This window comes from Primulina eburnea, chromosome 6, assembly GCF_022965805.1.
Source record: "Primulina eburnea isolate SZY01 chromosome 6, ASM2296580v1, whole genome shotgun sequence".
Classification (NCBI taxonomy): domain Eukaryota; kingdom Viridiplantae; phylum Streptophyta; class Magnoliopsida; order Lamiales; family Gesneriaceae; genus Primulina; species Primulina eburnea.
The window spans coordinates 19,893,031-19,953,978 of NC_133106.1; the positions used below are offsets into that span (position 1 = coordinate 19,893,031).

Here is a 60,948-nt window from a genome sequence, read left to right on the forward strand (position 1 = left end):
GAATGACCAGTTGAGTTGACCAGAGTTGACCAGTTGACCAGAGTTGACCAGTCGGGAAAATGCCCAGCAAGCTGAATTTGACCGTTGCAATCTCGGAAACAGTACAGAAACTTTCCAACGGTCATATTCTTGTGTCTAACGTATATATCAGTGTTGGAGCCTGTAAATACAACATCTTGAAGATCAAACAAGAGCTTTGGAAGAGGATTCAAAGTATGGGCAGTTAGCATGAAGAAATCAGCTAGTTGAGAGCACCAGCCCTTGTGTGAGGATACACTTGAGATATACACTGTAAATGATAAATTCCTCACACACAATCACTCACACATATACAAGAGAGTTGAAGTTCAAAGATTAGTTGAGTGAGTCTTGCACAAAGACGTAAAACTTGTGTATGTAGTCTTTGCATATGAGACATTAAACAATATGCTGATTGTGAGGTGCTGCCTACAATCGTGAGTGCTAGGAGTTCAGTTTAGGCAGTGGGTAAGTCCTAGCTGAATGGGTTTGTACAAGGTGTTGTATAAATCAAAGTCTTCTAGTGGGTTCTTCCCAAGGGGAAGAAGGGGTGACGTAGGAGTGTTTGAAATCTCCGAACATCCATAAACAAATTCGTGTCTATTTGTTTATTGCATTTATTTATCATTTCCATAGTTTTAAAGATGCATTGTTGAAGCATTTTTTTGTGTTCTTCAAATACCAAAATTTTGCATACCAAGTGTTTGATAAAATTCTTCAACCGAAAATCTTTTTACTCATTCAACTTGCATATATCTTAAATGGTTTACAAAAGATTTAATCGGTTTCTATGAAGGATTATTTCGAGTATCTTCCGCTTGGTTTAACCAAACTCGATTTAATTCATCGGTGTTCAATATTTCAAGAACCGAGCTATTGTTGCTCAACGATTACCCCCCTAATCGATCCTAACATACTATGATTGTTTATTGTGACAATTCTAATGCCATTAACATTTCTAAAAATCTAGTTCAACACTCTCGAACTAAAAACATTGACATAAGACACCACTTTATTCGAGACTTGGTTGAAAAAATTACAATTCGAATGGATTTTATTGAACTGAGAACCAACTGGCTGATATATTCACAAAACCTTTGGATTTTGAGAGATTTTCCAACCTTCGGAAGTCTTTCAGCTTGTGTACACATTGATCACTCACGCATGTTGTCGCCCGTGTTTCAACACCAGTGACAACACCAAGCATGCATGATTTTTATAGGATGTTATACATGTTGCATACTAACATTCATCATGTTTTTGTGTAAAGTGTGAACAGTGAAGTAAGTTTCTGAAAGGTACTCTCTGCGTGTTCATACTTCCAATCAAATATTGAAGAGCGAATTATGTTCAATCCAAGGCATCGAGTAGTTGAGGATGTTCAATGAAATCATGATTATGTCCAATGTGAAAAAAGTGACTTCGAAAATATGAGCATAAGGAGAAAAAAACAGAAAAAAGGTAAATAAACAAATTTATTTAGAAGAAAAAATGGAAAAAACTATCTAGAGGAGTCCATCGAACACCATTCTAATGTGGAAGCTACCACTTCTAAGACAAAATAGTAATGGAAAAAGCTACTTAGAGGAGTCCATTGAAAATCGTTCTTCTAGTGTGGGAGCTACCATATTTGAATTAAAAAAAGTAATAGAAGTTTGACTCAAACTCATAGGTGTTTCCAGTAGGTGTTGCCAACACCACATGCGAAGTCCCGAAAATTTTAAGTCCATATGAACCACGTGCGTGCAAGTTATTAAAATCCTTATGTATTTTATTAAATTATTTTAATGCATAATTTCATTTAATTTATGAAATTTATTATTTTAATTATTCATGTTTATTTAATGTATGTTAAAATGTTCTTGAGTTTATGTTTCAGGCGATTATTCGAGGCGGTATCGAGGAAAGGAGACCGGGATGTTTTTTTTAGTAATTTTAATGGAGACAAATTATTTTAAGATAAGATTTAAGTATTTTAAATGATTTATTTAATTCTTAGTATTTTAAAAGTCTAATTTAATTATTATGTGATATTATAATTTTAAAACGTTTATGGATTAGTAATTTGTGTATTTTAGTTATTTTTTTTAAGCAAAATGATTAGTAAGTTAGTAGTCCTTAATTAGTAAGTTAATTATTAATTTAAAACCTTAACTATAATTACCTAATAATTGACTATTTTCTACACACATGTATTATTCATTTTATTCTTAGTCAAACATATTACCCATTTGTTCTCCTAATGCACACATACACATATTCAAATATTTAATTTAAACTTACACACACTCACACCTTACACACATACATATACACGTATACTATATATACACATCAAACAAAATATATATTTCAATCCAACTTTTGACTAAGGGAAAGAAATGTTTCTAAAACACTTCCCTATCAATTCTTGTCTCCATTTCCTTCTTTTTTCCCTTTCCTTTAAACAAGCGTACAATCTCTGAAAATTTCCAGCATCATTTCATTGAGGTTATTTAAAGAAAATCGAGCTATGTTCGTCCCGGATCGTCTATCGCTCCGTCTCCGCTTCGGTATCGTCGTTACGGTATTTTAAATATCAAAAGGCACGTATAATCTGTTCTTGCTGCATCGATCATGTCATATTATGTGTTGAGTTGTTTTTAAGCATAAAAATGTATATATGATGTAGAAGTTTGAGCAAGAAATGTATTGAATATGTTTTGAACAAATTTTAGATCCGAAAACTCATGTTTTGATGTTCTTTCGAAAACTGCAATTTTTCGGTATATATTTTGAGAAAACTTTCAACTACAAAAACGTAGATCTTTTCGATACGTTCGATTTGATATAAAATTAGAGTTATTTAGATTAAAAACGAGTGAGTTATGGTGTTTTTAATATGACTGCTCAAATTAGATCCGAAAATTTCTGTTTTGATGTTCTTTCGAAAACTGAGATTTTTCGGTACATATTTTGAGAAACCTTTTAATTACAAAAACGTAGATATTTTCGATATGTTCGATTTGATATAAAATTAGAGTTATTTGGATTAAAAACGAGTGAGTTATGGTGTTTTTAGTATGACTGCTATTTTTAGATCCGAAAACTCATGTTTCGCTGTTCTTTCGAAAACTGCGATTTTTCGGTACATATTTTGAGAAAACTTTTAATTACAAAAACGTATATCTATTTGATACGTTCGATTTTATATAAAATTCGAGTTATTTGGATTAAAAACGAGTGAGTTATGGTGTTTTTAGTATGACTGCTCAAATCGTGTTTCAAGAAAGTTATGAATTTTAATATGTTCTTGAAGTTTTTATGTTGCAAGCTTTGTTGGGGATTGACGGGTGATCGTTGCTGCATATAAGAAAGTTAGTAATGATGTTTAGAGTATTTTTGAGGTTTTGATCATGTCGTTAAGAGCTTGAATTATTAAGATGTCGTAAGAAATAAACTTTAATATAAATGACAATATTTTGGGTCGTATGAATTGTAGGGTGATTATAAAAGTTTAGTTCATTGTTATGGTGTCCTAGAATGGTCTCATAGTGATGAATCTTGATGCCTTATGTGTTAATTGGGAGAATACACATCTCGCAAAATTTTCATAAAATAATTCGTCGAACAGAGCGGACACGGACCCGGACACGGAGGTAGGCACGGTGTCCGTGCCTTCTTATTTCATCACAACAAATTTTAGGCGCACGGACACGGATCATGATACGGACCTAGGGACGGGGTCCGTGTACCTTCAGATTTTAGGTATATTCTTTTATTATTTAAGGTTTGATTTGAGGTTTTATACCATGATTTAATATGATGTTTTACAGGGTTATGTCATGGGAAATCATAGAATGTTCTAAGAATTTATTTAGCTTGGGATTAAGCATTACATTTACGTTTAAGTTGTACAAGTTAAGTTTATGTATTCATATTAGTATGTTGCAGCAACGACCCGATTGACATCCAACGAATCCCTCCATGCAAAGTAAGTATGTATGACGTGCAAAGAAAATATTTGAATTTTTTGAGGTATGCTAAATGTCTTGTGACCAAAACTGAATGGGTTTGGAAGTCGGTGAACGTGGCCGAGGACCTCTCCACCCCGTTAAATTATGAACGGGTTAGATCGTGGTTGTGAAGCGTTAAATTATGAACGTGGATCAACTGGCCTGTTAAATTATGAACAGGGATCTCATGTATGTGGCAGTGGATACGTCTCTGTCAGCCCAGTACTGTGGTTTGTCTGATCAGATATTTATTATGTTAAGGGTCACTTGCTTTGAAACATCCTCTACGCAAAATGATGAAATTAAGTATGTTGAAGTATGAAAGCATGTTTAAAGAAAAGTTTATGTGATGGCACGTCATATTATGTATGCATGTATGTTCAAAGTTTATGCAAAGCTCAAGTTTATGAAAGTTCAAGTTATTATGCAAGTTCAAGTTTCAAAGTATGTATGTTCAAGTTCAAAGAAGTTTATGAGAGTTCAAAGTTATTATGAAAGTTTAAGTTTATTAAGAGTTCAAGTTTATTACGCAATGTTTAAGTTTCAAGTATATATGTTATATTTTGAAGTTGTATGTGGTTTTATTATGTAATACTCGTTATTCCCAGTTTATACGTGTTGAGTCTTTAGACTCACTAGACTTGATCGATGCAGGTGCTTATGTTGATGAGGAGACAGGAGGTGGCGACCAAGTGGCAGGCTTGGACTGAGCGGGAGGCTAAACCCGAGGACCGCCATGTTTACGTTTTTATGCAAAGTTTAAAAATACTCTGATTTATATGATGTGATGGGAGATGTTTTGAGCAAGTATTTTGTTAGCAGATTTTATTGGTGATGTTGAATTTCAAATATTTTATGAACGACTCTTTCGACAACCTTTTCTTATGGGGGATTTGGTTGTGGTATTTTATGGCAAATATTGAAGATTATTTTATATTAAAGAAAAATTTTAATTTTTCCGCAAATTTTGAAGTAGTAAAAGTACGGTACGTTTCACCACAGTTCAGACGCTTCACAATTTGCTCATTGTCTGATTTTTTTGTTGTGTCATTATATTTTAGGCATAAACATGACATGCATCTTGTTATTTTTTTTTGAATAAATCATGCTCAAGAAAGTATCAGCTTTCAATCTACAACATTTGAAGAAGACCTTGATTTCCTTACTTTTGAATTTACGTGGTTGCATATAAATCAATGGGCTATGTTTGAAGTGGCGTTAAAATTGGATTAACTTCTAAGTGTAAAATTTGAAGTTACCGTTGGATGAGGGTGTGACGTGTAAATGGGAATCAAGTTTGATAATGGTTACCGTTGCCGTGAAGATTGTTTGTAACTGAAGGATTGCATTGGTATGATTTTTTTACCATTGGAATATGAGTATATATACAATGGTACTGTTGAATCTCTGAAAATTACTCTCACTTACCCTAGCATTTTTCCTTATTCTCTATGATTTCTTTGTGCTTTCTTGTGATTTCTTATACTCCTCGTGATCCCCTCTCACGTATTACAGATGGCCTGATCAGGCTATGACCCATTGGATATTCGAAGTGAAATGATTGGAAGGACTGTTGTTCCGCCACCAGTGGCAAAACCACCCACAACACCGCCACCAGAACCGTTGGCAGAAAATCAGTTTTAATTGATCGTCGTCGCTGAGATCCCCACTCCTATGGAAACCATTGCGCCAGGAGAACCAGGTAATGAAATTGATGTCGAAATACACCGAATTTCGAAGTCTTGAATAGGGTATTTCCAATCCCCCCTGAACCAAGGCGGTCCAAACGTCAAGCAAGGTATGACCCTGAATTTGCACCTGCTAAGAAGCCATTGCTTCTTCCTTCACTAAACATTTTCTGGATCCGGCCTTCTTGTCGGATGATGATGCAGATTTTGAATTGGTCTCAAAACTAAATTGGTAAATGATGCTCCAAAATCAGCCGCCCCTCCAAAGACGAAGGTGCAGGACATGTCTGAAAGACAAAGCAAAGCGGCTGAATCATCTGATGATGAACGTTCTTTGGCTGAGATATTTGCTGGCCTAAAGGAGGAGCAAATTTTGAAGAAATCCACTCCGGCCGATGAAGAACCCGATGAAGAGATGCTTCAGGAATTCCAAGACAATTGCCCTGATTCATCAAGTGGTTCATCTTTTTTTACTCCAAATTTGAGTCCGAATAACTGAATGATATAGGAGCATCTGAAGATAGTTTTGATGAAGAAGCTGAGGTTGTTGCTGATGTTGCTGGTGCTGAGCCAGGTGTTGTCAAATCTCTGGACAAAACAGACTCTGAAGAATATAATCTAACTGCCTCTTTCTCCAACAAGTTCTACTCCGAGTTGGACGTTTCTCGATAGTCAGTCTATGCTCACAAAGAGTTCATATAAAAGGAATATTGACACCGAGGCTTATGCAAGGCAGAACCTGATTGCATTCTTTCGAGCTCGTGGGCTGAGAAAAAAGTGGACTTTGTGCTGCACTACGCGAGAATCCCAATACTAGAATTCTATTGTAATCTTGTCTCTAGCATCAGTGATGGGAGCTCTGCCAAGTATCGACGCATGTTTGTGCGAGACACCATCTATGATTTCTCGTCATATGCCATCAGTGAGTTCTATAGCACCTCGACTGAAGACGAGGAGGATGATGCTTTTGATATTGACACTATCACAGTCGTCCTCACTGGTGGTCTAATCACTCTGTTTCCGAGTCGTCCCATATGCCTCGCCGCAGCGAACCTAATGTGTTTTTACTCTATGTTGCACAAGATAGCCATTCGGAATTGGTCCCATTCTTCAAATACCACAATGATTACCCGACCACAAGCCATCACCTTGTTCACTATTGGTATCGATCGCTCATTTCATTTTGGATAGCTAGTGTTCAAAACGGTCCTACAATTTGCAAAAGGAGGGTTGAAATCTACCAGATTACCTTTTACATCCCTGATCTTTGGGATACTGGAGTCACAGGGATTCCTCAAAGAAGAGGATGAGGGCCTATCTGATATAGGGGAAACCCTCAAAATCGCTCCAACCTATTTCAAGGGTAACAAGAAACTGGACCTCCCTTGGTTATCGGCTGGTGTTGCCACTGGTGTTGGTAACATGGCGTCCACTTCCTCTTCCACTCCCAGGGCTTTGTCATGCTCTCTGTCTATCATCTACAGGAACAAATTGACTTTGTTCTACTACAGATCCAATAGCCCAAAGTTCTCATTGCCAACTACAAAGAACAAGTGGTTGAGCATAGGCTACTATTGGAATGTAGTCCAAAAAGGGGGAGCAGAAGAAGACCTAAAAATGACACAGAAAATGGATGATGTCGAAGTTGCCGAATCATCTGGAGGAGCTGAGACTGATGAGCTTACAGACACATAAGAAAATAAAGAATAAATAATATGATATGTAGTCTATAATGCTGTTTTTTGCTCTTATATCGGTTTGTTCTTATATCTGTTTGCGTTTTAATGAATTTTTTGTTCGTATGTCTTGTTATGTTTTCATGAGTTTTAAAGTTGGTGTTGACACCATTGTCAACAACACCAATTCTCTATCACGTCTAACTCAGGGGGAGACGAACTTAAACTCGGGGGGAATACACTCTAACTCAAGGGGAGGTTAACTGAATGCATAAATGACCAAGATTATAATTTTTGAATGTTTTGTCCAGAAAAGAAAAATGGGAGAGATTGAAAAGAATATATTATTCCTTAATTACTTTTTTTAATATTGATAGTATCTATTTAAAGTTTTGCCTTTCTAGATTATAAGATTTTTTTTGATTTATCTCTAAAAATTAGAGGACTTGTTTTAAATTTAGTATTTATCTCTAAGATATGTTATCCTTGTTTAAAATAGTTCCTTCCTAATCAAACTCTCATGTTTCTATATATTATAGGACTCTTGTATAGAATGAGGTGGAGGTCAAATAAATGATACATGTAGAGAGCTTGAAGGACGCACAAAGTGTGTTCTTGCACAGAAGAAAAATACGAGAGCCGAGCTCATTTGATGAGAAACTTTTGTGTGATCGGGTGATCACCTTGTTGTGTTGCTGATCCATGTTGAGGACACTTGAAGGACAACACTTGTGTGGAATGTTGCTTGAAGAGTCTCGGAGGTCTTTATTTTATGGGACATAAGATTTGCACATGTGTTTTTATTGATTGGTTTTAGATTAAATTTATTTCCTGCTTGTCACTAGTATTGAGTTTTGTAAATAATTTACAAGTTTTCTAGTGATAATTTTTGTCATGAGGCATTGTATAAGTATCTTGTATTCATACTTGTACATAATTTAATATGTCTTATTTTGGTTATTAAATTTTATGTGTGTGTTAAATAATTTATTCTGCAGCATGTTGGGAATAGTGTTGACAACACCGATACACAACACTATAATTTGATACAACCAGTTTACTGTTTCTACACTTATGTTAAACAACCCCCTTTCAAAGATTTTCTCGGTTGGGGGAACAGAAGTCGTTATAAAGGCAGTACTACAGTCTATCCCACATATTCCATGTTTTGTTTTAAAATACCGGATGATATCTACGTTGATATAAAAAGAGCATGTAACGCCCAGACATTCGTATGCATATGATGTAAGGTAATGTTATGATTAAGTATGTTCATTATTCCTTTTATGGTTTATTATGATGAACGTTTGGGATATGCTATGTAATGGTGATGGTTTATGGCTTCAAGATATGATAAGAATGGTATTGAATGATTTAGAATGAAACCGAGAATGTATGGGTAGAATAGAAAGTTGATATTTAGCAAAATAAGTAATAGAAGTGCTAAAACTGTATGAAACTGTGGCAGTAGTTGTGGTTTTTAGCATAACGTTTTGTATATTGATCCAATTGATGTGAGGCCACTTTCATTAGAAAGATAAGACATAAGGCTATAACTTTCTTATTTTGAGTTTTGTCCAAATCATTGTGGAAGACTAGCCAAAAGCGTCCCGAAGTGTGTCGTGTGTATCGTCGTTCCTCCAGTGACACATGTTGGGAGATTGAGCATAACTTTTTACTCATACCTCTAAATGATCTTCAATTTGGAGGGATTCAAGATAAGACATAGAGCTACAACTTTGTAGTTTACCATTTTTCCAAATAATGATGGGAAGAGACGTTTCGGAGGCGATCTTTGAGGAGGTTGTGCGCAGAGCGGCGCCCGAGCGGTAAGAAACTACCGCCCGAGCGCCACTGGTTCTGGAATTTTGTGTTTCGGACAGTATGGTCCGTGCTAGGGCGGTAATATATGACCGCCCGAGCGCCCAGCACAATACAGAAAGCGTGTTTTGGGTGTTTTAAGGTATAAAATCGGTTGAGACACAATTTTTCCTCATTTCTCTTCTTTTCTTTCTCTTCAGCAACGATTCCAAGCTAGGGTTATGCATTTTCTTCTTATCCTTTCTTTCAATCAAGCAAATTAATCTTCAATCCGGAGTTGGAACTTCATCTTTTTAGCGAAAGGAGCAAAGGTAAGGAATTTCTTCTTGTTCTTGAGTTATTGAAGATGGTGGAGTTAGGATTGATAGTTGTGATAGATGTATTGGATTAAATGGCCATCTAATGTTATTATTTTGGAGTTGATGGTTAGTTATTGGATTTATTATTGTAGGAACACCATCAAGATTTAGGAAATCAAGTGCTCCAAGTGTAGTAAGTGGAATCATTTCTTCAATGCATCACATGATCCTATATGTATGGGTTTTGATGATTTTATGATGTTAACTCCTTTCATATTCCATTCATGATATATATATATATATATATATATATATATATATATATGTATATATATGTAAATATGTATATATGGTAGTGTAATTATATGCATTTTGATTGAAAGGAGTTAAACTTTCAAGATGCCTCTAATGTGTTTGATAAAATGCTTGAATGAAGTTTTATATGATTGAATGATTAGATTGATAGTGATAGTAGTGGTGCTGCCTCTGGCAATTCTAAATCCGCAATGTAATTGGCCAATTAACGATGAAAACATGTGCTCTCTTATAAGATTCATTTTATGCAGAGGTACGTGTCGCTCCTATAAGATTCGTTTTTACGAAGAGGGTTAGCAACGAATGAACTATCTTATAAGAACTATCAATTCTTCAGTTGATCATTGAAATGAATATCATCCCTATGTATTGTTGTATTATGATTCTTGACGGATGATATTAGTGATGATTCGGCGTTTATGAAATGAGATGGATGATGTTTTCAAGAAAATTAGATTGAGGCTATTCACTTTATGTTTTACACTATAACGATATATATGTATCTTGTTAGTATTGATTCCATTTGCTGAGTTTTATACTCATTCCAGTTATGTTCATGTGATGCAGGCACAGGTAAGAAAGAATGATCATCCCGGAGTTGTCGAAGCGAGAGAAGGGAATATGCCAAACTTTGGAGATTTTGAATGGATGTTATTTTGTTATTGTCAAGTTTTTGGCTAGTTTGGAAAACATTGAAAATCTTGTTTTGTGCTTTGGCTTTGGCAAGATGTGTAGATACTTTACTTACTGGTATCTGATGTATATGAAAATCTTTTGCTTGTGTATTATTTGTTGTTTAAGACATGTGGCATGTCCTATTTACGGAGAGATGCTGCCCAAATTTTTTTAAATTACGCATGTTCTCCAAATTACATTTTAAAGCTTCCGCACTAATCATGCATTTTAGTCTCGAGTGTTACATTTAGTGGTATCAGAGCCGAGATTTTCGAACCAATGATTTGGCATATGACTTCCTCTGCTGTCGACAATTCGGTATGTATGTACCTGCAACATTTGATATAATATGGATGTGTAGCCTCCATAATTATGATATGCTATGTATGGAAATGGTTTTAAGCTAATATTTATCATAGGATCATGCTGCCTAAGCGTTAAGCACCAAAAGGGGAGGATAGTTCATCATCTAAAGTGGTTGGTGAATTTAGCAAGTTACTGAAAGAACACGCCAAATTACACGGCGAGCAAATCCAACAGCTCTTGCGATTGCAGAATGCAGGGCGAGGGAGAGAGAGAGAGAGAGCAAGTGAGGCCCGAGCTTAGTAGTGAAGGCGCATTAGAAAGATTTCGTAAGATGAAACCACCAGAATTTGATGGTAGCACTGATCCCATGGTCGCCTTGGAATGGGTCAAAGCTGTAGAGTCCATTTATGATTATCTGCAGTTTGAAGATATAGATCGAGTCAGCTGTGCCATTTTTCTACTGACCAAGACGGCGAGGACTTGGTGGGACGCCACCAAGATATCAGTTAATGTCTCGACACTCAAGTGGCAGGAGTTTAAAGATTTATTCTACGACAAATATTTTCCTCGAGATGTTCGAAGTCAGAAAGTGAAGGAATTTCTAGAACTGAAGCAAGGAAATATGTCAATGCAAGAGTATATTCTCAAATTCGAAGAGGGGTGTCAGTTTGCCCCATATCTGGCCAGCAATGACATCGAAAAGGGCGAGCATTTTCTAAGAGGTGTCCGGGCTGAAATTAAAAGAGACGTTCGAATGTCTAAAGTCGCTTCATATAAAGAGATTGTTGAAAAAGCAAGGATGGCCGAGCAGGACGAGAAGGAAATTGAAAGAGAAAGACAATTGAAAAGCCAAGATTTTTTTACTAAAGGCCAAGGATCCGATGGAAATGTAAGGGCAATTTCAGAGGCAAAGAAAAAGAGGAGCATCGACCCAAAGCTCCTATGCCACCGCCTACATATAATCGACCTATATGTCCAAAATGTGGCAAAATGCATATAGGTGAGTACTTGGTTGGAAGTAATCGATGCTTTCGTTGTGGAGGTGTTGGACATGTTATCAAAAATTGTCCAGTGAAAGGTGAGAAAGGGAAAGATAGGGTTCAAGGCAGAATCTTCACTATGACCAAAGAAGGCGCAAATCCTGATTCTTCTGTTATATCAGAAGTTGATGATAGCGGGATTTTCCAGAGTTCAGGTATTTCGCTTGACACTCCTTATATTTCTTGTCTCAAAGCTCATGAAATGTTATCAAAGGGGTGTCATGGGTTTTTAGCTGCTGTGATAGATTTGAATACTGAGATGAAGATTGAGCTGAATGAGATTGAGGTAGTTTGGGATTTTCCTGACGTATTTGCGGATGATGTGCCTAGATTGCCACCTGACCGTGAAGTTGAGTTCGTGATTGACTTGGTTCCAGGTACTGCTCCGATTTCAAAAGCTCCTTACCGAATGGCCCCGACTGAAATGAAGTAGCTGAAGAATCAGTTGGAAGATCTACTAGACAAAGATTTTATTCGTCCGAGTTCTTCTCCGTGGGGAGCTCCGGTTTTATTTGTCAAAAAGAAAGATGTATCTTTGCGGTTGTGAATTGATTACAGAGAGATCAACAAAGCCACGGTCAAGAATAAATATCCATTGCCGAGGATTGATGATCTCTTTGATCAGCTACAGGGAGCGACAGTGTTTTCAAAGATCGACCTGCGTTCTGGTTATTATCAGCTGAAAGTTAGGGAAGCCGACATCCCTAAAACTGCATTCAGAACCAGGTATGGCCATTATGAGTTCTTAGTCATGTCATTTGGGTTGACGAACGCTTCGTCTGTCTTCTTGGACCTAATGAACCGGGTCTTCAAGCCATATTTGGATATCTTTGTTATCGTTTTCATTGATGATATCCTGATTTATTCCAAGACTCGGGAACTTCATGCCGAGCATCTCAGAACTGTATTGCAGTTATTAAGGGAACATCAGTTATATGCAAAGTTGAAAAAATGTGAAATCTGGTTAGAGCAAGTATCATTTCTGGGCCATATCGTTTCGAGAGAAGGCATTGCTGTGGATCCCATGAAGATTGAAGCTATTAAGAAGTGGCCTATTCCTACGACAGTCTCCGAGGTGCGTAGTTTTCTTGGTTTGGCAGGTTATTATCGACGTTTTATTGCCAATTTTTCAAAAATATCCCTGCCGTTAACCAATTTGACGAGGAAAGCGGTGAAGTTTGAGTGGACAAACGATTGCCAGCACGGATTTCAAGTGTTGAAAGACAAGTTGACATCAGCCCCTATCCTAGCACTTCCGTGTGGTACTGAAGATTTTATTGTTTACACTGATGCGTCAAAGATGGGACTTGGAGCTGTACTGATGCAGCGTGAGAAAGTAATCGCTTATGCTTCTCGCCAGTTAAAGGATTACGAAAAGAATTATCCCACCCACGATCTTGAGTTGGCTGCAGTGGTCTTTGCATTGAAAATATGGAGGCATTATCTGTATGGCGAGAAGTGTGAAGTTTTCACAGACCATAAGAGCTTGAAATATCTATTCTCTCAGAAGGAACTCAATATGCGGCAAAGGAGGTGGTTAGAACTTGTTAAAGATTATGATGTGACCATTAGCTACCACCCAGGTAAAGAAAACGTCGTTGCAGATGCTTTGAGCCGCAAGTCAGTTTCTTCTTTGAGCTCATTAATTCAGAAGCCGTTGCTATTGGATCTTCAGAGGAGTGAGATCGCTATGGTAGAGTAAGGGACCATCGCTAGACTTTCAGCTTTGGTTATTCGACCTACGTTGACAGATAGGATACGACGGGAGCAACCTAATGACAATCAGTTGATGAAATTGCGATCTAAAGCTAATGAGAAAGGAAATACAGAGTTTGCGATGAACACTGATGATTTGTTAACGTTTAGAGGTCGGATATGTGTTCCCAGTGGTGATGACATTCGACGGGATGTTTTGACAGAGGTTCATACCGCGCCATACTCGATACATCCAGGTAGCACCAAGATGTATCAGGATCTCCGACGTCTCTACTGGTGGCCAGGTATGAAAAGTGATATCGCAAAATTCATATCCGAATGTCAAACATGTCAGCAGGTAAAGATTGAGCATCAAAGACCTGCTGAAACTTTGCAATCCCTCCCAATACCTCAGTGGAAGTGGGAGCACATCACCATGGACTTCGTAACGGGACTTCAAAGAACACCAAAGGGTTACAACTCCATCTGGGTGATTGTTGACAAGTTAACCAAGTCGGCTCATTTTCTTCCAGTCAAGACGACGTTTACAATGAATCAGTATGCTGAAACTTATGTAGCTGAGATTGTGAGACTTCATGGTATCCCTGTGTCAATTGTATCTGACCGTGACCCAAGGTTTACTTCCGAATTTTGGAAGAGCTTGCACAGAGCCTTGGGCACCAGGTTGGCTTTTAGCACAGCTTATCATCCTCAGAGTGACGGGCAGTCAGAGAGGGTGATTCAGATTCTTCAAGATATGTTACGAGCCTGCACGATTGATTTTCCTGGTAGTTGGGATTTTAAATTGCCACTTGCGGAATTTTACTTATAACAATAGTTATCAGGCGACGATTGGCATGGCACCATACGAGTCATTGTATGGCAGAAAATGTAGGTCACCGTTGAATTGGGATGAAGTCGGTGAAAGAAAGATGTTAGGACCAGAATTGTTTCAACAGACAGCTGATGTGATTGCTTTAATCCAGGATAGAATGAAGACGGCCCAAACCAGACAAAAAAGTTATGCCGATAACCGAAGAATGCCGTTGAAATTTGAAGTTGGAGATCATGTATTTGTAAAAATTGCCCCTCTCAAAGGCATTATGAGATTTGGCAGGAAAGGAAAGCTGAGCCCAAGATTTATCGGCCCATTTGAAATCTTGGACAGGATAGGAGAAAGAGCATATTGTCTAGCCTTACCGCCGGGTTTGGATAGAGTCCACAATGTATTTCACGTCTCAATGCTCAGGAAGTACATCTCGAACCCTTCCCATGTTCTCAGACATGAAGCGTTGGATCTGATGTCGAACTTGACTTATCAAGAAGTACCAATCCAGATTTTAGATCGCAAGGTTAAAGTACTAAGGAATAAGGAGATCGGCATTATCAAGATTCTTTGGCGTAATCAGTTGGTTGAAGAATCAACGTGGGAACCAGAGGAGGAAATGAAGCAGCGATATCCTGAGTTATTCGCACAGTAATGGCAATTTCGGGGATGAAATTTCTTAAGGAGGGGAGAATTGTAACGCCCAGACATTCGTATGCATATGATGTAAGGTAATGATTATGATTAAGTATGGTCATTATTTCTTTTATGGTTTATTATGATGAACGTTTGGGATATGCTATGTAATGGTGATGGTTTATGGCTTCAAGATATGATATGAATGGTATTGAATAATTTAGAATGAAACCGAGAATGTATGGGTAGAATAGAAAGTTGATATTTAGCCAAATAAGTAATAGAAGTGCTAAAACTGTATGAAACTGTGGCAGTAGTTGTGGTTTTTAGCATAACGTTTTGTATATTGATCCAAATGATGTGAGGCCACTTTCATTAGAAATATAAGACATAAGGCTATAACTTTCTTATTTCGAGTTTTGTCCAAATCATTGTGGAAGACTAGCCAAAAGCGCCCCGAAGTGTGTCGTGTGTATCGTCGTTCTTCCAGTGACACATGTTGGGAGATTGAGCATAACATTTTACTCAGACCTCCAAATGATCTGAAATTTGGAGGGATTCAAGATAAGACATAGAGCTACAACTTTGTAGTTTACCAATTTTCCAAATTATGAAGGGAAGAGGCGTTTCGGAGGCGATCTTTGAGGAGGCTGTGCGCAGAGCGGCGCCCGAGCGGTAAGAAACTACCGCCCGAGCGCCACTGGTTCTGGAATTTTGTGTTTCGGACAGTATGGTCCGTGCTAGGGCGGTAATATATGACCGCCCGAGCGCCCAGCACAATACAAAAAGCGTGTTTTGGGTGTTTTAAGGTATAAAATCGGTTGAGACACAACTTTTCCTCATTTCTCTTCTTTTCTTTCTCTTCACCAACGATTCCAAGCTAGGGTTATGCATTTTATTCTTATCCTTTCTTTCAATCAAGAAAATTAATCTTCAATCCGGAGTTGGAACTTCATCTTTTTAGCGAAAGGAGCAAAGGTAAGTGAATTTCTTCTTGTTCTTGAGTTATTGAAGATGGTGGAGTTAGGATTGATAGTTGTGATAGATGTATTGGGTTAAATGGCCATCTAATGTTATTATTTTGGAGTTGATGGTTAGTTATTGGATTTATTATTGTAGGAACACCATCAAGATTTAGGAAATCAAGTGCTCCAAGTGTAGTAAGTGGAATCATTTCTTCAATGCATCACATGATCCTATATGTATGGGTTTTGATGATTTTATGATGTTAACTCCTTTCATATTCCATTCATGATATATATATATATATATATATATATATATATATATATATATGTGTGTGTGTGTGTGTGTGTGTGTGTGTGTAAATATGTATATATGGTAGTGCAATTATATGCATTTTGATTGAAAGGAGTTAAACTTTCAAGATGCCTCTAATGTGTTTGATAAAATGCTTGAATGAAGTTTTATATGATTGAATGATTGGATTGATAGTGATAGTAGCGGTGCTGCTTCTGGCAATTCTAAATCCGCAATGTAATTGGCCAATTAACGATGAAAACATGTGCTCTCTTATAAGATTCATTTTATGCAGAGGTACGTGTCGCTCCTATAAGATTCGTTTTTACGAAGAGGGTTAGCAACGAATGAACTATCTTATAAGAACTATCAATTCTTCAGTTGATCATTGAAATGAATATCATCCCTATGTATTGTTGTATTATGATTCTTTACGGATGATATTAGTGATGATTCGGCGTTTATGAAATGAGATGGATGATGTTTTCAAGAAAATTAGATTGAGGCTATTCACTTTATGTTTTACACTATAACGATAAATATGTATCTTGTTAGTATTGATTCCATTTGCTGAGTTTTATACTCATTCCAGTTATGTTCATGTGATGCAGGCACAGGTAAGAAAGATGATCATCCCGGAGTTGTCGAAGCGAGAGAAGGGAATATGCCAAACTTTGGAGATTTTGAATGGATGTTATTTTGTTATTGTCAACTTTTTGGCTAGTTTGGAAAACATTGAAAATCTTGTTTTGTGCTTTGGCTTTGGCAAGATGTGTAGATACTTTACTTACTGGTATCTGATGTATATGAAAATCTTTTGCTTGTGTATTATGTGTTGTTTGAGACATGTGGCATGTCCTATTTACGGAGAGATGCTGCCCAAATTTTTTTAAATTACGCATGTTCTCCAAATTACATTTTAAAGCTTCCGCACTAATTATGCATTTTATTCTCGAGTGTTACAGAGCATGTGCGAATTTTTGGTGGGGTCTCGAGAAGGGTAAGTAAACAATGCACTGGACTACATGGAAAGAGTCATGTCTGCCAAAAATAATGTGAGGAATGGGATTTAAAGATCTTCATCTCATCAATAATTCCCTCTTTGCCAAACAAATCTGGAGGCTGGTCTGTATCCAATTAGCATGGTTGCAAGATTGATAAAGAGGAGATATTGTTGGAATATCATTTTTTTTACATCCATCGGATCATGGTAAAATCTTCTAGTAGCATTGTCCCATGATCCCCTAGATATCACTAATAGTGCCTACTAGAACCTTAAGTTATGCTTAGCATACAGTACGGACCCTTCAACTCATATATCATGATCAAATTTATAACCATTGGTTTATCGAGATTTGCAAATGAATTCGATAACGATGTGATATATCTTTGAATAATAATAGTGACATGGTATATGCAACCGAGAAAACACATTTCCAAAATGCACATGTCTTACTCTGGCCAGAGATTATTTGCTCTATTAACTCATCAGATCGCATATAATATCTTCACCCCTAGGCAAACCGTGAATTTCTGACTAAATTGCATTTGTTCGAACGTATTTCAAAACTACACCTAATCTCGCCACATGATAGCCCTCAATAGAGTCGAAAAATTGATCAAAGTACATGCTAATACGTAGTGCCACTACGTTGTCCTGGCCGAAGGACTAAAGTGGTACAAATATAACCGCGGACTATTCCACTCGATAAGTAATAACCACTTGGACAGTGCGAATGAGGATATTTCAGTGCATCATCAAATGATCACTAATATTTATGAATGGACATCTCTATGCCCTTACCAATGAAACATGACATTTACATTAAATATTCTAGTCTCAAGAAGCGACTTTTATCCTTATGTTGAGATAAGTAATAACCACTCGATAAGTAATAACCACTGTTTATGATATATAATACACTCGATAAGTAATAACCACTGTTTATGATATATAATACACTTTCTAACGAGTTTCATGATCTTATGCTGAGAGGCAGACTGATAAGCTCGAATCTTATAGAGATTTTAGGGATTTTATTTTATCATATTCGTGCTTATCTGACTTGTTATTTCTTATTATGTGCTTATTTAAATTAATTTTATAATATTTTTATATTTAAATAAAAGGAAAAAAAAGGCCTAATTTGGATAATATAGTTATACACGACTTCAAAGACAACAAAATACCAAAGAAAGGAAATAAAATATTGTTATATTTTATTACCTTGAAAATATTGAAGTTTGAAAGAAAATCTAGGCAGATCTTGATAACGATGAAGCCTCACATTTTAAAAATAAAATGTTAGAACATTTCATGTTCGCAATCTTGATTTTGATGTTAACAAAACTTGTTTATTTGTTTCTAATGAGATTATCTAAGTGCGCATAAATTGAAACTGATCAGTTACCAAGCTTAAACTAATTCTATTGAGATGCAAGCTGAAGGTGCAAACTGATTGATCGAACTGAACCAGTTCAACTGATTGTCCAGTTGATAGGTGGTTCAGGAGAAGACCTTCAGAAGCCTGACTAGCTGATGAAGAGTCCAACGGACCAGTTCAACTGACCAGTTCAAAACATCAGTTATGAGCGAACCAGTTTGCAGATACGACAAGCTTAATCCAGCTGTGCACAAAGGTACAAAAGCTATTGTACGATGAAGGTACAATAAGAGATGTTGCAGCAGCGCTTAAAGCCAATTGTTCCAGTTATCTATTTTGGGGAAGAAATTCAAACTGCAACGGATTCTTTCACTGAGTCTCATTGTACGTTAAACCAAACGCCTATAAATAGAAGCCGAAGCTCAGTGAAGAAAAAGAGATGAGAGTTGACGAGTGAAAAGATAAAATACAGAGAGGGCACGCACAATGCTTATCAGCTTTGAAGAATCAATTTGCCCAGAGGGAACACTCAGTCATATCAGCTTAGTTTAGAAGCTTACTTCCCTCAGTGTGTTAGAACACCTTCGTGGTGCATTCCTTGTTCAGTTCTCACACACACGCACACACACACCACCACTCAAATACAGTCTTGCATAAAGATAATAGACTTGTGTATGTAGTCTTTCTCACATAGACGTTAAATAAGTGTTGGCTGGAAGGTGCTGACTTCAGTCTAGAATAGGAGTTCAGTTAGGCAGTGGGTAAGTCCTGAGCTGGGTGGGTTTGTACAAGTAGTTGTATAAATCAAAGTTTTATAGTGGATCCTACCCGAGGTGGTAGAAGGGGTGATGTGGAATCAGTTGACATCTCCGAACATCTATAAACATATCTTGTGTACTCTAAATGTTAACCCCAAGCTTTGAACTGACTTTATCAGATCGATTATCTATCAGTTCAGTTTTCACCATAACTGAACTGATACATGCGAGAACGTATCCCCCTTATCTTCAGTTAATTAGTTACACAAGATTAAAGCTTTAACTGATTAGTTTTCTTAACTAAAGATTACTTCGAGTATTTTCCGCTTGATTTAATTTTAAAACTCGATCTAAATCATCGGTGATAACATTCTTAGAACATGAGCTATTGCAGCTCATCGCGTTATTAGAGGATTTTCCCGATCCAACATAAAATCTATACGATCTTATCAACAATTTTTAACTTGATGTGGGCTTCAAAGATTTGGAGGATTAGGCAATTGATTGGAGATAAAAGAACATACAGGAGAAGTGAAAGGGAATAATAGAAGACTACGCAAAAGGGTGAAAAAAGAAGAGAGAGGCAGAGACGTGGAAGAAGTGAAAGAAAGGAGTGAACATAAGAAAGGAAAGAAGTGATAAAAAGTCAAAGGAAGAAATTAAACAGACGTCAACAGTAGTGAAGACATCAACAAAGAGGAAAAATAAGACCACGGAGGAAGATAGAGGTAGAAGGAAAAACATGGAGGAAGACCTCAACACACCAAAATCACTGATAATTCCTTTTATTCCTTCTTGATTATGTCTTCTTCAATGAATTAAACGTGAGTTTTCGCTTTTGATTTGAATTTATGGAGTATACTTTTATAGAATAAGGTCATAATAGGGGCGAGATAAGTTATTTTTCATGTTTTGAGTTTGATTCGATTTTATTATTTATTTTTATTCATTGATTGATGTTGTTTATCATGTGTTCTTTTAATATAGCTAATTAAATTGAATATTTGTTGGTTAATCTAAAACTGGAAGACGATATATTAATATTTGTTTCACTAAATCAATCAATAAATGGTTAAACTGACTAGAAATAGTTTTCGATTTCAATATACGACTTTAGGTTGAAAAACTGAAATTTCACAGCAACTTAATGCGGTTGAATCAAATTAAATTCAGTTAGGAATAATTAGACGGTTAGATTTAAATAAATTTATTAATTTGAGAAATCATTTAATATATAATTTTGGAAATTTTTCGTGAATTAATTAATTAGTTTATAGAATTTGAATTGACGCGTAGATTATAAGCATGTCTTACTGTTGTACGCCTTAATCGTCTTTTAAAAATTTGAAATTTCGTCTAAATTAATAGTTTGGATTTTTTCTTTAGTTAATTTATTTAAATTGTTTAGTTTTGTTATTTAATTAATTTATCTCATTTCATGATTAGCCTAAAATAGGAAAAATAATTCATATTCTAGTATTTAAACATCGATCTCAATGGATACGATACATGGACTCATCATCCAACTACTATTACTTGAGCTAGTCTGCTTGCTAGTATTATTACCAACTGTATTCGTGGGTCAAGTTTTTGACGCCGTTGCGAGAGATCAAATTGTTTAATATTAGGATTTATTATTTTCTTGAGATTAGGATTTTATTTAAATTTGTTGATTTTACGTATATTCAAAAGTTTAAAGTTTATTTATTTATTTTTTAGGAGTTATCTAGTTGTGCATGAGCCGTGCTAGAGGAGACATAGAATTAGAGCCTTTTGATCCAGAGATTGAGAATATTTTTCGACGTAGACGTGGAGCACAAAGGGATCAATCCTCATACTCTAAAGTGGAAGAAAAATTCAAACCATATATAGGAAAAGGTTGAAACAGTAGGGATCGAAGCAATGGCCAATGAGGAAGATGATCGCACTATCTATGATCTTACTAGACAAAATACTAGAGATTATGGTTTAAGCATCACTCATCCTACTGTGGAAGCAAATAATTTTGAGCTGAAGCCAGCCATCATTCAAAGGATAGATATCAAGTGAGATTTGGAGGATCGCAGACTGAGGATCCTAATGCGCATCTGGAAGGATTCTTATCTATCTTTGACAATATCGAATTTAATGTAGTAAGCACAGATTCCATAATATTGAGATTATTCCATCTTGTTGCATGGTGAAGCAGCAAAATGACTTAGAGATCTACCAGCTGGCTTTATTACCTCCTCGCATTGAGAAGCCACGCGATGAGTGGAAAACTGAAGATAAAGGAAGGCAAATCTGGATAATGTTTACAAGGATATTCTCTATAAAACGCTGGACAAAAAAACTTTCAGCAAGATCAAAGTGTGCAAATCTTCCAAAAAAATTTGTGAGAAGATGATCCAATTATGCGAAGGAAATGAGCAAACCAAGGAGAACAAACTCTCAGTTTCCGTGCAAAAATTTGATAACATCAAAATGAAGGCTGGCGAGTCAATGGACAAGTTTGATGAACGGGTGGGTAGTATCATAAATGAACTGAATGCACTAGGAAAATTGTATTCAAACAAAGAAGTTGCTCTAAAAGTGATGTGTGGCCTTCCCAAAGAATGAGATGTTAAAACTATGGTCATGCGAGAATCAAAAGACCTTAACAAGGTGGAACTATATGATTTGTCTACATACCCGAAAGCCTATGAATTCGAAATGCGAACAACAGAGGGTGAACCAGCAATCCCACCAGTCACAACTGCCCTCAGCGCTCTGAAACTGGATCCAACAGTTTTGATAGGATCGGTTGTCGTAACAAGAGTGTTTAGAAGGGGGGGTTGAATAAACACTTACACTTAAAATTGTTCTTTAACAATATTTGAGTTCAGTTTAGTGACAAACTGAATCTCGGAATCTTGTTGGTCAATAACAATCAGTTAAACTAGAGTAGTTGCGGAAAGTAACTGACTGAAAGATAGAATACGAAACTGAAAGAAATATGCAAGAGTTGTTTCTGGATGTTCGGAGAATTTAATTACTCCTACGTCACCCCTTCTATCATAAGGATAGGATATTCACTAAAAGACTTTGATCAAGTACAACACTTGTACAGACCCACTTCAGTTTGGACTTACAACTGCCAAAACTGAAACTCTTAGTTCTACACAATATTCTCAGTGCGTAAGTGATATTAGCACAATTGAATCTAACAACTTTTAGAGAGTGCTAACAAGCTCAGATTGTAGCCTCGATTGCTACGAGTAATTCAAATGAAAGTGAGCTGAGATTTTGACAGAGTAACAGCAAGATTAAGATTGAGTGATCGTCTCTACTTCTTCTGCTGTTCTTCAGTCATATTTATACTTCTCTTTCAATGATAACTTTGATATGCATTTGAATTCTAGTATCCGTTGATTGTCACTTCATCATTCCTTGGGCAATGTTCTCTTCAATGATTGTAGTTCGGCGTCTTAATTGCTTTGTCCGGAATGCGTTGTCTTAAGTAGTCTTGGTTGTTGTGCGGCGTTCTTGTGCTCTGTTATGTCTTCTTTGTTCTTTCCCGAGACATCTTCAGTTGAGAGACTTTAAGACATTCGGCTGAATGTTTTTAACTGATCAGTTCCAACTGATCAGTTTACTTTGTATCATTGTATCAACTGACATCAGCTGATAAGTTCAGTTGCTGAATTTGCTTGCGCATATCAGTTGATTCATATTTTGTTAATCGATTGATTTATGTTTTGTCAAACTCCAGAATCTAGTTTCCAACAATTTCCCCCTTTATGGTGTTTGACAAAACCAAGTGATTTAAGATCGAATATCTGAGCTCTTTGTAGATTATGCAACTGAATCATAAAATAACTGGGTTCCTTGTAGATAACATAAAATCTGAGAATATAATATCTGGATTCCTTGTAGATAACATAAAATCTGAGAATATAACTAATCTGATTAATTCTTCTTCAGCTACTGTCCTTACCCCTTTTTGTCAAACATCTCCATTTTGTCTGATAACTTTCGAACGTCAATGGATAGAAGTTTTACATCTGCTGAGATACTTGAGGCAACATTTGTGAGGGAGGTCTGTAGAAATGCTATTTGATTTGAAACAGTGGTTTCCAGTCGCTCAACTCTCTGACTGATTACATCTTGAGTTGTACAGAGTGAGCTAACTAGCCCCTTCTTTATTTCATGCACAGTTCTGCTAAGAGAGTCCATGTTGGCTTGAAGAGCTTTTAGTTTTGCTGAGTCAAATTCCATCGAAAAATCTAATTTTACAGTATGTGACAGCTGTTCGAATTGAATTTTCTTGATGTCAGTTAGCATTTGCTGCATGCTGTACTGTATGTTCTGAATTTCTTCAAGAACAACAATCCATTTCTGTGGATTGAATTGGAGGTCGCTGGCTTGGCGTTTCTGAATGCTTCGATGGGTGTTCAAAAAGGACTAATGCTTGATCACTTTCCATTATTCCAGTCATAGGCTGAGCTGGAGTATTTTCTTGAATTTGAGATGATGATGGTTGGTTTTGATCAAGGATTTGACTGTCTGGCTGAATGATGGAGATGGATGGTTTATCCATAGGAGCTTCCTGTGGAGAGTTATCTGAACTTTGTTCTTGCTCCTTTGATTCAGTGAGCAACTGACTTTCTACATGTTCAGCAGTTTCTTGTTCTGAGGATTTTGCTTGTTCATCAGTTTGAATAACTTGTTCATCAGGACTTTCTGACTGCACTGGTGCTTCAGTTTGAGCTTTTTCCGATTCAGTTATTTCTTTTTCTGAAGTTTGGTTTGGCACTTCAGTTTGATCTTCAGTTTAAGCAGATATAAATTTTTCAGCAATAAGTGACTCAGCTGGTGCTTCAGATGATATCTTAATGTCTTGCTCTGGTTGTTCAGCTGAATGGGTAACTGAGTCGTACTGTATTTCCCCTAGCTGAGCTTCCAAGGCAACAGCTTGAATGATTTCATCAATGTTTGCCAAGGATAGTTCTGCTTCAGAATATAGCTGATGTTATGTCTGAGAGGATTGAGGTATTCCCTGAACTGGATTTTCAGTTGCCTGTTGTGGAGATGGTTCTTTTTGTGGAGAGGAGGATAAATCTTTTTCAGTATTTGAGTTGAGTGGATTGTCATGAAGAACTAGTTCCTGATCTTCTTCCCAAAATCTGATTTCCCACTGCAGACTACTAAGATCTGTGTCCAGTTGAGTGAACACAGCTCTATCATTGTATGCAGTTGGACTTGAGTGATTGTAGTTGGACTTCAGTTTTGCTACCATTCTTGCTAGCTTTCTGACGCGAATCTGATCAAAGAAATATTTCTGCCTTTCTAATGCCTGTGGAATTGTAGCAGCTTTGACTACTTTCATCACAATCGCTTCTAGCTTGATGAACTTTTTCAGTTGAGATTTATGCTTCAGTTCTTTGGCAAATATTTCTGTTCTGAATCTTTTCCAACAATCAAAAGATTTTGATTGTGATGTGGCAAATGCATTGACCTGTTCCCAAACTAGGTCAATGTGTGTTTGAATGACATTGGATGGCCGGGGTTCTTCAACCACCTTGCCTTTTCCTTTGTCAGTTGAGAGAGTGTGAGGAAGATCCATTCCAGAGTGTGTAGATGGCATTGGTTCCCTTAATATTATACCTTTAGATCTGGCTCTAGGCAAGATGGTAGAGTGATTTACAAGAGTCAAGGGAGCTCTGACCTTAGCTGGTGTCTTTTCTTTGGTAACTGGATCATCAGGGATACTTGCAAAGGGATAGCTTGAATGGGCTGTTCAGCAGCTGATTGAATAACTTCCACTGTTGTTAGTGGTTTGGTTCTTTTAGTCCTTGGTCTCTTGACAAGTCTAGGGGAAGGAGTTTTCTCTGAATCTGATTCACTGAGAATTAGTTTCCTTTTTGCTGTTTTGGCCTTCTTGACTGGTGATGGCCCAACTTCTAGTTTGGTTTTTGATTGCAAGGTGTTTTTGGCAGTAAATACCTTGAATTTTGATGATGTTTCAGTAATTTCAGCTACTAAACCCTTCAGTTTTAACAGATAACTGATTTGAATGGCAAAGCCACATGACTGTTTGGATGACTTGAGCATATTCTTCAAGATGTTAAAAAGAATATATCTCCAATTTGCTTTCTTTTCACCCATGATTATGGTCATTACCTGAAATTTTTCGAGTGTAAGAGCAGCATAAGAACCTGCTTTTGCTAATATTCTCTTTGCCACTGATATCAGCTAACAACTGAATTTCTGGTTTCATTTCCTTCTTTGGATCGGAAACCACATATGAAGAGATATAATAAGTGGGATTGTAAAATATGCATTGCATATAGGAAATCGAATATAGGCTAGATTTTTTTCCTTGCATGAACTACTTCTAATTCCTAGTAAGCAACAGTCATATATACACTTTTATGTGTTATGTTTTAGGGTTAACTAATTCTAAGAAGAAGATGAACTTATTTTTCGTGATACTAAGATCTTGTTATTATCATTGTATGATAGCATCATGAATTATATCTTGGGCATATGAAAGTTTGAGTTGTGTGACCTTGTGAGTGCGCAAGGGATGGTTGTTGAAGACACAATTACGTCAACCCTTAAAATTTTGTTGTCTTGGAATGTTGGAGCAATTGGATGATGAAAATAGCACCTATGAGCTAGATTTGAAAGGTAAGTACGGTGGTAATATAATTTTTTGTTATTAACTAACTTCGTTTTTGTGTAGATAGCAATGAATTGAGGACAAATCTTTTTGAAAAAACTGTGATGCAAATTTGACTGGGCCACCTGTTCTAACTAGTGGAAGAGATTTCAAGAGGTTTTTTTTTATCTATATTGGGCGAGCATATTCAAACAATTAAAGGAGATCAAGTGAGCATTCCGTTAATTAGTATCGAGCACCCAAGATGTCGAGACAGTAGGCAGCACGTAGTCATGTGAACACAACACAAATGAGCTGCCGAGAAAGCAAGGGCCGCGCTCCCCCCTGCACCAAGATGAGCAGACTTCAGTAGCTTCCGTGTGGCAGCATGAAATCAGCGGGCTACAACGCGCCACGACGCAGATTAAATTTCTGAAAACTTAGTTTCGGGTTTTCTTTTATTTTTGGGACTTGTTTTATATACAAGGATGTGTTATGAACGAAAATACAGAACTTTTATCATTTTTTAGAATATATAGCATTGAATTTTGTCAACACTTTTGTGTGTTCCTCAAATCGAATTTAACAAAGTTTAATTACTTTGTAATGTTTGTCGATTGTTCTTCACAATGATTGTTAAAGACTACTTCTTTGAAAGTTTCCTTGAGATTAATTGTTCTTACTTGTGATATTTACTCAACCAAATCGTTTAGGGGTGAATACAATGTTTAATTGTTTCAAAGTTAGGAAAATTTTATATAAGCAATCTTTGATCCATTGAATCGAGCGCGCGACTACTTCAGCGTCCGTGTTTGCTTTTCATCATAGAAGATTCATATCAGGAACTAATGGATTTCTCCAAACTGGCTATAAGTTGGGCGTTGAGGTGGCTTAACGATTCCAAGCAAACGCAGATATCCCTGCACGTGACACGGTGACAGCACAATCAGAACCTCAGAATTCGTCTCTTTATTGGACTTTGCGTATGGCCAACTACTGGAAATTGAATGTCGATGCATGCTTTAATCTTGACACAGTCGTTTGGCATTGGGGGAATTGTCAGAGGTTCTAATGGGGAAGCCATTCTAACTTTTGGTAGGCAGATTAATAGACCCCCATCAATACTCGTGGGAGAGCTTGTAGCTATCTAATATGGAAAACTATGCTCACTTCGGTTATCATATATAGAAAAGGATTCCGTTCTCGCAAAGCAAGCAGTCTTGGGAGAGGAGGAATATCTGGATTATGAAGGAATATGGATTTCAGACATTGAGAGTGTAGCAATGAAATCTACTTCATGTCAAAAGATCAGCTAATGTAATTGCAAATGTCATTGCTTCTTTTTTTTCTTCCTCTCCTACACCATTTAGTTGGGTGAATTGAGTTTCCGACTTAATTTGATGAAGCTTGTAAACTTTATTCCTCTTTGATTTGAATATATTAAGAGGCTCTTATTTAAAAAAAAAAAAAGTAGGAGGAAAGTGAGAAAATTGAAGATAAAAAGAGTTGGGAAATGAGAGGAACAGAGGCCCTATTTTTAGGGGTATCAAAATCTGACATGATCTCGTCAACCCAACCTGATTCGACTATGAAAAATTTAGTTTGATTTGAAGGTTTTTGGATTTGGGTCAGATCGGATTGGACTCGATATCTGACCTTAAAAGTAATCGAGTTCAGTTCGAATCGACTCGCAAGTTTTATTTTTTAAAAAATATATATAATTAATAAATATTTTATGTTTGAAAATTTTTATTATATATTTATATCATAAATTTTAATCATTTAATATTTATTTCGTACAATATTTTTTTTAAAACAATGTTTATTTGATTATTAAATATATTTTAATTTTTTACATTTAGACTTACAAATTTAAATCATTTATAAAAGATCATGTGTTTAAATTAAAATATTATTTTTATTTAATTATTTTTAAATAAAAATTTTTGAAAAACAAAATAAAGTTTAGTTGGGTTAGTCTGGTTCGAATTGAGAGTTTTCGGGTTGGTTCGAGTTGGGGTCGAACAAGTTTTTATTTTTATCATGCATCAACCCGACTCGAAACCACCCAATTCATCCAAATTGACATCCCTAATATTTTCAAAACCCAAAATAATTATTTATTTAAGTGTAGGCTTAGGGCATTTTCGGTGCATAATACAACAAAACGTAAAGAATTTTACATAATTTTGGTTTCTTGGTGATTTCGTTTTTTTACCCTTAAAATCGAAAACTGGACCGAAAAACTGGACCGAAAAATCGAAAACTGGACCGAAAAATCGAAAAACTGGACCGAAAAACCAAAATTTTTAGTTTGATCATTTTTTTTTTTTGGTTTTAACCTGAATTTAAACATCCCTAAAAGTATATGCCTAGTAGTATATGACTAAGGGTGCTTTAAAAATGAATTCTTTAAATGTGATTTTCTTGAAAAATATAATACTCGTACGTACGCATGCATATAAATTATAGTTTTGTTTTATAAAGAAAACTTTTTTTTAATTGTATATTTTAACGCCATGTGAGAAAATATTTAATAACCAAATTTAATAGTTTCTGGATATTTTAAGAAATAAAAATTTAATTTGTCAGATTAGAGTATAATTTTAAATTTAGGTATTTTTCGGAATGAAAAAATGTGAATTAAAAATAATATATTTGTCTAGAGAAATGCAAAAGCTGATAGAAACATATTTTGGGGAAAAAATTGAAAATGTGCCCGTGTGAGGCCACGTGAGAGGAATCCTGCGAGGGGTGCTTTCAACCCTACAATGAGGTTACCACAGATCACACATGAATTTTATATGTAGTCCATATAAATTATTTTACCTGGTCCATTTGCATGTATAAACTACCACTATTTGCATGGTAATTGGTTCAAGTATTTTTCCACGTATACGTAGTATCCTAAACACTATAGAAAATGCTCAGATCTATCCCAGTTTGCATTACAATCAGAAGAAAAATGGTCCCTGGATGCATTGACCATCAAAATCCTGCTGATTCAGTTAGATTTCATTTCAATGTCACTGTTTTCTTTGGCATCGGCATCCGGAGCATCTTGAGGAAGAAGGCCGAGGAGGGGCAGTGGTAGCAAAGAGCTAAGGTTGCACAGAATTATGAGAGGAGCTAAGTTGTCGAAACTGTCCTTTGTCACGCCAAACAGCTGAGTAAGTCCAGCTCCCATGAGTCCCCCAACAACACTCCCACCGTTGCATATGGACATCAGCGTCGCAAACAGAGTTGCTTCCACGCCCTCAGGACATAATTTTGCAGCAAGTACTAGAACCGGCATGAATGATGCCTACAAGAAAACTCAACATCAAGAATCCATTATAAATTTTAGAGAGATTGTTTAGTTTTATTTGGCAGGATAAAATGTTGTTTTCAAAATATTAAAGATTAATTTTTCATTTTGGTGGCAAAGTTGCATTTAAAAAATGATCAATCCATACTGCATAACTTGTATCTGATTTTCAATGATAGGGAAAAAGTACCTGACCGAGAACTGTCAATATCAATGAGTCACCAATAGCAAACCACTCATCGCTTATACCAAACTGCCGATTTAATCCAGTAACAAGAAAAACCTACAAGAAAGTCGCAGAAGTCTAATTCAAATGCATGAAAGAGTGAGTCAAAAACTGAAAAAAAGAATATTGAAGCATACAAAAATCATACTTGAGTCATCCCAAGAGCGGTACCAATGAGAGTAGTTGCGAGAAATATATTCCGCAAAGGAACACTTTTCAAGAAACCATTATAGAGCCCAACACCAACAAGGGATGCAACTGAAGTTACAAGCTTCACACGTCCCAAAAACTCAGGTGTAAAACCAAGTCTATTTGTCCTGGAAACATGAAACATTTAAGTTCATAGTTATCTGCAAAAATGAAATCGAGGGGTGTTGAAATCAAGTCCACAAAAACATGAATCAACATACGTGAAGTAAAACATGGCAGAATCAGAATGCGGAGTTGCTTGCCATAGGAAAATGAACACAGTTGGGAGAAATACATTGGGCTGCTTAACGGTATCCCAAAGTTGAATCATACTATGTTTTGAGGTTTGAACAAACCCAGAACTCTCCCCTCTAGCTGAGCCAAGAACTGGCTGCTCTTTAACAAGAACAGCAACTGCAGATGTTATCAGTGGAAGCACGGCTGTTAGTCCAAAGACAAACCTGCGAGTGTTGAGAAGCGAATTGAAGCGGATGAACCAACACAAGAAAAATGATGAAAATAACAAGTGTAGAATGCATGGCATACCTAACACCGTACGTACCCACCAAAGAGCCACTAAAATAGGAACTCACAATTCCACCGAAAGCTGAGGAACCCCAGCATAAAGACTGAAGAGATCCTGACGTGCTTTGTGATTCACCACGAGCCCTTTCCACTATCATCGAGTCCACAACCTGAAAGATTTTTTCTCTTAACAGGTTTATGACGACTATATTAAATGACATCCAAAGACCAACAACAATGCCACATAGTAATGCCTCTGAAACTCCAATCTTTTAAGCTCATGTAGGACTTTTGGACTCAGCGAAGCTCCATCACAGGTCACACTAACATAACACATCAATAAACTCATTAAAGAAATGAAACTAGCAACATACTTTGGTGAGTTCAAACTATAATTTCCATCCCAGTTTACTAGATTCAAATAAGAAGCACGATGGCAGTCATTTTTATCTATCTCCAAAATTAAAGGGAAGAAGTACTAACAACATCTGAAAATGCGACAGAAAGAGATCCAAGAAGTATGCAGAAGGCAACACCATATTTGCTGTCAACAAAGGTGGCCATCAACACCCATGAGAGAGCTCCCAGAAGTCCGGAAAGAACCAAATATGACCTTCTCCGATACCCAAAAAGTGGAATGGAATCACTAAAACAATGCATCAGAGTAAAGGTTAGGAAATTAGTAACATGAAAAAGTAAACACAGTGTGAGTTAATACTCACCTGATGAAACCATAAAGGGGCTTAACAAGCCACGGCAACGATGAGACACCAGATATGACAGCTGTCTAGTCAACCATGCAAAGCTAAGTACTCAATATGTTGTCAGGAAAACAAAAAAACAGACAAAATTGTTTTCAAATCAGATTCAATCAATGCATGAAAGAAATTTCTCCGAACTAGTACTTTTACATCATGATTCTTCCATGATAACGTGTATCAGCAACAACAATGCGTATAAAAGCCACCAACAGTGGGACAGGTCTCAAGTTTGATACCCATCAAACCCCCTCCGCTCACAGTAACGATAAAAAATGTTAATTTTTGTCATGTATGTATTGGTTTGTTACATTTTTAGTCTTGTATGTTTCGTTAAATCAATTATAGTCCAGTAACTATGTTTTTTCTATAATTTTAGTTCTTTTCGTCAAAATCATGTAACTATATGGCTAATATCATTGTTAAAATTTATAATTACGTTGTCAAACACACGTGCATATCTCAAGAAATTTTTTTAACCAAGTACTTGTAATAATTTAACAATAATATTGATCATTTAATTATACTATTTTGGAAAGAATGACTAAAATTGATCAAAAAAACATAGCTACGGGACTATAATTGATCTAAAGAAACATATAGTCTAAAAATGTCACATCGATACATACAAGACTAAAATTGACATTTGTTTATAAATAAATGTATCATTTCCATTTTGTTTCCTAATACAGACGTAACATAAATAAACACAATTTCCAAAATCCACGGATTTATTAATTTCCAAAATCCACATGATTCTAAGTTTCGAAACTTAGCACATCCACGCATGAACTGAGACCTAATCCAACAAATATGATTACCTCAGCAGGGTCCAGATGGAGGTCATCTTTTAGGTAAAAACTGACTGCAAGCCTAGAGAGACCCAGAACACCTTGGACAAAATATACCATAGCAACAGCAATATTATCCGGGGTTAAGTCCACACCAAATAATCGGACGGACTTCACAGAATATCGTCTTTTGCGAACGCCATTGTTACTGGATGAGGTGGACTCTTCATCTACTTCGGTTGCCAATGTTTCCGCTTTCCCTACAAGTTAATGAACAGGCATGAGAGAGACAGGGATAAAGATGAAACTTGAAGCAATACTAGAGCTTTTACAAAATAATCTGCAACACAATCATAGCAGCATTACATGCAAAAAAATAAAAAGAACTATTTTATGGCCAAAACATTCGATTTATAGTATCAAGTTCTCATAAAAAGTGTGAAATTCTTTGGAATGGCAAGTACCACAATGAAATGGCTATTGAACACTCGTGCATAGTTATTAGAAGAGCAAGGCTCTCTAAGGCATATGAGTATCTTAGCACTTAGTCGAAAGGGTCGAACTAGTCACGTGTCTTAGTCAAGCGAAACACCCTAAGGGATAATATTAAAGAATTAAACATTTGAAGAAATTGACAACACATAGAGCTAGTATTTACTTTATAAGTTATTAAATGTCAATAAACAAACAAACATTGATTAATCTACAAGCAAAATAAATAACTATTATCTTGATTCTTTCACACTGAATTTACTCACACTACATTTACTGCGTACTTATTAGGCGCTTGCTTCATAGTTAAGGCATACACTTCATCAAATGGATGTACCCCCCTAGCTAGTATCAAGGCTCAAAGCTGAGACTCACCTTAAGTGAGGCCCACTTCTTATGAGCATATAATAACTTTTAAAATCCATGTTACATTTAAAATGCTTCAAGCTCCGTTCCTAATTTATTTATTTTTCCAACTTCTAAAAGTGGAAGGTCGTCAAAATCAGAACATGATCAGAAAAAGATGCCAAGCAGAGAAGAAGTCCATTTGATTCTAAGTGGCAATTCATAATAAACAAGAGTATCACAATCTCATCTTCCTCGAGACCTTAATTCTAATTCGAATTACTTCTTTCGCATCTAGCAGTAGATCAAAGCTGCAAATCGCTTCTTACTTGTTAAACGATTATTGATCCACACCTAAGTTAAAACCCCAAGTGAGAAGCCAACGACCGTCAACATAAATCTGAAGACAAATACTCGCTTCAAACTATATTATCCTAAAAAACTGAACACCTTTCTTTCTCAGATAACTCCCATAACACAGAACACCAGCCAACAAAAGCAATTAACAAATCATTACGGATCAAGATGCAACCTTGAATCTCAATCACCACGCAAAATGTAAAACAAATCGAAATACATACCCACACACACAAGACTTACGATATCTGGATTCTAGCAAGGGTTCGGATTCTAACTCTCCGCGGAGAGAGGTGGATAGAAAAGGTACAGGTGGCAGACATGTCGGAGAACGGCGGCGGCTTACGTCGGGGTCTGCGGCGGAAGGCGGAAGGCGTATAATTGCTGAAATGATGGAGATTAGGGGAGAGGGAGAGAAAGGAGAAATTAGGATTTCGTGAGGGTAAAATTGGAAATGGAATTTGTCTTATGGTTGTTGCCATTTCTTAAATAGTTTTTGCTCGGAAAGGAGGTGTTGGGAGTAGAAGGAAAAACAGAGGGGTGCAAGGAACCTGGAAAAGACTAGTAAAGGACAAAGTTACCCCTGCTGGGTGCTGAATCGAGTGCCAAGTGGTGATCCAATAAAAATTACTAGAAATGCGAGAGCTGTCTCTTTTTTTAAATTTTTGTATTATTATTATTTTTTTTTCCCCCTTGGTTTTGAACGTTTCACAGCATTAAGACCTGATAGTGATGGCTAACTCAGTTAACATCGTGCATTGTATCTTGATTGTAATCTACACCGAGGCTCCGTTTAGTACATGTGATGAGATAATTAAATGATTAATAATTTGATTGATATGTAGTTGATAAAGAATGATGTGTAATATTATTTGATTAATTATGTTGTGTGTGGTAGAATTTTTATTACTTTGGATAACTTTTTGTTTGTCAAAAATGCCCTCAGTACCTCAAACTAATTCTCACAATATCCTTCAATAGTCAATCCCTATCCCACAATCGAAATGACAAAATTACATACCCTATTCATTTTGACAGAGGGTAGAAAATATCTTGTTCAAAGTCTTCCCTTGAAGATAAGGTCGACAGCGATTTTTCTTCTACTACATCGCTTCAAAGAAAATGAACGGTGAATGCAAGAAGCACTATTAAACGCGGACTTCCGATTCTGGTTGGGTATGAGTATTTTCATATATGCAATTAACGCGATTTGTTTTCTTTGTATGTTTTACACAGAACACACAAGTTTATAGATCTGGAGATGGCCGATTGCAATCTGTTAAAGATGTATGGTTTGTGTAAGTCATTTTTTACAAACTTCTGATTTAATAATTTTTGTCAGCGACGAAATTATAAATCTGTTTGGAAGCTGTCGTACAAACCCATTTGCAGAAAAAATTGGAAGGTAAGAATAAGTTTTTCTGATTAATTTATGATCTTCATAAATTAACGTATTTCGAATGCAGTACGCAATTTTAAACAAATTCATTAAAATATCATAGTGGTTGACTATAATCTCCTTCCATGTTGATACATTTGTTAAATTTCACTGGGTACAAGTGGATGATTTCACTTCTATGGCAAACAATTTCTTGCAAAGTTTTATTTAAGACAGTATAAATTGTTATAACATGATTCTCGTGTATCATTGTTTGTAATTTTGCTGTAACACAACAATTGAACTACTCCGTTTGTAATTTACGAGGACATAAAATGTCAAACACCATTCTTTGTTTTTGCGTAGGTGTCATGAAATTGAAAATGCCACCACAATGTGAGTGTGGGAACGGGGCCATAGTTTTAAGGACGGCTGGTAACTACTCAACCCGTCTTGGTCAACAATACTACATATGGCCCGTGGGACTAAAACATCGGAAGAGATTCTTTTGGTACAATGAGTACCATGGCAGAAATACAACATCGACCGCTGAACAATCGTTTAACAACGAAAGCAACTCAAATGCTTTTCAAGATGATTCATGTTCTAGTAGTAATAGAAGGTGTTGTATGCACAACACAATGAATTCATCATGTAGCTGATAAGTGCAAGAATTGCACTTAATTTTACTGTTAATCCATTTGATCTATGCTGGTTTCGAGCAGATTTATGCTTGGTTTTTGCTTTTTTTGTGTAGTGCAGGGAATATACAATTTTGGGATGTTGGAGAGCAATCAGGGATGTTTTTTAGCGTAAATTTGCGAAAGACTAGCGCTGCAGCGCTACAAAATCAGCGCCGCAGCGCCAGCATGCCGAGAGACAAGCGCCACCAGCGCCATGGCGCCTCAATGCCGAAGAACAAGTGCCTAGGCGCTAAGGAACAAGCGCCGCGGCGCTAACGCTCACGAACGACGGGCGCTTAGGCGCCACTTACTAAGCGCCGCGGCGTTAATGGCGGCGAAACAAGACTAAATGGGCTTCGACTTAAGGCCCGGAAGAGGGATATAAAAAGAGAAATGAGGGTTCAGAGAAAGAGGACGCCGTTTTTGGACGAAAATACAGGGAGAAAACTCGGAGCGAAGGCGAGACGAAGGCAAGACACACGAAGATCAATTACAAAGACGAAGAGCGACGAATCTGGGGACAGAGACGACACTTCGGATTTGTTATCTGTCTTTCGTGTTTATCATTTCTCGTATTTCAATGTCTAAAACTTTGAACATGCGTTGTTTTTATTTCAATTTCGTCATGAACTAACTTCCTAATCTAGAGAATGACGTAGCTTTGTGGAAACGATAATTTGACTCGGTTATTTGTATGATTGAATTCCTTTCTGTTTAATTGTGTTTCTTTGTATTGAGTTGACTGCAATTTACTGGCCATAAATTGTATGTTGTCTGATTAGTTCTACAACTCGGGAGAGGGACTAGGATTATAGATCATTAGAGACACATCGTTGAATGTTTATATCGTTCGGAAGGCGTATAACTTTAGCGAGGCTTAGGTAAGAACATTGTTTGCCTTTACCAATTAAACGTAGATTTTATTAGGAATAATTGAATCGAAGTTTAATTGGTACAATTTATTCGTCACTTGGGAAAGGGTGAATAAAATATGTAAGTGTTCTTGGCCATTAAATAATAGGAATTCAGGAATTTAAATTCAACCAGGAAGAATTATTGTAGAAACTTAGTGAAATCATTTCTCTAGATACTTTTTCTCCTTGATATTTTCTTCTATCTGGTATTAGATTAATTATTTGTTTTCAATCTATTTGTTTAAGTAAATCAACCATTCTATCGAATTGTCTAGATAAATTTTGGACTATTTTAATTACAAGCACTGATATACATTTATACATACACTCCTCGTGGGATCGATATATGTACTCTAACCAGTACTAAAACTTGACACCGTACACTTGCGGTAGTGAAAACACGCAACAGTAGCCCATATGATTCTCCTTCAAACCAAGGTCATCCGTATTCTGCGAATAAATTTGACGAAACTGTATGTGCCAGGTCATCCGCAAGAGAAGATTTACCCATTGAGACAATGAAGAGCACAGCTTATGGACGTGAACAAGCTTGTTGCTGTTTCGGATTCCTTTGCGCGTTGATCTGTGTCTTTTTTCTACTCATCATAATCCTTGTCGTTAGAATGTGATATATGTTGTCTACGTATGCTTATAAAAATGAAACACTGCATCGTTGAACCCTATTTGCCATGTATTTTCCGTAAGTTCCTTATTAATGCAGTGTGTGCAAGTTTTTATTCAATCTGTTACTGATTGTTCGTTAAAAATTTGTTTGTTTCATGGATTCTTCCAACTTATATGACTATGAAACTAACATCAAATGATAGTTCAGCAATGTCTATATGTACAGGAATCACTCAACAGTAAGGTATGTTTCTCAATATTTCAATATTTTATTACTTTAATAATTTATTTTCATTTTGCATGTGCATAACAATAAAACTAGGAGTATATAATAGTGGCACAATGTTTATATTTCTTCCTGTTGTATTAAAAAAGTAGTAAACTGAATTTCTCTATTACTTGAAGTATCACCAAGGTGGTACACGCTGTGCAAAGTGTACTGTATAATGTGCCCAGTTTTTTTTATGTTTTATTATTTCGTTGACAATATAATATGCCTACTTGTTGAAAAACGTGTTTTTCTTTTTTTTTTTTTTAACTTTGTGATCATGATTTTTCTTAATTTGAGTAGGTGTTGACCTATATTGGTATATCACATCATTGTATTACAATTTCCCTTTTGAATGACTTGCATTTATAGTTGGGTTGGTAACTATATTTAATGGTTAATTTACTTTTCCACTCCTTAAATACCATGTTGCTTTCTTTTTACGTTGCAAATCCAGTGAGTGTTCTTAGTTTCTGAAAGCTATTGTCAACAGGCACACAATGTCAGTGACATACAATGCAGCTTCCGATGAAAGTGTAACAACGAAGTACAGAGTCGAAGTTGTTACCCTCTCAGACGACGAAGATGAGAAGCAGAAAGAGATAGTTTTTTTTGACCAGAAGAAGATTCAACCTGCTGCCAACAAAAGGCCATCAGTTCAGTTGAAGTCCACGACACAGAAGGACAATACACATTGCAAGTGGATGGATGACTACAATATTTCTATGAAGCTGCCTATAAACACCTCGAGAAAACGTTGTGTAAACAATCCCACAGCTAACTCTTCAAAGCGGCTTGTGATCAGGAATGACACAACTCCGTATATTGTACTTGATAGCTCCGACGACGAGAAAGATGCACAGTGAGACTATCTACAGATGTCATCTGTGTAGATCATTTTATTGGATGTTTTGTGTGCTGCAGTTTGCTTTCGAAGTTGCTGTAGTTGTTTGTATTCTGCCGTTTTTCTAAATTTTCGTACTGGTGTCCTAAGGTTTAATCGGTGTATTGTACTAGTGTTAGTTTCCTAGTCATGAAATCCATTGGTTATATGCACAGAAAGACAACATGACACTACGTTTAGGTTATTTTAATGTTTTTTGTTGTTGGTGTCATGATATGTACTGAACAAGCATCCTACTTCTATGTAATATTGTCTATGTTTGTATAAATATTTGTTCCCAACTAATGCAATCGTTGTTTTATTAAACATCTGAAATTGAGCACTATTTCGATAGCTTTTATTAATTGACAACATGTTTGAACTTGTTTATTTTATTTGTAAAATTGGGTATTTAATAAACAGCTGTTGTAATCGCACAAGAAACATTTACACATAATAATTGTCGATCTAATATAACTTGATGTGCCGGCCTACTGATTAATCTAATTTACATAAGTCTCCCCATAGAGTCCCAAACAAAGGAAAAAATGTGTTTCAGGACAACAAACTTGAGACATGTAATGGAAGACTCATGTAAAGAATATACTGTAATCCTTGGATTAAAGTCACATGCACACGGGTCATTATATTTGCAACCAAGGGACGAATATTTTGTTCCCAATTTGAAGTAGGTTCATTATATGTGCTATTAGAATGGCAACATGCTAAAAAAAGTAATAGAACACGACCCAGATAGTACACGTACACATATAAGCCACTGTCAATACAACTTCTACAAACACCAAGGTACGATCGTAACTAACAAAACACACTTAAAATGTAGTTAAGTTACACACCGAATTCATACCAAAATGAGCATACAAAACGTATTTGTATTCAACGACATACCAAAACGTTTTCCCATCAAAAATTTCAAAACACATACCAACAAGACTTATGGATTCAACAGCCTTTTGCTTAAGCAAAGCCTACCGTCATGATCGAGCTTCAAGAACAGACTTATTTTGTTCGGGATATCCACCAACATCTCCGCAACACGGACTTTCTCATCAGAAGTTAACTCCGTAATGGTTTGTAATGTGTCCAGCACGCTGTCCATAGCATTTGTTATCTGTGATTCAGCTAACTTCTTCTCCACATCCATTTCTTTTATGAGGTTGGACATTGTCTCTTTCGTGATATCTGCTAAGTTATTGATTGCAACAACAATTTTATCGTCACCTTCATTTATTTTTTTCCGTTTCTTTGACTTCACCTTGGTACCTACACTTGGGTTGGACGGTGATGTATGATTTACAGACATTGATTCTCCATCTCCTTCCATGGGCCGATATATATCTTCCATGTGAACTTGGACATCATTACGTACTTGTTCTGTCAAATTTAACACATCATGGACAGCAGCTACAAAACTCTCCGCTCGGCTACCTGTTGCCCTATCATTACCAAAAATTTCACACCAGTCTTCATAGTATGGCCACCGCTTGTATCACATAACACGTGCAATGTTGTCAACCTACAACATGTTTTGCAATGACATCACATAACTTTTAAAAATAGAATGCAAACAATTTTATGGGAACCAACTACCTTCAATTGTGCTTCCCACGCCTCATTTGTAGCATCAAGCATGTTTTCCGTCTGATTCCACCCAATTCCACTTTTGGCTAACATAGACGACAAAGAACTATAGTTTTTCTTCCACACGTGGATTTTGGAAGTTATATGTGGATGGCCACATATATCAGTATCCGAAAACGCACTTTTCATGGCCGATTCCAATAAAGGTAAGTAGCCATTGCGAAATCCATTTTCACTTTTATATCCTTTGCTTATTACATCTTTCAAAGCTACAATTAGCACATCTTCCTCAGGTGTTGTCCAACAACGACGCGAATTATCTGCCTTTTTACCTTGACAATTAATGCTCTCGGTTGTTGCTAAGCTATCCATCGCTTTAGGTATTCCTTTGTCGTATTCCTAGGAAACATAAAAAATACATGAGATATATGAAAAAAATAGAAAACTGCATGGTATACGGAAAAACATAACATAACAACAAATTCTTTATAAAATGTCTCCAATTTCATAGAAAATTATTGCTACATAACATTTGTGCATCCACGGTTGCAAACATACGCGAACACCATCGGTATCATAATTCAAAACGAAAGTAAGTTTACAAACACACTTCCAAAAAAAACAACTTTGTATTAGTTGGGGTACATCGACATCGCAAAGTTATCTCTCCACATATCCCACGCAGTAGAGGAATTGAAATTGTCAACGAATTCATCATCGGTTTCGGAAGGTGGGTTTACTGTGTCATCTTCCATGTCTTCGAGAAGCATGTCCGGCATCTGAGATCGGATGAAATTGTGTAACAAAATGCAAGCCATAATGATTCTATTTTGCATTTTCAATGGGTAGGAAGAAGGACTTCGCATGATAGCCCATCTTTTTTTAAGCAAACCAAAAGCTCTTTCTATCACATTTCTCGCTTTGCTGTGTTTCCAATTGAACATCTCTTTAAAATTCTGTGGGGCACATGTACGATTGCCCCAAGCATCCCTATGGTATGGTACTCGTCTATATGGAGTCAAAAATCCATGTACGTTTGCGTATCCATTGTCACACAAGTAATAACAACCTACAATTAAAGTCATATATTATTTCAGTAAGTAATAATGATTTACATTCATGGTAACATAAATACCACATAGTGACCAGAAAGCACAATATTAAAACAAATAATTTAACCTCTTTGAACTTTCAGTCCATCTTCCCGAGTTAATGCATCACGAAGAACTCTTGCATCTGCTGTCGATCCTTCCCACCCACATAGTGCGTAAATGAAGTTCATATCTCGGTTGCACACACCCAAGATAATTAACGGAAATGGTTCCTTTTCTAGTTCTATACTTTCCTTTCTCAGAAATTGGGACATGAACATTTACATAGGTACCATCCGACGCACCAACACAGCCCTGAGAAAAATTTAATTACGCATATAAAAATCATATGTCATTCTCGGTATTGCACATCGGTATGCTTGACATATCCTTCTTCTCTTTTGACATCTAAAAAAAACATAGTTAAATATTACCTTGAACCACTTCCATGTCTCGTCCGTGCAGGTGTCATCGATTGCAGAAGGCTTCACAAGCAGTATAGTATGTAACTTGAGGACCGAGCCTAGAACTTCATGGAAATGAGCGCTGATTGTTTGACCGCTTCGTACATAATCATGACCAATTATTCGATTCTTCTTATGATGTGCCAAGATAGACAAAAACATAGCCACTTTTTCTTCAATCCTAACATATCTAGAATCTCCCAAGCCCCCGACATGATTTAGCAAGTAACATAATTGGCAAATGCATTTCTATTCATCCTCAAATTCACAACACATTGAACATCTCCAATTTCGATAATCCTACGCATATGGTTTATTTGTGAAGTCATTCTTTGACTCATGGTGTAGGAAGATGATGTTCTACGTACTTGACTTCGGCGTTTTGCGAGTAATCTCGTACGATGTCGTATTAACAGACATACCGTACAAAACGTACGAATCATTATGTGGTGTAGCAGAACAAACAGAATAGTGTAACGACGTCTACTGTCCATTCGCAAAATAACTTCGAAAGCCAAAAAAATTTAAAAATATTTCTTAATATGCAACAAAATTGGTTAATAAAAATTTCAAAGCTACTACATCAATATAATTTTGTGCATTACGACAACAAAATCATGTTAGTAGGACGATATATCTATATCGTAGGAGAGTACATAACAAAAAAATACATGTCACTTACGAAGAAAAAAACATAAAGTATGAGGGGACAAATATTTAGTCTCACAAATATGAGTTATTTAAAGCTTCATCATCAAACGCAGATAATAAAATATTACATACATACGAGTTCAATAAATTCAGATATTCTAGTGTGAAGGTTAAAAAAAAATACACTGCTAATACCATGAAGTTAATGAGCTTTCTTGTAAAAAAAATTTCAGACAAAATTCGTAAAACATTTAGAAAGGGTTTCTTCATGCTATGCATATAACAAACGAAATCTTGAAAATTTAATGTTCGAAACTTCACCTACGAAACAGGTGGATGTCTCTTCAGATCTGTTCTCCGATAATGTTTTTTGCCTTCATTCCTTCCATTTCGGAGCTTCTCTTTCAGATGTGGGTGGCAGAGAAAATTTTCGGTCGGCAACGAGATTGGGAATCAAAAGCTAGGTTTAGAGGTTGTCAATTTTGGTTCATTTTATGCAGGGCCAATTTCGTATTTTGACAACTATTGTCTTTTGTACTGGGGAGGGATTCAACTAATACTTGCAAGAGTGGGGGACCGATTTTCCCATACACACAGTGCAATAATCTATGACATTGTCAGTCCACCTCTTTTAAAATCGAGACAAACAGGATATACACAATCTATCACGATTTAATCAACCCTACCAAATAGAGCCTAACTTGTCAGGTGTGAATATGAAAGATATATTTTACGAAAATGATAAAATAATATGTATAAACGAATTTTAGATAAAACAAAAATTGTATTCAAATAAAATATTATTATTTTTCTTTATATAAGTATGAAGTTATATAAATATATCATCATATTTAAGTTGATTCCTAAGCCATAAATAAAATAAAATAAAAGAACAAAAATATATTAATATCAATTTCAATATTGATATGTACTGTGTCAAAGAAAATGATACCTGATGATTCCTACACCACCCGGACTTTAGATGGTCAGACCTAATGGGCATCGCGACCCATGAGTTAAAACAAAAGGTCCATATTAAATCCGTTTGAGATTAGAGTAAAAGCCCAATAACCCATGTGGAGTTCGTCTCGTGACCCATTGTTCTAGGATAGATAGAGCACAATAGGTTCCGACCAACTGAGCATGATTTGGTGGTTCAGCCAAATTACGCGAGCATCGACTAGAAGGTGAACCCGTGTAAATTACTCATACCCGACCACTTTGGATTGGGAGTATTTCATCGATAAAGTATCATTCAAGCAGTTGGTTCGAGATAAATTGCCAGCCTACCCGAACTCAAACGAGTATGGTGGTGAATAAAATCATATCCATACAAAAACTCCGGAATAAATCTGTTGTGATAAGGTAAGAATCTCGAAGAAGTCGAGATATACCATTCAAATCCATGAGTTACCGAAGATAAGATAAAATCAGCACAAATATAATATTCAAAGTAACTTGTCATACTAGAATTCTTACCATACACACTACCTAAGCCCAACTCTATAAATATCACGTATCCTTGATGCTTTGAAGCATTCACTCATTACTTTACAGAAGCACTATTATATTCGCACTCTTAAGTTTGCTCTCCGAACTGACTTAACCATCAGAGGAGATACACTGGAAACACTTTCGGTGCCCCTTAACGTGTTTTTCATCAGCATGATTCAGCTCGGTTAGACTCACCTCAGCCATATCCAGGTCGTTCATCTCTTGATTTATACATCTTTGCTCGGATAACAACAAATTAAAAGAAACGTGAAGTATTTGACTCACCAGATCGAACCAACGATACGTAAAATTTTCGACTCCATCAATTGGCGACGTCTGTGACAAATTGAAGAAACATGAGATAAGATTATGCTTGGAAGAGGAAGATGAGGGATAGAAGAGGCCGGGGCCCAAATCGAGAAGGCAAAAATGAAAAGAGTGTCAATCAAACTCAGAGCGGCTAAAATAATGTGTCACTGCCTCCTTTGCTCGATTTCAATATGGCTCAGATAACTCAGTTGATCACTACCACTATGGAGCAAGCGTTGGCACAAAAACAAGCCAAAAACCCTCCACCCGGTCCGAATGATGTTACGGAGGAGATGAAAAGACTTCGTGAATAAGTCATCAATTGCAGGAAACTCGGGCTCCTGGCCTCCTCGCCTTTTCAGTTCCTCTTTGCCAGCCACCTCACCCTCTTCGGGAATGTCATCTAGGGCCTTTTCCCAGCTTGGAAATGGCACGAGGTGCTCGGCCTCCAAATAAACATTGGCCCAGAGTTAAGTTATGCAGCCCTTGAAGCCGAGCTCGAAGAACTCCGAGGCCTTGTTAGTGCACAGTTTTTCGAACTCGGATGACTTAACAAACTTCTCCTTCTTGCTTTCCCAGAGAGCCTCAGCTTCTTCCCTTTAGATGCTCAGTCGGCCCTCTAGGTTTTGAATTTCTTTGCTCCGCTGAGCCCTCTATTCATTTCCCCTCTCCCGAGCGTCCTCGATTTTGGCCGAACAAGTAGTCTTCTCGGAAGCAACTCGAGTCTCAATGGCCCGGAATTGATTCATTAGCTCGGTGTGCCAAGCCCAAACATTGTCTATGTCCACTTGATGGGACTGAAATCGGGCCTGAGCTGCGGCAACTTGGTAGGAACATTCCCTAGCGTGGATCAAGCCCTGTACGAGAAAAAACAAAGTAAAAAAACAATACGATGGTAAGGGAAGTGGGCTTTGTATCAATTAGATCTTACCTGGAACAAGCTGAGAGAGCTAATCGTTCGTCCAACTCCTGGTCGAACACCTCCCACACCAATTTCAGATTGGTGTCCAAAACCAGATCTCGCATGGGCCAAGGGGCCGAAGGAAGCCCTGTGCAAAGAGGCAGAAGGCACATATGAAGAAGGTCATGCTCGGGTTGGAGAATTGGGCAGTGAAGGGATTTTCGTTTAGGAGAGCCTTTTTTTGGGCGGTTCGGTGGACTTCTTTTTCTTCCGAACCAGCTTTTATGGGGATTCGGGAGAAGTCTGGTCGGACTGTTCGGAAATCATGGCTTTCTTTCTCTTCAAAGCCTTGATCATTTCAGTGTTAACCATCATGTCAGTTGCACGGGAAGAGAAAATAGTTAAAAAAATCAGTAAATAATTGTATGTATTTCCCCGAGCCATACCTACATCATCCTCCAACTCGAACCCATTTTGGCAAAAATCGAAGTGACATAAGACATCACCTTGCATCAAACTTAGTGTTCGGAAGCACTTAACCGACATGATGACCAAAAAATTTTGGAGGTCGGGATCAGGCTCAGAATGGTAGGGATCCAGAGCCGTTATCTCGTCCTCCTAGGTCATGGGGCAAGAGTACTGGTAATCTTCAAGGTGGACAACATAAAAGAATTTGTTCGACCACCCTTTGTGAGAAGAGGTGTTGTCATCCAGAAACTGGTGTTCAGTTTTTATGTTACTATAAAAATATCACGTGCCTACTTTTTCTATGTTCATGAATTTGAGCAGAAAAGTCATGTTAATTTTAATATCAATGAAAGTGGCTCAAATCATGTTTTATGTTGTGCGAATCGTGATCTCAACCGTCCATCACTTTGTGATTCAACGCTGCGGATGAATTATTAAAAAATAAAAAAAAAAGTGGATCGGCGGTTTTAATTAGCGACGGTTTATTCAATAGAACATCATTACCACTTTGATGTTTTTAATGCAGCAATAGATTTCATTTTGATGGAGTTAAATACTCGGTTCAATGAGTTATCGGTGAAACTTCTTTCTCTTAGTATAGCTTTAGATCCTAAAAATTCATTTGACTCATTTAACAGTGATGATATTTGCAAGCTTGCGAAGAAGTTTTATCCTGGAGATTTCACAGATCAAGAAATTGTTGTTTTGAAGTATGAATTGATACATGCTCGGATGAACTCGAACCAACTCAAATGTGAGAGAAGCACAATGTTAAACACAACCCACTTTATTCGGGTCGGGTCAAGGGAGCAAACACTTGATCAAAACTTCATATTTCTTTTAGACCAAAAAAGAGATATATTGTTGATAACCCCGTTATTCTTACCCGACCCGGACTTTAGTTGATCCGACCCAATGGGCATCGCAGTCCATGAGTTAAAATAAAGGGTTGATATTTAATCAAGTTGAGACTAAGATAGGATCCCAATAACCAATGTGGAGTCCGTCCCGCGACCCACTGCTCGGGGATAGACAGAGCACACTATGTCTGACAAACAGGAAATAGTTGGCTCACCATACCAACCCGAGATACGTGAAATTTTCAACTTCATCAGAAAAATATTTTAAATGTCCTAATTATGTAAAATGCTAGCCCAACTTATAAAAGGAAAACATAAAACAAAATGGTCAAGAAAACAATATAACTCGATTAAAATGGTTTCAACTTAAAGCAATTTTGGATCCGTATGGATTCGGTTTCTATATACTTACGGTTCGATTCGAGTTTCAAAAACTCTTGAACCAAAAACATCCACACAAAAAAAATACAAAAATACGAAGCACTCATCTAATGGCATACAACTAATGTGATTGAGATAACGTGAGACTCGATCGGTGCACTTCACATGCACAAACAAATGAATAACTTAAACCTCAAATGACAAAGCAAGCCGTGCAGGTGAAATAGGCTTGAAGCTACAAGAATTCGGGTAAATTGCAATTCAAAGACAAAGTGCCTTTAGAAAACATATCCCACAAGTTATTTGAAGTTTTCCAGTGTATTAGTGCAAATTAAAGAAGTTTCATAAACCCTTCAAAAAAGGATTAGGCAGCAGAAACATGGGAATCCTTGATGGACTCGCGCCAAGCATGTACCCGAGCCCCATCTTTGTCGACGATTTTTATTACAAAGTTTGGCGGAGCCACGACCAACCTTGTACGAATTTCTAATATGCACTTATCCACCAACTCGATAGCTTCTTCGACTGTCATGTCTTGACGGTAGTGCCTATCCATCATGGCGAGAGCAAAGTAGGATCCATAACCAAAAGCAGCTTTATCAACCTTGTGAAGTGATGCGATGTAATCAAGGAAGTACAGAGACGGGCCTACGTCCTTGTCGTAACCACCTAGTATGATATTCACCATGTATGGATTCTGAAAAACAAAAATCAACAAGTTAAATTGTGAACAAAGTGTACAGTACCAGTACATCGGATTGTTGGGGTATTTTAAATGACTTTAAAAGAACTAGGGTCAATTAACTTCAGAAAATAAAAATTAGTGTAAACTAGTTGCCAACATAGATCATTGTGTAGTATTTCGGTAAGTGCAGATCAATGGGAGTGAGACATCAGACATACAAAATATGTCAAATAAAGATGCTTAAGCTATTTTCAGCTCACTGGTCATCATTTGACTAAAACATACTAGTGCCATGGTGGCTTCAGAAACCGGAGAGTTTAGACCCCATCCTTGCATGAATTGCTAAGGATCCAATAAGCCCAACATTGATTCACTCAGACATGTCAATTGGGCAAATACAACCATAGCGACTAGGGTGGATATCTCGTATATCCGAAGAAACTAGTGGTTCGCCCTGTTAGTCCTCCAGGACATAAATAACTCAATTTTCGCCCATAAACTATTTGTATATGATTGTATCGAAAGGCTCACAAAAACCTATACTACGTCATCGGGCAATTAATAGCTCTTTCTTTGTTTGATATTTAAGACTTAGCGTGAATACCCTTTTGAAGCACAAACATAATCTTGAAAAACTAAGTGATGGAAGGCAAACAGAGAAATAAGACATTGATAATTTAATCACGGAGAAACCTCTAAAGAGAAAATTATACCTTTCTCAAGGCTGTGGCAAGCTCGCCTCTAGTGAAATTTGCGGCAGCTGCAGTTGTGAGGGGAATGCCATTGCGAAATTGGTACAACGCCACATTCTTTTGTATGTACTCCGTGAACTGAACTCTAATGCATCATCCAGCAAAAAACAAAATTACCGCCAACAGTTTCATTTAACAGAAACGACATAGTGGAGTAACGGAATGTGCAGAACACGTGAACCATAACAAGGGATGTTTATCCAGAATTCAAGCACACAATATTAACCAGGATTTCAAAAATCTGAACTTCTCAAAACATCCAAAACTGTATAAACGCAATACTTAAAGAAAAACAATGTTCACTCACCCAAATCAGCTGATAGACAACAAAAAAAGGGGGGCTAGATACCAAAGCTATTAACTGAAACAAAGTGATCTTTAACTGGAGATCATGATAGCTAATTATATAGCAAACCAATCATAAAAACATGGCAGATAAAATCCAGGCCCAGAAACAAAACATGAAATTTCAGAACCGTATTAAAAAAATACAAAAAAGCCAGACAAAAAAGAAAACCTGACAACCATAGTCATCATACACCTAAATTCAGAAACTAAATTGCCTAAACAACAGACTTTCCTAGTAATCTCGCTGTTTGCAAATACTATTGAACTTGGAGTTAATATAACTTAAAGTACTCCATAGTTTTTCAAGCGAGAAATAACAATCTGGCATAAGTAAAAAATTACACGACAAATTGATCCCTCCATTCAGTAACAGGAAAAAGTTCACGGGGCACGAGTATGGCAATGAATAGATACTTCATAAAAATAAGACATTACGGCTCCAATCAGTTATTAGTTAAGCACGAGAAATTTCGTTCATTTACAGGTTTTGTATAACAATTATATCGATAATTTGTTCAGAGTATGTCCAGAATGATAAAGTGTTCAACACACGTGCAGAAAATAATTGGAAAGCATGCAAGCAACTCTCAGCGAAAAATTATCCATCATAAACAAAAAATAATAAGAACCCAATAAGAGAATATATTTTAACAGAAATAAAATCATACATAGCGAGCAAACCAAGAACAACTGTAAATTGAAACAAGGAAGCTATTTTTAGTTCGAAACAATAAATACACATCTCCGACTCTACATAGGATGTAAAGTCTCAACATTTGAGGATAAAACTTCACATCGAATCTATTATCTAAGTAAATAAATCACAACTAGAAAATCAAATTTCAGACAGTTCACGAGTTACAATAAAATGAAATTAAATTACTAAGTGAAAAACAAATTTCTTAAGCAAATGAAAATGGGATTTCACCGGTCACCACTTTCTCCCGATGCTCCCATGAGTTTGTGAGAATCTAAGACCATGATCTTGTCCTCGTTAGTCTTGTGCACAAGGATGCTGTGAACCGCGGATGAGTCGGCCGCCACTATTGCGAAATCTTTACCCACCAATCCAAATACTGACTCCATTTCTTCTCACTCTACACTTTTGAAATCAGATTTCAATTTCCTCTGCTGTGATTTGCTTTGCTTGTTTTCTCAGATCTCCTCTGTATTTATGAATTAGGGGTTTTGTGATTTGAACTCCATTTTCTTTTCGGAAGTGGACTTGAACGAGTTTTTTGACATGGGAGGGGAAATCGTGTCTTGGTCAACAAGAAGGTTAAAGCGTGTTTAACTAAATATCGCATTTTTATTCAGGCCCGTTATGTATCTCGACTAGGGATGGTCATTTTCTCGACGGGTTTGAAAACATGCGAGAAAAATCCAAAACGAGTACGGGGATTTTCGATTTTTCGGGTTTAGAGATTTTTTAAAGTATTTGAAATAGTTAGAGGTAGGGGTGATCACGGTGCGGTTTTGCGGTTTTTTTAAAAAAATTCAAACCGAATTACCATATGCGGTCGGTTAGTATTTTGAAAAATTAATCGCGGTTTTACGTAAAAAATCAGCCTTACGGTTTCAAGCGGTTGCGGTCGGTTTTACGGTTTTTTTAATGAAAAATATTAGAACATATATTCTAATTTATTTGAAAACAACAACAATATATTGTTTTCAAATATAAAATATAAATCAAAACATATAAAGATCAAAATAGATTAAACAATATTCAAGATTCAAAACTAAGTTAATAATTTTAACAACAAAAATGACATTTACACTATTTTATCATTTTTTTACTTTCAGATTAGAAACAAAATATTGTCGCAAAAAAAAAAATACTTTAATAAAAGAATAATATAAAGAATAATTAAGAAAAAGATAAGTTTTATTTGTAAGAATAATAATTTTAAAAAGAGCTAGGATATAATGAATGATGACTTCTTTATTTGAATATGTTGTTTACAAATTATTATAATTCTAAGCCAAATATTATGGCAAGCGGTTTAGGCGGTGCGGTTTGGTGCGGTTATTGGCAAAAAAAAATAACTGAACCGCGTACGCGGTGCGGTTTATGATTAATATTTTTAATCGCGGTTTTTATAAAATATTATGAAAAACGGTGCGGTGCAATTCGGTTCAGGCGGTTCGGGCGGTTAATAAAAAAATTTGATCACCCCTAGTTAGAGGGGGGATGAGGATGTCTGGAAAATAATATTAATAATAAAAATAATAATATTATTAGTATTAATAATATAATAATAATTTTTTAAAAAATAATAATATTATCACTAATAATAATAGATAATAATAAGTTTTGATTCATAGAATCTTCAGACTCGTCTATGTCTTGCCCAATTAATATTTCTGAAACGGAGATGAGGATTTGATCCATGCGATTTCGAGTTCATGAATTCTCTTCGAACATGAGAAAACGAGGATTGAGGTAGATATGGGGTAGGGATAGAATTCGGGGACAAGGATGGGGATGACAAACCCATCTCCGTCCCCGTCTCATTGTCATCCATAATCTTGAATGGGCCCTTGAAAGTTTATTGTCCCATAATAATATGCTGGATAATTTTCACGTCAAATAAATAAGACACATCAAAATAAATAATAACATAAGAATATTTTTTTTCTTGAGCTCTTTATTAATTCACTTACGTAATTCCTTGTTCTTTCTGCGTCATTTCACTACATTTCCTTCAACTTCAAAATCTACTCACGCGAAACAACAATGATATCATATATATAGACTTCATTTGTCCTATAGTTTTTTTCCTTGTATAGAGTTCTACACAAATATAGAAACAATAATTTCATCAGAAAATAAATTCTTTCAGACGATATTATAATATCTAGAGACCAACCATCTAAAACAAGTTAACCCCTTCTTAACTTTCCAAAGAGCATAATCGGATCTATTCAAAACAAGTGGTCGAAAAGCAGTGTTGACAGATAACACGTCAATTGTACTTTTACCTGTTTAAAAAAAATACCCAGAATCTCACTTAGTAAATTTCAGATGTCGCTATCTGATATGAATTGAAAGAATTCCAGTAGTCAGGGACCTTCGTCCCCTTCGGCTTCCCCCTCACCCTACTCTTTTCTTTTCGACAGACAATTGCTGGCTCTGAATAACCAGCTCAGCAAGTTAGCAGTGAAAGACAACTCTTTCTCTTTTCATGGCGCTTTCGGACTAATACTGTAACGTACCGTATTTTTACTATTCAAAATTTTCGGAAGAATTAAAAATTTTCTTAAATAAAAACGTGAGCATTTCAAAATTAGATAAAATAAACGGTACGTCTCAACAAAGATCTAAAATAGAGTTTGACAAAAGTATTTGAACATTTTCATAAAGACTTAAAAACATGGCGGTCTTCGGGTTTAGCCTCCCGCTCAGTCCAAGCCTGCTCCTTGGTCCCCACCTCCTGTCTCCTCATAACATCCTGACCTGCATCGATCAAGTCTAGTGAGTCTAAAGACTCAACACGTATAAACTCGAAGTAACAAGTACTACATAATAAGATCACACGCAACTTTAAAATAGGACATACATACTTTAAACTTGAACTTGCAAGATAAAACTTGAACATACATACATACATACGTAGAAGTGCCATAAACTTTTCTTAAACATGCTTGCATACATGAACATACTTAAACATATATAGCTTCATCATTTTGCGTAGAGGCATGTTTCAAAGCAAGTGACCCATAACATAATTGCCTGATAAGACTAAACCACAGTACTGGGATGACAGGGACGTATCCACTGTCACATACATGAGATCCTCGTTCATAATTTATACGGGCTGATTGGTCCACGTTCATAATTTAACGCTTTTCAATCTCGATCTGAACCCGTTCATAATTTAACGGGCGGATTGGTCCCCGTTCATAATTTAACGCTTTCCAATCCTAAACATAATTTGGTCACAAGACATTTAGCATGCCTCAAAAACTTAAAATATATTCTTGCACGTCAACATACTTACTTGGCGTTGAGGGATTCGTTGGATTTCATTTGGGGCCGCTGCTGCACATAATTACATGCACTTACATTTCATAACTTAGACGTAGGTACTCATGCTCACCACCGAAGTAATTAAATATCTTATGACATTCTAGATCTCTCATGACTTGACCTCATTAAATCAACGTACTAACCCATGAAATCGAACCCCAAACAATCTCTAAAATGATGTGTGAATCTTTCCCAAAAATAAAAGACATGCACTTACTATTAAAACTTGAAAAGAAGAAAGAACAAAATATTAGGACAGAAGGGTCTGCGCTCGGGCGGTAAAAAATTTCCGCTTGAGCGCTGAGGTTACTGGGAAGAACACTCGGACAGAAAGAATGGCGCTCGGGCGGCAAAAAGTTACCGCTCGGGCGCCGAGCAAACTGGACTCTGTGACTCATAAACTTATACTCTCCAATTTCAATTACACATACAGTGATCAACGCCTCGAGACTCATTCTAGGACACTATGATCCATACTCGACTCCATAAAATGTCTCAAACGTCAACGCACTCCAAACTAGCAACAAATCCGTAAACTCAAATTTTGACACAAACTCGTTTCCTACGACTTCTAATACATTCGAGTGCCTATCGACACTACACGACATATCAAATAACATCCCAACATCATACTAAGCATACCTAGACGCAGCAACGATCACCCGTCGATTCCCAACGAAGCCTGCAATAATAAAATCTCAAGAACGCATCAATACATAATTTTCTGAAAAATGTTGTTTGAGCCGTCCCACGAAAAATGTCATAACTCACTCAATTTTTTATCCAAATATTTCGAATTTACAGTCAAATCGAAGGTATCGAAAAGTTCTACAATTTTCACGTTGAAAGTTTTCTCAGAATCACGACCGAAAAATCGCAGTATTTAAAAAGACAGAAACAACGAGTTTTCAGATCTAAAATTATTTCAAAACTGATCCAAACCAATTTCCGCACAAATGACGAACGTCACACATGAATTTTTACGCATAAAAATAACACAACACATAATATGATGAAATCGATGCAGAAATAACAAAATATACGTGCCTTTTGATATTAAAAATACCGTAACGACGATACCGAATCGGAGATGACGCGAGGATTGATCCGGGACGAACGTGGCGCTAAAATCTTTGAAGAAAACACATGAAAGTTTGCTGGACGATGGAGAGGGAAGGGGCGGCTGCAAGGTTCTTAGAAACCTAGGTTTTCTCCTCTCAAAAATAATAAAATCTGAATAATGAAGTGTGTGTGTGTGTGTGTGTTAATTGGTTTTTAGTGTGTGTAAAAACATGTAAGTGTGTGTCAGTGTATAAAACATGTGTGTGTTTTTTTTAAAATTAGGAGAAATTATAGCTAAATTAACTAATTAAAATATTAATTAAAGGTTAACACACACTAATCGAATTAAACTCTTCAATTAAAATAATTACACACTAATTTTAAAAGTTTTAAACTCTTAAATCCACTAAATAAATGAATTAGGATTAAAAATGCTAAACTTAATAAATTATTTAAAGAAAAATGCCCCAACCTCAACTTAAAATAAAATATCATATTTTAAATTGCCAAGAATCGTCCCCGGTCTTTTCCTCGATCCCGCCTCGAATAATCGCCAGAAACATGAAACTTGGAGAACATTTTAACGTGCATCACGTATACATAATCAATTTAAAATAATGATTTAGATAAATCATGCACTACTAAAACTCGTTTTAAAATTTTAATAAATAATTTAATAATTAATTAAATGCATGGGTTATACGTGTACTGAATTTGGGCACTACAGTTCTTCCCCCACTTATAAAAATTTCGTCCTCGAAATTAAGTCTTACCGAACAACTCCGGGTAGCGAATCCTCATATCTGCCTCTGACTCCCAAGTGGCCTCTTCCACTTATTGGTTTAGCCACCGGACTTTGACTAGCTTAGTCACCTTGTTTCGAACTCTCCGCTCCTGCCTGTCTAGGATCTGGACGGGTCTTTCCTCATATGACAGATCTGGAGCAAGTTGCAACGGCTCATAACTCAACACATGCGAAGGATTAGCTAGATACTTCCTCAGCATTGAGACGTGGAACACATTGTGTACCCCGGCCAGATTCGGCGGAAGGGCAACACGATAAGCTAGTGTCCCAACTCTGTCAAGAATCTCAAAAGGTCCAATAAACCTCGGACTCAGCTTGCCTCTTTTCCCAAATCTCTTAACGCCCTTCATGGGCGCTATCTTTACAAAAAAAACGTGATCACCTACGGCAAATTCGAGGTCTCTTCTCCTTTTATCGGCATAGCTCTTTTTGCGACTCTGGGCGGTCTTCATTCTGTCTCGAATCTTGACCACCACATCTACAGTCTGCTGAACTATCTCCGGACCAAATTTTGCTCTTTCACCAACCACATCCCAATGAACTGGTGACCTGCACTACATTCCGTAAAACGCCTCGTAGGGGGCCATACCTATAGATGATTGGAAAATGTTGTTATAGGTAAACTTCACTAGAGGTAAATTTGATTCCCAAGTCCCATGGAAATCGATCATACAGGCCCGCAATAAATCCTCCAAAATCTGAATCACTCACTCAGACTGGCCATCTGTCTGCGGGTCAAAAGCTGTACTGAAAAGCAATTTCGTCCCCATGGCTGAATGTAAGCTCTTCCAAAAGGAATATGAAAATCTCGGGTCCCTATCGGACACAATAGAAACTAGGATTCCATGCAACCGAACTATCTCCTTGATATAGAGCTCCGCATACTGCGTCACGGAGAAAGTCGTCTTCACTAGCAAGAAGTGTGCCGACTTAGTGAGTCGATCCACTATAACCCAAATAGAATTGGATCCCCTGACTGACCTTGGCAAACAAACCACAAAGTCCATTGTAATTCTCTCATTTCCACTCCTGGATGGGGAGTGGCTTAACCAATCCTGCTGGCCTCTGATGCTCTGCCTTCACCAGCTAACAAGTGAGGCATTCAGACACAAATCTGCAGATGTCTCTCTTCATTCCTGGCCACCAATACAAAATATGTAGGTCCTTGTACATCTTGGTACCTCCTGGGTGAATAGAATACGGAGATGCGTGTGCCTCTGTCAGAATATCATCTCTGATCGAATCAACACTAGGCACCCACATTCTATATCTGTATCTCACAATACCATCTGACACTGTGTAGAGTACACTGCCCTTGGTTTCATCTATCATCCTCCACTTCTGCAACTGCTCGTCTGAAGGTTGGCCCGCACGAATACGCTCTAGCAAGGATGATTGGACTGTCAGATTAGACAGCCTTGGAGCTCTGCCCTCACGATAAACTTCTAAATCAAACCTCTGAATCTCAGACTGAAGAGGTCTCTGTGCTGACAAATGTGCTACAACTGCCACTCTTCTGCTCAAGGCATCTGCCACAACGTTAGCTTTTCCCGGATGGTTGCTAATCTCGCAGTCGTAGTCTTTCACCAACTCTAACCACCGTCTCTATCTCATGTTCAGTTCCTTCTGCGTGAAGAAAAACTTTAGACTTTTGTGATCAGTAAATATCTGATACTTCTCTCCATACAAGTAGTGTCTCCAAATTTTCAACGCAAAGACGACAGTGGCTAGCTCAAGATCATGAGTCGGGTAGTTCTTCTCGTGCAATTTCAACTACCTGGAGGCATAGGCTATAACCCGACCCTGCTGCATCAATACTGCGCCTAACCCGAGCTTAGATGCATCATTGTATAGTACAAAATCACCTTGCCTTGTTGGCATGGCTAACACCGGCGCTGAAATAAGAGCTTGTTTCAAAGTATCAAAACTCTTCTGACATTCATCACTCCACACAAACTTAGTATTCTTCTTGTTCAGTGAAGTGAGTGGCACGGATATCGACGAAAAACCCTGAATAAACTTACGGTAGTAACCTGATAAACCCAGAAAACTGCGGATCTCTGAAGCATTCTTCGGCTCAACCCATTCCTTAACGGCTGCTACCTTAGCTGGATCCACCTCGACACCACTACTAGATATTATATGACCCAAAAACGCTACATTCTCCAACTAGAATTCACACTTAATAAATTTTGCAAACAACTTGCGACTCTGAAAGGCCTGCAAAACTGTGCCCAAGTGCTGACTGTGCTCGTCATGGCTCTTCAAGTAGATGAGGATGTCGTCAATGAACACTATGCCGAACTGATCTAGGTAGGGCTTGAATACTCGGTTCATCAAGTCCATAAAAATTGCTGGAGCATTCGTCAGTCCAAATGGCATCACTTAGAAATCGTAATGCCCTAATCTAGTTCTGAAGGCTGTCTTAGTTTTACTTTACTCTGACTCGAGTTCTGACTTTTCTCACGATTCTCAATATTAGAAATGGAGGTTCAAACTTATCGTATCTTACCTTCCTTATATTATACCCGTAATGTTCATCGATCTATTACATTAGCATTTATGCAGTTCAATCTAAGAAATCTTAGCACCAAAAGTTACTGATCAACTTCTATCCTTGGTACTACACTCAAAAGTTAAACCTTATCTTTACCCCGTAATAATATTGGCCTACGATCCTTGAATCGAATATTTACCATATGACACTAACTTACGTAACTTAGCTGTTTACAAGTACATCCCAAATAAAGATTGCTGTTAATCTTAAATTTCGAGTAACACTATTCCATAAAATCCCAAAATATATGATAAAACCTTCCTAGCATCAAACACATGCTTAAACTATTTCCTTCCCAATTACATTATAGTTAACGCCTAAAACACTTAAATCTTCCTCATTCGAATGAATGTCACACTTTGACGTATCCTCAATACTTAATTCATTCTAACGTATAAAGCTTAATAAGTTTCCCCCAGATAATGATGGACTAATTCTAATAAATCAACTTCACTTATAACCCACAGAATTCTAGAGTCCTCATATAAAGATTTTGGATTTCTTACTCGATAAAAATATTAATATTCGACATTGGTAACCTATGTTGAATATAACTAATTCCCTTTTTTATTTCACCCAATATCCCCGTATAATCACCTATTCCATAAATTTGAAATTAAAACTTACACGACCCAAGTATAGTCTTAGATAACCTAATTCCAGCACTCATATTCACTTAATCCTAAGTTTCTTAATGACTTACAAAGATTCTTCAAGACAAGGTGCTTGATAGGGCCTTTTGCCAAGTCTATCGACATCAATGTCCATCTGGTCCTGCCCTGCCGTCAAAGCTCTTGACACGGCAATTGTATAAGTCGTAAGACCAGCAACTCGAACAACAAGGTGCAAGATCGGCCGCAACCCATCCATAAAAAGCTCAGCTTCTCCCGGACATCATTTGCAATTAGGGGCACAAAGTGACAACCTCTCTCAAACTTCCTGACGAAGTCTGCCACACTGCTGTCTCCCTGCCGCAACGACATAAACTCTCTCATCAATCTGGACCGTACTTCCTCAGTAAAGTACTTGGAGTAGAACACCTCCTTGAACCTATTCCACGTCAATGTTTGTAAGTTCACTGACACTGACACGCTTTCCCACCAAAGCCTTGCGTCTCCAGTCACCAAGAAGGTGGCACATCTAACTATGTCAGCATCATGTAGCTCCATAAATGCAAAGATTACCTCGATGGACTTAATCCATCCTCCCGCTATCATTGGGTCAGTGGTCCCCAAAAAATCCTTCGGATTCATCCTCCTAAATCTTTCATAGACTGCCTCCAGTCTGGGCCTCGCCCCTGAGTCTACTGCAGTCTGGTTCCCTGCAAACTGTGCGAAGAACTGGGCCATCCCTGCAAGCACCTGAGCCTGCATATCTGGGTAGACGAGGAGGAGTGAAGCTCTCCCCATCCTGGGCTTTCCTATTCTCATCGCCTGCTTCACGCACACTCCTACTTCTGGGTAACATACTGTTCTAACATTTACCCAACACGTAAATCAAACATGCATGAACATAATACCAATATCATAAGATGCACGTATTTTGAACTTAAAACATGCACATGCTTAAATCATGACTTAATGCTTAATACATAACATAAATTTGAAACCTAAAAACTTACAGACTTGAGATGTAACTTCGTGAGCTTCTTGCGACTGGCAATAGGCATAACCCTTTACAATAACACCGCTCTGATACCAACTGTAACGTACCGTATTTTTACTACTTAAAATTTGCGGAAGAATTAAAAATTTTCTTAAATAAAAATGTGAGCATTCAAAATTCGATAAAATAAACTGTACGTCTCAACAAAGATCTAAAATATAGTTTGACAAAAGTATTTGAACATTTTCATAAAGACTTAAAAACATGACGGTCCTCGGGTTTAACCTCCCGCTCAGTCCAAGCTTGCTCCTTGGTCCCCACCTCCTGTCTCCTCATAAACATCCTCACCTGCATCGATCAAGTCTAGTGAGTCTAAAGACTCAACACGTATAAACTCGAAGTAACAAGTGCTACATAATAAGATCACACGCAACTTTAAAATAGGACATACATACTTTAAACTTGAACTTGCAAGATAAAACTTGAACATACGTACATACATACTTAGATGTGCCATAAACTTTTCTTAAACATGCTTGCATACTTGAGCATATTTAAACATACATAGCTTCATCATTTTGCGTAGAGGCATGTTTCAAAGCAAGTGATCCATAACATAATTGCCTGATCAGACTAAACCACAGTACTGGGATGACAGGGACGTATCTACTGTCACATACATGAGATCCCCGTTCATAATTTAACGGGCGGATTGGTCCCCGTTCATAATTTAACGCTTTCCAATCCTAAACATAATTTGGTCACAAGACATTTAGCATACCTCAAAATCTTTAAATATTTTTTTGCACGTCAACATACTTACTTGGCGTTGAGGGATTCGTTGGATTTTATTTGGGGCCGCTGCTGCACATACTAACGTAATTACATGCACTTACATTTCATAGCTTAGACGTAGGTACTCGTGCTCACCACCGAAGTAATTAAATATCTTATGAAATTGTAGATCTCTCGCGACTTGACCTATAATAGCCAAGCCTGGTGACCGGTACGGTTTAAGATTTTGTATGTTTATTGACTATTTGGTTAAGTTTAAGTATAGTTAGATGTTAAGAGTTGTGATTTATGGTTTATAGTATTGTTGGTTGTACTTGTTATGCGGTTTTGTTGTAGTGTTGTTGCGATTTAATTCTTGATAATTAGTATGTTGAGCCAATTGGTATGAGGCCAATTGTAATGGTTAGATAAGATATATAGGTGCAACTTTCTTGTTGGGAGTGTTGCCGGATTGTGAGAAGAAGTGACGTTGTGACTCGATTTTTTATTGCATAAAGTTGGTTGTTGGCTACAGAGATGACCACACCCGCGATCAGTTGGCCACCGCACTCGCGGTGTTTGGGCAGAGACCAGACCGCACCCGCGGTCAGATACGTACCACACCCACGGTCGATGCAGAATTTCGGTTGTTTTCCAGTAAGCTCAGCGCACCCGCGATCATTTGAGCACCGCACCCGCGGTGGATTGGCAGAGGCGGCACCGCACCCGCGGTCAGTTTTGCAGCGCACCTGCGGTCGTCGTTTTTGGATTTTTGGATGAGATGCCGAATGCATAGCGCACCCGCAGTGAAGAAGGCAGCGCACCCGCGGTCGATGAATAGTGAAAGCGTGTTTTCGAGATTTAAGTGATATAAGGCATGGGTTGGCTCACTTTTTCTCATTCTTTTCCCTCACTTCTTGATTTCAGCTCTTGGGAGACTAGGGTTTCTACATTTCTTTCTTTTATTTCTTTGATTCGAGCTTCTTATTGGTTATTTGTGGTGAGATTAAGGTTCTTGTGGGTTCAAGGAGCTAAGGTAAGCATTTTGCTTTAGCTTATTCTTGGTTTTGGTGTTGGGAAGTCATGGGTTTGTTGGTGTGTTGGTTTAATGGATTTAATTGTATGAGTTTGTGATTATTGAGTTGTTGATGGTGCAATATATGGTTTTTTTGTTGTAGGAAGTGTACCAAGAGAGTAGAATCAAAGTTCTATTGGTTGTAAGTGGAATTCATTTCCTTGTGCTCACATGATAATATATGTATTGTGTTTCAATGGTTTTAACATGTTATTCCCTTCCATTTGATTCATGCTATGTATTAATACACTTTGTTGTATATTAGAAGCATTTTATGTCTCAATTATGTCAAAGGGAATACAAAAGAAAAGAGTATGCAAAGTGTTTGGTTTAATGCCTAAAAGAGAGTTCAAATGATTTATTGGATTGATAGATACATAGTAGATATTGCATGCAATTAGCTGATCAACGACCATAGGCTTATGTCCCAACAGATTATCGATTCATATAGATGGGATATAGGTACAAGGACAGAGATACTATCTAGATATCAATCCATCAGAGAAAAGAGAAATATCATCGTTATTGTTATTCATGCTATGATATTTATGTTTCAGAGTTGATGGTATTCAATGTTTTCAAAGTTATGTTTTTCAGAGTATGATATGTATCCATTGCTACATAAGAGTTCCACTTGCTGATTTTTATACTCATTTCAATTATTTCATGCGATGCAGATAAGAGCGACGAGCCGGGACGTTGATTGTGGCCGGAGTCATATGCATATAGAGAAGGAAGGAAGAAGACTATTTTGATAGCATTTTGGAGATGATCACAAAAATGATATTTTGTATTTTGTTGCATCATTTTATTGATCATGTATATACTTTTGATATATTAAAATGTATTTTGAATCCTTCTTCCATTTTAAGTAAAATTTTAACTTCCGCTGCTATTTAATTAAAACCGGTCCGAGGGTGTTACATGACCTCATTAAATCATCGTACTAACACATGACATCGAACCCCGAACAATCTCTAAAATGATGTGTGAACCTTTCCCAAAAATAAAAGACATGCACTTACTATTAAAACTTGAAAAGAAGAAAGAACAAAATATTTGGACAGAAGGGGTGGCGCTCGGGCGATAAAACTTGACCGCTCGAGCAGCAGGGTCCGCGCTCGGACGGTAACAAATTTCCGCTCGAGCGCCGAGGTTACTGGGAAGAACACTCGGACAGAAAGAATGGCGCTCGGGCGGCAAAAAGTTACCGCTCGGGCACCGAGAAAACTGGACTTCGCGACTCATAAACTTATACTCTCCAATTTCGATTACACATA

At 37.0% G+C, this 60,948-nt stretch overlaps 6 protein-coding genes across 10 annotated transcripts; 2 read left to right on the forward strand and 4 right to left on the reverse strand.

Moving 5' to 3' along the window:
• Positions 1 to 11,043: 11,043 nt before the first annotated feature.
• On the forward strand, positions 11,044 to 11,793 carry LOC140835366 (uncharacterized). The gene has a single exon (XM_073200855.1). It carries the CDS (start codon positions 11,044 to 11,046, stop codon positions 11,791 to 11,793), a length of 750 nt encoding a protein of 249 aa, XP_073056956.1.
• A 119-nt stretch (positions 11,794 to 11,912) lies between these two features.
• On the forward strand, positions 11,913 to 15,009 carry LOC140835367 (uncharacterized). Its single transcript, XM_073200856.1, has 4 exons — positions 11,913 to 12,210; positions 12,802 to 12,933; positions 13,003 to 13,366; positions 14,367 to 15,009. Exons 1-4 carry the CDS (start codon positions 11,913 to 11,915, stop codon positions 15,007 to 15,009), a joined length of 1,437 nt encoding a protein of 478 aa, XP_073056957.1.
• A 13,877-nt stretch (positions 15,010 to 28,886) lies between these two features.
• LOC140833849 (folate-biopterin transporter 1, chloroplastic) lies at positions 28,887 to 33,447 on the reverse strand. 3 transcript variants are annotated; one of them, XM_073198300.1, is made up of 9 exons: positions 33,248 to 33,447; positions 31,841 to 32,070; positions 30,984 to 31,048; positions 30,745 to 30,907; positions 30,283 to 30,431; positions 29,958 to 30,197; positions 29,696 to 29,864; positions 29,512 to 29,604; positions 28,887 to 29,318 (listed from the first exon to the last, which is right to left on the reverse strand). In XM_073198300.1, the coding sequence occupies exons 2-9, from the start codon at positions 31,928 to 31,930 to the stop codon at positions 29,019 to 29,021; spliced, it is 1,269 nt and encodes a 422-aa protein (XP_073054401.1). In that variant the 5' UTR covers positions 31,931 to 32,070; positions 33,248 to 33,447; the 3' UTR covers positions 28,887 to 29,018. The 3 variants fall into 3 exon arrangements, with proteins under 3 accessions (XP_073054401.1, XP_073054402.1, XP_073054404.1); XM_073198301.1 differs by lacking the exon at positions 33,248 to 33,447 and adding an exon at positions 32,275 to 32,293; XM_073198303.1 differs by lacking the exon at positions 33,248 to 33,447 and adding an exon at positions 32,275 to 32,292 and having other exon boundaries at positions 30,984 to 31,044.
• Positions 33,448 to 38,653: 5,206 nt separating this feature from the next.
• On the reverse strand, positions 38,654 to 42,254 carry LOC140833358 (uncharacterized). Of its 3 annotated transcripts, none has more exons than XR_012118432.1 (4): positions 41,884 to 42,254; positions 40,882 to 41,101; positions 40,536 to 40,762; positions 39,977 to 40,425 (listed from the first exon to the last, which is right to left on the reverse strand). XR_012118432.1 is itself a non-coding variant. In XM_073197723.1 (3 exons), exons 2-3 carry the CDS (start codon positions 39,726 to 39,728, stop codon positions 39,265 to 39,267), a joined length of 390 nt encoding a protein of 129 aa, XP_073053824.1. In that variant the 5' UTR covers positions 39,729 to 39,755; positions 41,884 to 42,254; the 3' UTR covers positions 38,654 to 39,264. The 3 variants fall into 3 exon arrangements, 1 of the variants encoding a protein (XP_073053824.1); XR_012118431.1 differs by having other exon boundaries at positions 40,882 to 41,416; XM_073197723.1 differs by lacking the exons at positions 39,977 to 40,425; positions 40,536 to 40,762; positions 40,882 to 41,101 and adding exons at positions 38,654 to 39,291; positions 39,366 to 39,755.
• Positions 42,255 to 46,211: 3,957 nt separating this feature from the next.
• LOC140833850 (proteasome subunit beta type-2-A-like) lies at positions 46,212 to 49,035 on the reverse strand. The gene is made up of 3 exons (XM_073198304.1): positions 48,689 to 49,035; positions 47,374 to 47,497; positions 46,212 to 46,672 (listed from the first exon to the last, which is right to left on the reverse strand). Exons 1-3 carry the CDS (start codon positions 48,844 to 48,846, stop codon positions 46,340 to 46,342), a joined length of 615 nt encoding a protein of 204 aa, XP_073054405.1. The 5' UTR covers positions 48,847 to 49,035; the 3' UTR covers positions 46,212 to 46,339.
• Positions 49,036 to 56,913: 7,878 nt separating this feature from the next.
• On the reverse strand, positions 56,914 to 57,623 carry LOC140835368 (uncharacterized). The gene is made up of 2 exons (XM_073200857.1): positions 57,140 to 57,623; positions 56,914 to 57,095 (listed from the first exon to the last, which is right to left on the reverse strand). Exons 1-2 carry the CDS (start codon positions 57,621 to 57,623, stop codon positions 56,914 to 56,916), a joined length of 666 nt encoding a protein of 221 aa, XP_073056958.1.
• Positions 57,624 to 60,948: the final 3,325 nt, after the last annotated feature.

Excerpts from the sequence above, each read along its gene's own strand:
- LOC140835366 (XM_073200855.1), top strand. The coding sequence starts at position 11,044 with ATGCAGGGCGAGGGAGAGAGAGAGAGAGAGCAAGTGAGGCCCGAGCTT.
- LOC140835367 (XM_073200856.1), top strand. The coding sequence starts at position 11,913 with ATGACCAAAGAAGGCGCAAATCCTGATTCTTCTGTTATATCAGAAGTT. Across the intron at positions 12,211-12,801 it reads CGTGATTGACTTGGTTCCAG|AGCAAGTATCATTTCTGGGC; the intron begins GTACTGCTCCGA and ends AAATCTGGTTAG. Across the intron at positions 12,934-13,002 it reads TAGTTTTCTTGGTTTGGCAG|CGGTGAAGTTTGAGTGGACA; the intron begins GTTATTATCGAC and ends TGACGAGGAAAG.
- LOC140833849 (XM_073198300.1), bottom strand. The coding sequence starts at position 31,930 with ATGGTATATTTTGTCCAAGGTGTTCTGGGTCTCTCTAGGCTTGCAGTC. Across the intron at positions 30,908-30,983 it reads CCCCTTTATGGTTTCATCAG|TGATTCCATTCCACTTTTTG; the intron begins GTGAGTATTAAC and ends GCATTGTTTTAG. Across the intron at positions 29,605-29,695 it reads CCGCTCTTGGGATGACTCAA|GTTTTTCTTGTTACTGGATT; the intron begins GTATGATTTTTG and ends ACTTTCTTGTAG.
- LOC140833358 (XM_073197723.1), bottom strand. The coding sequence starts at position 39,728 with ATGGATAGCTTAGCAACAACCGAGAGCATTAATTGTCAAGGTAAAAAG. Across the intron at positions 39,292-39,365 it reads CGTGGGAAGCACAATTGAAG|GTTGACAACATTGCACGTGT; the intron begins GTAGTTGGTTCC and ends AACATGTTGTAG.
- LOC140833850 (XM_073198304.1), bottom strand. The coding sequence starts at position 48,846 with ATGGAGTCAGTATTTGGATTGGTGGGTAAAGATTTCGCAATAGTGGCG. Across the intron at positions 47,498-48,688 it reads TCGGGAGAAAGTGGTGACCG|AGTTCAGTTCACGGAGTACA; the intron begins GTGAAATCCCAT and ends ATGATGCATTAG. Across the intron at positions 46,673-47,373 it reads TTGCCACAGCCTTGAGAAAG|AATCCATACATGGTGAATAT; the intron begins GTATAATTTTCT and ends TTTGTTTTTCAG.
- LOC140835368 (XM_073200857.1), bottom strand. The coding sequence starts at position 57,623 with ATGGGGAGAGCTTCACTCCTCCTCGTCTACCCAGATATGCAGGCTCAG. Across the intron at positions 57,096-57,139 it reads CGTCAGGAAGTTTGAGAGAG|CTGAGCTTTTTATGGATGGG; the intron begins GTTGTCACTTTG and ends GTCCGGGAGAAG.